We start from the raw sequence: 72,089 nt of genomic DNA on the forward strand, positions 1-72,089 counted from the left end.
AAATGGAGAGACATATACATAACCTGATTTCATTTTAATTAATACAACAATACTTTATTTAAACATGTAAATTTTATTTCGTTTAAGCTCCATTTATTCTGTAACTACTATAAAGTGAAAATTTTAATTTTTGCTGTTCTAAATCCTTGGTAATTTTAATGAATATGAAGATACATTCCAATTTTTTTACTCAAATTATTTGAATCTATTGTTAAAATATTTGTACCAAATTTGGATATAATATGACGTTAAATAAAAAAGTTAGGACAAAAGTCTACGAACTTTTTGAATGACCCTCGTATGTGTGTTGTTCTATTCCTCTTCCAGTTCAATATACTGACATTTGTTCACTTTAATTCGCGAACTGTTAAATGTAACAAAATGTGAAAGTGTGATTAGATTGTAATCAGGTGTAAGGGTGGAGCTCCGGATAATACATAGATATCCCTTCATTATGAAGATATCAATTTGTTGAATTGTAATTATAAACCCCAAAAGTATTTCTGATCAGAATATAGAATAGACGGTAAACACAATGTAATAAGAATGTAAAGGTTTTATTAATTTTTATTAAGTGGTATATATTGAATTAGGAATTATGGATTATATAACGATACCTCCTATGACATTGTCTGTCTTATGAGAACATAAAAAAAACATTCTCTAGTAGGGGACAAGGAGGTACACTTTGTATGTTTTGACGAACTCGTGTTTGTTTTTTGCCGAACTACTCTTTTTAAGAATGGCCCATGTTAATATGAATTTATGAAAGTTTACAGCATATTTTTTGCAAGGGAGAAATACAGACTTATTTCATGAGAACTAAAAATTTAAGAAAAAGACAATATCTTACCCTTTCATTTTTTTCGTCGAAATTCACGATCGCGGTGATGAGACAATCACAGTCCACAATCACTATTGGAATATCACAGATAAATTAAACACAAAGTATTTTCTTTCCATCTAAATGCATCTAGTTTGTAAAACAAGATATAAACAAGAAAACTTAATTTTCAATATATTGTATTCCTTATGTAACTCATAATCTGTTTCCTTAGTTGACATGATCAACTACTTAACCTTAATGCAAGGATACAGCTGTGCGCTAAGTTTCGTGAAAAGAAGGAGGAGATTGTATAAAAAAAAATACGGAAAAAAAGCCGATGTGTGCCTCATCCGACTACAGACAAAAAAAGTAGGAAAAAATAAGATGCTTGTTTTTGAACTTCACTTTTCCATTTCAAAGGTCAATGTCGTGAAATTTCATAGACACAATAGTAGGAAATAATTTTCTAAACGTTACGTCTTGCTTTTCGGTTGTTAATACGAAAATAAATTAAAAAAAAAGAATGCCGCGTCCATAACATATCTATACAAAAAAAAATATCTTACGTCCTATAAATTGTCATCTATTAACTCGGACTCTTTTATTATTGACAATGAATAGCGATTCGACATACAACTCCAATTGATGTTTTGTGTGTGTGTGTGTGGAGGAGGGGGGTGTCAAGGAAAAAAGTTGCTGGCCCGTAGGAAGCAAAATCAATTAGAGGGCACTGTAACGTTGAATATTGAACCGGGGGTCATTTTTAAACGTTGAATATTGAACCGGGGTCATTTTTCAACGTTGAATATTGAGACCAAAAGTCGTTGAATTTATACCCGGGGTCATTTTTCAACAGGTTGATATTTTTTTTCTTACACCTGATGACGTCAACAAGTTGAAAATTGACCCTGTTGAATCTTGACCCCACCTCAAAGTCTGAACATTTTTTTTAGCTGGGAAGTTGTTTTACGGGATTTATCAGTATCACTTTATTTATATTTTGGTTTCATTTTTTTTTTCCCTTTTCAAGAATAATAGAAATGAACATACAGTATCACCCAGTGTATACATGTACATTTTGAACAGTGCACGGTTTTAGTTATCTTCAAGCATGACACCTTTATTTTTGACAATACTTTCCAAAATCCATGGCATCCATAAATAACTACAAAACAACGAATAGGGCATAAAACAAAAATCTAAAAAATCTGCAATCTAGAAAGTAGCCCTATATATATTGATCAGATGGGTGGAACATCCCATCTAGTCAAATTCAGTATAAAAATAACAAAATTTATAGCCTAAAAATTAGAATGTAACACATCGACCAAAATGATTCCAAGGATAGCTTATATTTGTGAAAAGAGCAATATAGCGACCATAGCATGTAAGTAATGCTGACTTTAAATCAATTGTTGAAATCCCTGTAACAATTAACTTATTTGTCAGTAGACTGTCTCGTCTTCTTTGCTTTCGGACCATAACCTAGAGAATGAGATTATTCTTATTCTAAAAACATTCTTATTCTATAGAATGTGATTCTTATTTGATTACTTGTTATTTCTATTCCATTATTTGTAATTTGTATTCGATAAATTGCTATTCCAATTACAGGAAATGTGACAATATGATTCATATATCATAAAATTTACATATTTTTTTCCTCGAAAACACGCGTTTCCTATTCGATGTCATTAACAATGTCATTAATATTCCTTTGGCCATATAAAAAATCAATCGCCCGCCCTCTCAAAATGTCCCGCCTTGATGTTTTTTATTTTGATTTTTGGGTATTTTCATGCATTTTTATTTTGTCATTTATAGCAAAAACGCCATGTGAAGAATGGAGAAAAATCGGCAATATAAGCAGTTTAAATGTCAAGAAAAAGACAAAATATAGAGAAAAAAATAGCATAAACACATATCATAAGATACCATCACTGGCAGGAGCAAGTATGTAGAGAGATAATAGACGAGGAAAATGACACCTGGTCAAGTTAAATATAACGATCTCCAGCTGTGTGACTTAGCTTTGAAATAAAAAAAATCTACAACATCGTAGACAGACTTAAGAGAAGGCAAAGATTTTTCAGTAGAATAATTATTAGAATATTTATATAGATTTTGCAAAATAAGAAGTCACGCATACACAATTTATTGGTACATGTATCCCCGACTCATTTTGTTCAGGGTGTGCCGTATAATGTGTACTTGATAATTTGTTAATTAACAATAAACATTTAACTTTTAAAGCAAAAATTTTCTTTAAATATTTAAAAGACTATGAAAAGAATTAAATCTATTCATATTTGCATTAAGGTAATGAAAAAAATGTGTACGGGGCGTCCATTGTTTTGTTGATACTTAGGCCTATATATAAATTAACAATTATAAAAAATAAAATCCGCCAACCCGCCCCAATTTTTTTGCAAATTAGGATGAGAATCTAAAGATTAATTCTACCAGGCCTATTCGATAATTTTTTTTATTCGATAATTATTTGGTTTATATGCAATAAAGTAGTTGTTCGAAAACATACTAACATCCATTTCTATTCGAAAAAATACGATTCCTATTCAATAAACTTCTCATCTTATTACATAATTTTATCTCTATGATCTCCTATGCGATGTTATTTTTTTCTTTTTCAATAATTGCCATGATTGCATTCTGGGAAATATGACAAATTAAACTAGAATTGGTTGTAAACTCAATTAAATAGGAATGTAAACATTCACATTATTATCGAATATAAATCATTTTATCACATAGATTGACAAAACAAAATTTGAAAATTTTGGGAATAAGGCACAAGTTTTCTCTCTTCAAAACTTAGAGACTAGGGATCAGCAAAAATTAAAGCTGTTGCTGTTTAATATTAAATAAAAGTGTTTCGTTTTATACATTGGTGGAGTAATTATAGAGGATTTAGTTATTCAGAATGCTAATTTAATTATTTGATTATGTCTCGTATCAATTTTTGACAAAGATATCCAATATGTTTTAATATAAAGTACATGTAGATCCTAATTGAAGACTTCAAGGCACTGTTACGTCTCATCAATTACGGAACATTAAAAAGTATTAATACAGGTTGTTGCAATTTTTTTTTTTCAGAAACATCAAGTCATATTCTATATTATCTTTAATTGAGAAATCAATACTATTTCTGTTTTTACAAAAAATTATCTCCATTTTAACACTTGTTCTATGAGAAAACCAGGCGGGGGGGGGGGGGGGACCGATGTCACTCACTTTGAGGAAATTTTCTAAAAGGACTCCTGCAATATAGCATATTATCACAAGAAAAAAAACATGAAGTCAATATGCATTTCAGATTCTATAAATAGTAACTCAAGTCTACATGCTGTTATATACTTAATCATTAGATCAAGTAAGATAGCTTAGAATAAAAGGTGATATCACCTTTTCGTGCTAAATAGGTGCTATCACCTATTTGAATAAGTGGTATCAACTATTCGAAAAGGTGATATTACCGATTTGAGTTTCTTACAACAGTCATTAATGAATGATCCCTATAATATATAGATTACCACTGGAACCAAGAAAATTAGGACTACCCAGTTTTCATGCCTTTTCTACGATTTTCTTGTTGTTTGCTTGATATATAAGTGAAATAAATTAATTTGTAAGCAAAAAAAAAAAAAAAACTACAGCTGTTCGACGGGAAAAGGTGATATCACCCAATCGAATAGGCGATATCACCAATTCGAATAAGTGACATTGGCGTCGGAAGCAAATTCAAAGTGGGGGGGGGGGCTAGGTGTAAAAAAAAAATACCTTCTAAAAAAACTGACAAGCCAAAAAAAAAACCCCGAAAATATCAATTTCCCAAACACGAAAATCCTATTTCGTGGAGGGGGGGGGATGAATTCGAACTTCAGTACCAAAATTGTTTTTCTATACACTACATTTTTCCCATTTATTACCTATACTGCCATGTGTCATGTGGGGCGGGGCTAAACCTACGAAGCAATGTTCAATATATATACTAAGTATATATTTGGAAATTTTTTTTGGGGGGGGGGGGGGGGGGGGCTAAGTCTATTCTAAGAATATATTTGGGGAAAAAGCTCCCCCGGTTCCGACGCCTATGAGTGATATCACTTTTCGAATTGGTGATATCACAAATTCAAATCAAATAGGTGATATCATCTATTGGAACAGGTGATATCACTTATTCAAATAAGGGATATTACTTTTTCCAGTAAATACCAAAACGGGGCCTCATACCTCTGAATTAAGTCACAGTAGTGAAAACCCAATCATAAATATGTTTTTTTATGCTGTTGAATTTTGAACCGGTTTCATGATCAAAATTGCACGACCCGGCTCAGTTTTCAACGGATTAGGGTCTAAATTCAACACCTTTGGTCTCATTATTCAACGTTGAAAAATGACCCCCGGGTCATTTTTCAACCCGGGTCAAAATTCAACGTTACGGGCACAACCATATTTTTTTTTCAGTTAGTGTCCTATTAACAAAAAAAATTCCTTGACAAGCAAAAGAAAAAAAAATGGAGGGGGTAACAGGCGTTTCCACTGAGGGGGGTCGAGCATATAGAATTAACGTTTTATATAATATTGTGATCTGTTTTCTATAGTAAACTGTATGCTATCTATGGTATTCTATATATCGGCAAAATAATGATTAGATATGGCCTTTACGGCAATTTGGAGGGAGAACAGAAGTCTGTTAATTCAGTAATAGACAAATTGAATTCATTCTATGATTTATTGATTGATTGATTTTATATTGTTTAACGCCGAATCGGCAATATTTCAGCCATATTTCGGCAGAATTTATTCTATGAAGTATAAATGTATACAATATAGGCCGTAAAGCCATTTTAAATCAGTTGCACTATTTCCGCTTTAAAAGCTGGTACATTTTTATCAATAAATGAAAATGATACACAAACATATATGTTTGAAAATGTTCTTATATCCGGTAGGCCTAACATGTTTTTCCCCTTTCATCTACAAGTTTACGTTTGTTATAATTTTTCCGTACTCCTACCCTTGAGTTAAAAAAAAACACATGACATTGAAATTGTGCCACGCTGTAAGTAAACAGTGGCAATGATTATACCGAAAAAAAATTGAATTCACGGATTGCATGTTTTATTTTGAGTGAATTGTTGATTAAATCAATTTTTTAGGTCATGCAAACATACGAAAATAATGACATCGCACCAACGTTATATAACGTCGTGAAGAAAATAGCATATTTTTGATCGAAAATTGTAAAACTTTTAAGTTATTTGGCAAGAAATTGAGCGAGAACACATATTATTTTTTTTTTAATAGATCGATTCTAAATTAACTTCACATTCATTGTATCGAGTTATGTAAAATTCGTCTGCTTCGTTTTTACGTCATGACCACGGTTTTGAATTGCGTATTCCGGCTGAAAAGGGGAATTTTACTATATATTTAATTAAAAAAGCGTCACCTGTTCTCATCAACATTAGCGCATTTGAATTACGATTACAATTTAACCACTCAGACGAATCTCAAAAAAAAATTCAGAAGGAAAAATTTAAAACGAGAGGTGTTAGCTGACAAATTTAAAGCCTATCCGTTCTAAAGTTTGCACCCTTTATAGATGACGAAGGAAGTTAGACACTTCTAATGAACAGATATCAAAGAATACACTTCACAAAAGGGGCCGTGCAGAAGGCAGGATTGTGAATCAGTGGAGAACACCTTATATCCTCCATAATTTTCATTGTGTAATCTGTAGGAGATTCCGAGAGAAGTTTGTAGAAATCTCTAGAATTTTTCAATTATGTGGAAACGTCACCGTATGCCGATGAAGGGTTTCAAATTTTGACTTTTACTCGGCACTCAGGGCCATTTAGCAGTGAGGGATTATCCGGTGTAAAGACGAATAATGACCGCCGTGGAATAATGACCGGGGTCATTTTTCAACGACAAAAAATGACCCTATACCCGTAGAAAAAATTCATTTTTTGTAGAAAAAGTGTCCTAGGAGATCATTACTTTTATATGTTAGTCCTATTAAAAATTGACCCCCATTGAAAAATGACCCCTTTTAAAGTGAAAAGAGATTCTTTAATTGTCAAGTAAATAAAATTTCTTTTTATTTTTCCTCCTTATAGTGTTTGCTTAAAGAATGATATTCTACTTGTTTTTTAGAAATCAAACCATGCAACAATCGGGTTCCAATACTCTTTAATAGAAAAATTAATTTTTCCCTCATTTTAACGTTTAGCTTATATGAGTTTGGCAAATCCTATTTGACAATGAAAGAGGGGAAAATTTTAACCCCCCCCCCCAAAAAAAAATACGTTTATCCAAAAAAAAAAAAAAAAATTAAATAAAAAAAAATATATGGAAAGCAAAAATTTAAATAAAACTATATACCTTTCAATAATACTGAAAGAGGCTCTAGATAAAATATTGAAATGAAGTTAAGCCTTCACACAAGTTCAATCATAATATATTGGTGGTGGTATACTTGAAAGTATTGTGGCTGAGTAACAGTTAAAAATTAGTAGAATAGTACATTATTTTAAGCTTATTTTTAGTCCCTCCTTATAGAAAAATAAAGGTAGGGTAGTTTTTTCGTTGCTTTTGTTGATAATCAATTTCCTCCTAAATAAGTAAGGGGGTGGTGTGGGTATAACACCTTAAAATATGCTCTGTGAAGTTATGGGTGTAAAATACACATTGTCATGCAAAAACTATACATGTAGACATAACCTTTTGATTTATCACACAGTATTCATTACGTTTCTTATTTCTTATTTTACTCCACGATTTTACCCAGTTCTGAGTATATTTTTCAGAGAATTTATACATGAAAAACAGAACAAACATTTTCATTTTTGTAACGTCTTCTTTATACTGTATCATAAAATGAAAATTTAATTGAAGACCATTTCTTTTTATGTCCCTGTAATCGAAGATTCGGGGGTTTATAGTTTTATCGTGCCCATTTGTATGTCTGTTTCTCCGCAAAAACTTTAACCTTTACCATAACTTTTCATTTATTGTAGCTATGTCTTTCAAATTCAATATTTGTACATTCCTTGTGACAAGACCTTACTTTGGGTTCCACAAGATTTGACCTTTTGACCGTTTGTCCCATTTTACACAGAAATGTTAAATTTTCAATTTATTTACTTTCAATTGGCTTTAACTTTCAAACGGTTGATACTGGTACTGTCATACTTCACAAAATTTAATAAATGTAATCCTTGTTACATTAAACTTTTCTTAAGAAACCATCAACCTTAACCCTTTGGCCTTTGAGTTTGACCTTCTTTTCAAACACTTATCCTTAGCGGAGGATAACATAATATATAATACAGCTGATTTTTTCTGTCAGTACGATGATTCCAACCATCGAAAAACAATGTTTACCTAACACTTTAGGCTCGATAAATCTTTACTCCTTTAGATTTTGAATCATCGCATTGACCTTAAAATATAGGTATAATCGTTTGTAATGAGATCAACATATCATCAATTTATTCCAAATAAGCTCAGGTGAGCATTTTGGCCAATATGCTTCTTTATCCAATTTTTTTTGCCCCCTAAAAATTTCAGCTTTAATCAACAGGGAGTCATTTTTCAACTGGAATCATTTTTCTTCACGTGGGTTCTGCAAATTTTTAAGGTGGTGACACTTTTTCTACGGGCAAAAGGGTCATTTTTCTATGCGAATAATGACCGGGGGTCATTTTTCGCTGTCTAATAATGACCCCCGGTCATAATTCTATGGGGGTCATTATTTGTCTTTACACCGGCCAACACCTGCCGCTGACACGGGATCTCAGTGTTTAAGGTCCCTCTCGAGAAGTGTTTATAATAAATATCTAGATCCGTTTAAATTTTCAAACGATACATTCCTCAAATAGAGTTTATGCATACATGTATATTCATAATGAATTTAAAAAATACAAGATTAAAATTACACCCTGATATCTAAACAAGTTTCTGGTTGTCTTAAAACAATCACAAAAATTTAATGTTGGAAAATGTAGTTAATTATACAATTAATATTTGGTAGCTCCACCCTTTGCTTTTATCACTGCTTTTATTCTGTCAGGCATGCTATGAACAAGGTCCATGCAAAATTCTTTCGTAACTGTGTACCACATTTGTTGTATCTGTTCCCACATGTCTTTCTTCTTAGAGGGTAATTTCTTGGACAATTCTCTTTTCATTTTAGCCCAAATGTTTTCGATTGGATTGAGATCAGGACTGTTACCTGGCCAGGGGAGAGTGCGTATTCTCTTACTTTCAAGAAAATTTCTAGTACTCTTTGAATTGTGGCATGGTGCAAGATCTTGTTGAAATATGTACGATGTTTTAGGAAACACTAAACATTCACAGGTTGTTTTTAAATTGTTGATTATTTCTTCTTGATATCTGCTGGAATTTAGTGTTCCCTCATACTTTTTCAAAACCCCAACTCCGTTTGCTCCAAAAACTCCCCAGCATGAAATTTGGGTAGGATGTTTCACAGTAAACTGTAAACATTTTGAATCATACTTTTCAGATGTTCTTCTCCAAATTCGACGATTTTTCCTGTCACTGTAAGATTTGAATAAACTTTCGTCTGAAAACACAACACTTTCCCAATCTTTCTTCGTCATGTTCTTGTGATGTCTTGCCCATTGCAAACGTCTTTGTTTTTGTTCTTTGGAAAGTAATGGCTTTTTAGCAGGAACGTAGCTCTTAATTCCATACTTGTTTAACCTTTTTCTTACAGTCGTTTCACTTAAGGAAACCATGGTTGATTTAAGAATCTTTGTCTTCAGCTCTCTTATTGTGAATCTCCTGTCTTGCAATGCCAGGTTCTTTATCGCACTTTCTTGTCTACGGGTGACTTTGCTTCTTCTACCTCGTCCAGGCAAGTCGTGCAATGTGCCATGTAACTTATACTTCTTGTACAGTCGCATGAGGCCGTAGCGCGAAATGGAGACGCCATATCTTTCTGTCATCTGTTCTTCTACTTCTTTCCATGTTAACTTCGCATTTCTCAAAGTAATGATCTGAAGTCTAGCATCGAGAGAGATTCGTCTTAATGCAAAATAACAAAATATTAAGTCCAAAAATCTACGAAAAAATCTTTTCAATTGTAAAAATTACTTATTTTTTTTTACAAAAAGGAAATAGTAAATAATCTTACCTTTTGGCCTGGTCTCCATTTGCAGCTAATCCCTTTTTGTCGCCCGATCCCAATGAAACCGATGGGAAAATTATAAGTAACCAAAGTTCATTTAAAAATATTAATCTTTAAGAATTGATTTTAATTTTTTCGTCAACATACTTCTGCAGAAACTATAGGAAATGAATTTTTAAAAATAGTATTAGAGAATCATTTTAATTGTTGCATCATTTTAATTTTTTGCTTAAAATCATTTATAAAAGCGTCTTTTTTAAAAAATCAATAAATTTTTTCAAGGGCGTGTAACCTTGACAAAAGATACTAAATATGGTTCATGGTCAATACCTTGTTCTTTTGCTATTATGTTGTAAAATATTTTCAAAATTATGTGACCTTATTTTGTGCGGAAAACCATGTGAGTTTAAAAAGTTTGTTGAGCTGTACGTATATTATTGAGGATCGTATCACCTGTCTATAATGTCGGAACCACTACTTTATATTGTGAATCATTTGAAGATTTTCAGTAATTATCACATGACTATTTCAGTTTAAAATTTAGATTCTTATTGAAGTCCCGCCCTAGCAACGGGGTCATGATTTTAACAAATTATAATTCACACTACTGTACATTGGTTGCACATACGAAGATTGATCCAAACTTTCGTTGAATTTCTTCATATTTTATTTATTTTTAGGTGGAATTCGTTGAAAATTACAAATGAAAATAAAAACATTAGATGATTTTTTTAATAATAAGACAAACATTTTAAATATATTTGAAAATAACTCTATGGCAATTGCCATATTAACAGTTGTTTAAAAATGCAGGGATACATTAATGCGTTTATTATCATTTATGATTTTATTTCTTATTATGTGAAATGAGAAATAGACCGCCCTATGTATTATTTAAAACCAAAACATGTCATTATCACGATTGTTTAATCATTTATAAACTTTTTTTTTTACAAATTTTACTGGATATTTGGTTTATTAGTTGATGATTTACGTTTCAGAAGTTGTTAGAAAACGTCAAATTTCGATCTTCATATGATGTGCTTCTATAATGTTACATGATATATCTTACTTTATATTACGTCGAAGTCTCCCCGGGTTTCACACCTATCCAATGCAATTTCAAAAAGCTCGTCTTATTGTTAATTGGAAAGTGATAATTATTTTTTTACAATTTTGTTGCATTATCATTCTGTATCATGAATATGCCTATTGTTTACTTTCATCAAATCACAGTAAAATTTCATAAAGAAATTCCACCAATTTTTGGATCAAACCGCACACATGTACCTCTCAACTTTTCTGGCCCAGTACTATGTATGCGATTTTAGTGACCCGATCCTTTGTTTTTTCTTGATACCATACACTGTAGCTCAGTCGGTAGAGCGCTCGCTCTATTAGCAGGAGGCTGTGAGCTCAAATCTCAGCCTCGACTGACCTAAGTCGATAAAAAATGGAAGCAACTGTTCGTACGTAATGCCCTCTGCACTTGAATTAAAAGTTGAGGGCCCTGAAAAGAGACCTTAAAATCTGAGACTACGTGTGATGATAGACGTAGGCACGATAAAGATCATTCACTACTTAATAACCCTGAGTGCCAAGTGAGGGTCAAACGTTGAAGCCCTTCATTGATTTATGATGACATTTATATAAAAGAAAAATAAACTCAAATGAGACGTAAAAAATACAATCAATCATCAATCATTTTTTTCTTGATTATCTTCTCCTGAAAGGGGTTTGTTATTTTTATCAATGTAAAATTCACGTGATGCATTGTACCAATTTTGGTTAAAATTAGTCTTGTGATTCTTGCAAAGATGTTGAAACTGGTGAAAAGTTAACAGACGGACTGACAACGAGTTATCAGAAAAGGTTACTTTTGTTTTCAAATCAGGTGGCCTAAAAAGGATACGAACAGATTTAAACAAAATTCTGGAAAATAAATTGTTTGTTGACACTTGTCATTGTCATTTGATGTCCCGTTATAATTAAATTTCCCTGTCATCTAACACTTTGATTGAATTGATTCTTCCAGAAAGTTTATTTTTTCATTTATCAATGTGTTTAATTTCAACGAAAGTGGTAAATAATTGTCATAGTAGTGTTCAGTCTATACTCTTCTTCAGAGAAATCATCGTCTATAAATCCTTGTGTTCTCCATCTAAGGTTAATACTTTTTTCATCTCATTGTTTTTTTGTTTTTTTTTTAATTACCATAAGATTTTTGTTGGATAAGAAAAACAAATTGAGGTATATTATTTTATATACTTCCTGTCCTTGTTGATTCCCGGAAAGGGGAAGGAGATAACTCTGCAGAGACTCTAAAGAGGCATATATTTTGCGTATTGTGTTCTTGAAGTAATTATATCTCATTGGAAATGAACAAAACACTAAACCCGTAGAAATCAATTTGATCAAAGTAATAAAAGAAGGAATTTTTTTTTTTATAAAAAATGATTTTAAAAATATTTCTTTTTTTTTGGTAATGATCAGTGATTAAAGAATACAGTAGAATCTCTGCAAAATGGTCAAAAGGTATTTTCATTCTGGAGAAATTTTTTTTTGGTTAGAAACAGGCATTTACTATGTTAAACTCGTAAATGATATCAAAACAACAAAGTGTTATCATTTTAGTTATTTAATTTCTTGTACTAGATGATTGTCAGATTAACAAAAATACATATATGTTTGTTATGGGTAATAATTGACATGGCTGAAGGAGACATTATTATACATAACTATATTCTCACACACACAAAAAGTGACAATGGCAGTAAATGTGCATATCTATTTTATTTATTTTAATATGTATGTATTAGTTAATTACAAGTTCTTCACTTCTATTATGAGTCTATTTACTATATAATTTGATTCTCTTTAAAATTACATTGTCTCCCGCTTACCGCAGTTGTTAGAGCGTCTGCTCTTGAGTCGCAAAGTAAGGAGTCAATTTCTTACTTTGCGGTTTCTAATCCAACTATGAAACATGGAGACCGGTCCTTCGGATTGGACTGTAAAAACCGAGGTTCCGTATCGCTGTAGGTGCCGGCACGAAAAAGACCCCTCCCTGTTGAATGAGTTGAGTGTTGAGTATATGACAAAATTTACAGCCCCCCACCGGCAAGTGGTGCCGTCTCCATGTAGGTGAAAAATTCGCAATATGCAATCAATCAGAATTTCCTGTACCCCTTATAATTCCCTCAGATTTTACACTAAATAGTTTTAAAAATTGATATACACAATTATTTTTATACTTACATTTTTTATATACTGTGAAATCATTTTATTACAATTATCGTGTGTATGCAAAATTTTATTACTTCGTCGGAACGTGATTTCATGACTTACAACGATTAATACAGTGATATAATACATAAAGAAAATAATCGTTTGTAGGAATGTTAATTCGTGGATAAGGCTACCCTTAAATTCAACGAACAATGCTCCCTCTCCCAAAAATGATGATCCACCGTGTTTATTAGGTTTCATTTTTTGTTATTCAATTTAGGTTGCAGATATGAAATTATGGTAAAATATGTTACAGTACAGTTATAGACATGTGGGTATCAATAGGCTCGTTACCTAGTGTGATGAAACTAATATTACACATTCTGAGCTTTAAAGATTGATAAGGATTGTAAGAAAACAACAAAATGTTTAGAATGTTAGCCTGATTCATTATTCCGCCATATAATGTATTAGTTAAGAAGACTTTATATTATCACTTAGCGCTGCTGCTTTTGAATTTACGACGTCCGATGTTTCTCAGTGTACGTCCACTGAACAAGATTTATTTGGTAGGGATTAAATTTAGTTAAGTTAAAATCCATGATTTTCAAGAGCTATTTATAAACGTTATAGAGTGTTTGAAAAAGAAACTTCTCCCCCATGTTCACTCCAGTTTTAAACCCTTAATGTCGGTCAGCAAAAAATAGGACGGAATCTTGTGGAACTTATAGTATGAGGTAAAAATTGAAAAATTTCTGGAAGAGTTATATCATACCACAAGGCCGAATTTACGAAATTTCAGGATGACAAATGCTCATAACAAAATAGTCTTTCACATTACACTACGGTAGAAAATGTTGGAGGTTGCACTGCCTGGAGTAACCATGGCAAAAACTTTATCAATTTATTTTTAAAAAAATATTATTTAGATTTAAACATGTACCCAAAACAGTTTTAATTAATATACCTAAAACAGTTTTAATTTTATAGCGCTGGTCCACAAACTTTTAGATAAAATATGTTGATTGATGAAAGCAATCAGCAAAACCAATAACATTTTAAAAAAATTTTATTGATGATATATACCTAAAACAGAAAGTCAAAATTAAAGATTGTGTACATTTTTGTCTTTTTTATATTGTGTTTCCAGCATGTTGTAATTCTACAGTATTCCTATTTATGGCCATTACTCATTTCAAATCCTTGTTATTAGTTAAGATTATGTCTTGTGTTAATATATTTTTTAAAAATAAATGAATCAGTATGTACATACAGTCTATAATGTTAGATAATTTAAAAATTGAGCAACAGGGACTTAAAAGACAAAAATGAGATTAATACTTGATTTTTTATCTTAAAAAATATATGCACACTGGATTTAATACAAAAACAGTAGTTGAAATAATTATAGATTGCTTAGACACAGAATGGAGGCATTTAACGTCATCAATATGCTTAATCTGTTTTTTTGCACAAGGAATCCGAATCTTTTCTAAAAGCCTTTGTGTTTTTTTTTAACTGTGTCATTGTGATTATATGTCTTGAGTTAGAAAAAAATCGAAGTAATCACTAATTTAACCCCCTTCCCCGCAGTCACGCATTTTAACGCATATACCGTTTCCTATTTCTGACGCAAAATCACGCATTTACCGTTTCCCCGCAATCACGCACTTTTAACGCACTTTCAAAAGTGCGTTTAATCTTCAGTTTAATACCGATTTTCTTCTATTTTATACTTTTTAATATTTCTAAAAATTAAAAAAAGTTATAATAAAATATTACGTCATAATCGAATTTTTACGTCATTATTGAGTATTGATGACGCAATATTATTGAATTTGTGAATATGAAAGAAATATGACAATTACGTCTCCAATAGCAAATTCCGATATTTTTCGGAGTCTTTATAATTCTGACCAAAGTTCAGACGAAGGAGAGGCTGACAGTGACGAAATTCCGTTTGATTATGACTCAGAGTCTATTAGCAGTAGTGATGTGGAAGAAAGCGAGGGCATCGCACCAAATTGGACTTCAAGTTTAGAAGAAATTGCGCTCCCGCCTTTTCTCGGCACTAGCGGGCCCACACATAATCTGGAGAATGACGCTAAAGAAGAAGACTTTTTTCAGCTTATTTTCGATGTTGAATGCTTGAGAATATATACAGTAGAAACAAACAAATATGCATGTATGCAGCAAAGACAGAATGGTAAGAAAAAAAATAGCATTGATTATCAAAATTGATTGATAAAAATTACTTTGCAATACAATAGAAATGCTGTACTTGATTGAGTAGAACAGCAGAAATGCAGGAACAAAGCTCATAATTAGCTGTCGTAATATATGTATGTGCGTACGCATAATTTTTTTAAGAAAAAAAATGAAGATAGAAAGATATTTGGAGTTAAAATATCACATTACCATCCACAAAAATATTGTGCTTAAATGTATAAACAATTTAAAATTATTTTGTGTCATATTGTTCCGGTTCAATTTTTGTTTGATATCATTTCTACCGGAAAACGATATGGCATTTTTTGCAAGGAAATAAATATTCGTATCAGGAAAGAAAACCCAAAGAACTTCTGGGTACTTGCCCCTTAGCCCCTATCAGGGCATCGTCCTGGACCCGCTTTTGGGCCAACGACAGCCCCCCACCCCCCAAACCTGCGATACACTTAACTATCATTATGAATATGTGTTGCACGGCAATTTTTTTTTATTGAAATATAATATCGATTAGGAGTCTACTATTATTACATATAAACAGAGTGCTAAAATTAAATTCTCTCTATCTCTCTTTCTCTCTCTATCTCTCTCATTTTCAACAGTAAACTGTAATTAGCACTCCTGATTGTACGTATCAAACAAACATTCTGCGATAAATAAATAAATATTGAAGGTTAATTCCTACACAAATAGTATAAAATTGATTGATTTTAATTATCATTTTGAATAATTCACTTTAAATTATGCTTTCTTCTCTTTTTTCTTTCCATCGTTTTGTGATCAGGGTTCTACACCAGTCTAGAATCTATAACATTCCTCTGACTGGTATGCATGGTATACATTTCTTATCTGCAGAAAAAATGATGTACCTGGGTATATACTGAACAAAAAAAGAAACGCATAATCAGAATAATATAAAATTTTAAGTTTTCAGTTTAAACCTTGTATTATTTAAGCGATTTTTGAGTGTGGTGTGATAAAAATCAATGTTGCAAATTGAAAAGTCAAGTTGAGGTCATTTTCATTGCCCCCAAATTCAAGGGGCATAACAATATGTACTTTGCAAAGTCTCAATGCTAGTGGGTTTCCAATGTACGGATATCGTGGGGGAATACTGTTCGTTATCTCCATATCCTTCATGTATAAGTGTACATATAATTTGTTTCTGTAAAATTTACCTGCGACATTGAAAACAACATTTGTTGTACATGTATATTTTCCTTTGGCTCATTTTATTGTTTTGAATTAAAATGCAAATATTCATATTTTTCAAGTATAAAATGTCTGGTGCACTATTAGTATCAGTTTTCTTCAAACCATAGAAATCTCCTCTTGGTATTTTTGTTCCTACTTTCGCGAAAGCGATGGGACATTTAATCTTATTCGTTTCTCAGTCCGTGCAGTTTTTCAGTCTGTCTAGCTATCCGTTCGTCACCAAAAACTTTAACCTTGCCTATGAATTTAATTTAGTGGAGCTATAACTTTCATATTTCAAATGTGTATTCCTTGTGACAAGACCTTTTTGGGGTATCTTTAAAAATCAAGAGCGTTGACCTTGACCTTAGAGATTTCCGAATTTATAAAAAAAAATTAAACTTTACCATACTTTTTAAAATGTAAGGACTAGGGCTTTCATATTCCACATACCGTATCAACAGTAATTTTAGCAATTTAAGCATTTGATACACGTAACATGAACTTTGACCCTATTATATTCTGAACTTGACCTTGGAGTTTGACCTTCTTTTAAAAAAACTCTGACCTTGGCCATAACTTTTTGAACAGTACTTTCATACTTCCTATATGTACTCCTTGTGACAAAACATTTCATTTGATAACAAGAATTCTGACCATATGGCTTCGACCTAAGAGTTTGACCTACTATTAAAAAAGAATAGCGTTTGCCATAACTGTTGAAGGGTTAGGGCTTTCAATCCCCACATTTATAATCCCTGTTACAAGACATTTCATTGGATATCAGAAACGTTGACGCTCTGACCTTTGCCATGGTTTTTTAACCTTTTTTTTGAAACTTTAACCTTGGCCATAATTTTTGAACAGTAAAAATAAAGCTAGTTTTTTTTTACTCACATATGTGATCCTTGTGATAAGTAACTTCCTTGAATAATAAATACCAGGAACTTTGATCCTTTGAAATTAAGTTTGACTAAAATTTTAAGAAAGCACTTCTTGACCATAACTTTTGAAGGGTTATGGCAAGGGTATCGTAATTCATATATTCAATTCTTGTGAAAAGACATTTAATTGGATATCAAAAACTTTGACCCCCTGACATTGAAGTTTAACCTACCTTTTAAAAACTTAAACATTGGCCATAACTTTTGAACAATAAAGGGAAGAATTTGAATTCATACTTCACATTTGCAATCCTTGTGACATGACCTTTCTACATAAAAACGTATAGAAACGAACGAACTTTACCTTTTGACCTTGGAGTTGACCTACTTTTTCAAAAAAAAAATATCCTTGGCCATACATGAAACTTTTTAACAGGTTGTACTACATATGTAGGGCTTTCATATTTCACAATCGTATTTCTTGTGAGAAGACACTACTTTGGGTAACAATATATTTAAATTGTATTTAAAACAGTTTAATCTTTGCCACGTTGACATACGGGGACATCAGTGTTAAACAAACACATCTTGTCCCTTTTGATAGAGATAAGGCCTTCATAATTAACAAGAACATTACCTGTGACAAGATATTTCCGAGCATGCTATGAATTTAGACTCCTTGACCTTGACCTTCACGATTGACCTTATTTTTTGTAAATTCAGCTTTGGTGTTAATGTCTAAATGGCACATGTTAGGACCTGAATATAACAATATGCAACAAAAAATGACATCTCACCTACAAAAACAACGAAAGCAGGGGACCACAATTTCTTTTGAATTTGCTTGTTTACATGGAGTAATTAAACCACATGCAAACTTTTTCCTGGTTTACTATTAAAGCTGGCCTCCGAATCACAATAAACTGCTACCAGCTTACTATTGACGCCACCCTGTCTGGCATAATGTAATAATTCTCCTGGACCCAAATCTACTTTAGCATTTGTGTTCATTTGCAAATATACTTTCCATTTTAGTTAAATGTAAACGTCTAGGTTTTTTTGTATTTTAAATAGTATCCCCCATTTTGAAACATAGACATAAAATGAGTAAAAATTCATTATAACATACATTGTCAAGAAAAAGTGCTTGCACTGTTTGCTTTATTAACTCACTGATATCTTCAGAATCACTTCTGACATCCACATCCGTGTCACTAGGGCGCCCCTCTCCTTCTTCTTCATTGCCTAAACTATCTTCTGGTTTACTATTGACACCAGTCGTTTGGACAGCAGGCTTTCTCTTCTCTATTTCAGTATTTATATCTGTCTCGTTAACATCAGGGATGTTCTTCTTAGGTTCTGTTTTGACATGGATCTCAGCGATATCTTTGTCTCTCTCCTTTGGCTTAATATTTGCTACAACATCTGTAAAACCCAATGTTTCATTGCGGAGATGAATTTCGGTAAAATCATATGTTTTTCTACTGTTTAGGCTTGACATATATTTCTTTTACATCCATCCTATCTTAATATATAAAGCAAAAAGCCTTTCAGAATCATTTAATTGATATTTCTAATGTACTCTGCAACTATTCTATAAATGTTAACTGTTTTCCTTATTCACTTAAAGTTCATCTTTGTAGAGTTTTAATTTGATTTCAGTGATATCATTTTAAAGATTAGTATAATTAACTTTTAAATGTATATATATATTTTTTTTTACTAAAAATTAATTTAAAATGTATATTTTTTTCCCCTAAAAACTAATTTTAAAATGTTGACCAGAAAATTAGTATCTTGTATGTTTTACACAAACATGTATCTTTTTTTAGTACATAAAAAATCTCAGAAAAGTGAATAATACCGACCTGCACTGTTCCAGCTAGAATTTAACATACATATCACGTCGGAATGGCCTGCATAATATAGAGCATTGCAAATACTCCGTCTTGTCAATTTATATATATTTAGGAACGTGTAGTCTGGTTTTATTGAGATTAATGTGCGTTCGGCAGAAATGTTTGATGTTTTAAATTTACTTTGCATATAAATGTAGCTAGACAGACTACTACATGTAGCATCTGTTATGATACAGAAAAAGAAGGATATGAATTATGTACATGTAAACATAAAATTAACTCACTTGTGCTCCAAGACCGACATTTTTTCGAATAAAAAGAGAAGAAAATAACCACTAGTGCGATCAATAAGGAAATCCCCGGCTGCAAATTAGAAGTACTGTTTGGTGGCAACGAGGTGGGATTGAAGCTGTCTGTGGACAGAGTGTATGCAGAGGAGTCAGTCATGAGATGAAAAGTTGTGGAATTTTGTATTTCCTGACTCCTTGAATAAAACAAAATCATTCAGTAACATAACAATTTTATTCAATCCGTCGTAATATTTAATGAGACAATGAAAATGAGTACATAGATTCACTTACGTTTTATTTAAACAGTTTTCATTTGCCAAATAACAGCGTTTTTGTGGATTCATTTCCAAGCAGGCTGGATCTGAAACAATAATGACCCATATAATTTCGAATATTTTTTTTTACTTGCAGCCCTTCATCACTTAGGTTTCTATTCTATCCGAAAAAGATTATGTCTTACATTTGATAACTTCGTTGGTAAGATAAGGTTCTCTAGGACAACCTTTGAGAAAAGTGGAGCAGTTGATAGCGTCTAGGTATCCTGAAGATACAGCATAAGGGCAGGTATCTAAAGAAATACGGAAAATATTCAAAGTACTAAAGGTCGATTCACATTTTGAGTCATTCAGTCTTGAATGAGAACTCTTTTACTTAGATGATGCTTGGTATAATTTTTATAATATTTTCTTTTAAACTGCCGAAATTTTATTGCATTTGTAATTTAAACTCAAAAAATTCTAATAAACCATATCATGATCTTCAAACTTTTTAGCAATAAATAGCTTAAACAATTACTAAAAAGATTCACGAAATACTGTATTTCTTCCTTTTCTACTCGATGAATAATACAGGGGATTGTTAAGGAAAATGCTGCACTATACTATAGATTGCCGTAAAAAGAGAAGAAAATAACCACTAGTGCGATCAATAAGGAAATCCCCGGCTGCAAATTAGAAGTACTGTTTGGTGGCAACGAGGTGGGATTGAAGCTGTCTGTGGACAGAGTGTATGCAGAGGAGTCAGTCATGAGATGAAAAGTTGTGGAATTCTGTATTTCCTGACTCCTTGAATAAAACAAAATCATTCAGTAACATAACAATTTTATTCAATCCGTCGTAATATTTAATGAGACAATGAAAATGAGTACATAGATTCACTTACGTTTTATTTAAACAGTTTTCATTTGCCAAATAACAGCGTTTTTGTGGATTTATTTCCAAGCAGGCTGGATCTGAAACAATAATGACCCACATAATTTCGAATATTTTTTTTTACTTGCAGCCCTTCATCACTTAGGATTCTATTCTATCCGAAAAAGATTATGTCTTACATTTGATAACTTCGTTGGTATTGTAAGGTTCCCTTGGACAACCTTTGAGAAAACTGGAGCAGTCGATGGCGTCTAGGTATCCTGAAGATACAGCATAGGGGCAGATATCTAAAGAAATATGGAAAATATTCAAAGTACTAAAGGTCGATTCACATTTTGAGTCATTCAGTCTTGAATGAGAACTCTTTTACTAAGATGATGCTTGGTATGATTTTTATAATATCATTTTTCCTTTAAACTGCCGAAATTTCATTGTATTTGTAAGTTAAACTGAAAAAATTCTAATAAACCATATCGTGATCTTCAAACTTTTTAGCAATAAATAACTTAAACAATTACTAAAAAGATTCACGAAATACTGTATTTCTTCCTTTCCTACAGGGGATTGTTAGGGAAAATGCTGCACTATACTATAGATTGCCGTGCGTAACAGTAGTCAAATTAGCCTACTGTTGTTGATTTTACCATGTTTGGGATATATACAGTAGTTTACTGAGAACTACGATATGTACAGAGGAGATATACAGTAGAATAATGTAGATTTATAGTATGCATAAGTGGAAATGCTGTAGGTTACTGCAAAAGACAGGGGAATTTACATATAAACAAATACTTTTTAAAACAAGTAGTGTATAATACAATTATACACTCTGATATCTGATAGATTAAAAGGGAAAAAATTTAATTCGAATTTATATGTTATTTTTTTTTACAAATATCTTTGACTTACTTGCTTCAAATCTGGCAATACTCCCTTTAGAACAAAATTCCACCAGTGACGATCTGTTCTCATTAGGTACACACTGGTACAGGTTCCTACCTAGTGTATCATTGGGGCATTGTAACTTGATGCCGTTGCTCAGCCAAGTGGAAGCGTCTTTGGGACAGGTTGACACTGATCGGAATGTCACATTCCGATCCATCTGTCTTCTACAATAAGTTATTAAACCACTAGCATTAAATATTTTACCTGATGACATACAAATTTTCTTAATAACGGGTTTTCCATGAACTCGTATATTCCAATAATATTTTTTTTTCTAATTCTCGGAAACTAAACAATGAATAGACTGCATGTATGTACCGGTGTTTTTCAAAAAAAGTTTAGAGTGGCGAATGCAATATTATTTTCTAAGATGACGAGAAATTCTTTTGTTGATGCATAATAAATATAGTAGGTCTTAGATGCATAATACAATTATATAAATATTTTAACAAGACGGAGTATATATATATATATGAGTTTCTCAAAAGTAGAAATAGTGGAATAAAGTCATGAATATGGGAGTAACCCCAGTTCAAACAAAAGAAATCTATCTATTCTGAATATCTAATACCACAAAGAGTAATTACGTGGTATTCGCCTCTTAAAGCCCCCTTTCTTAAAAATATTAAATTCAATATGGATATTTGAATTGCTATTTTGCATGATTTAAAATTGCATTTCATGAAAATAATGTATGGACTACTTAATTTAATTAGAACAGTTTAGCAGTGGTTTAAATTTTGATTTAATCCTTCATTTTTTTATAGAATGTATTTCATTGTCAATACAAATATCAACGATATTCTTTTAAAACTAAATTTTGATGCAAAATTTAAAGAATAAGGAAAAGTTGTCCTTCTAAAAATCTCAGGAAATAACTACTTTATCTGTCTTCTCGTCTCTTCCCTTTCAAACAATTAACTATAGCTGCTTTTTTGGCATTGAGTGTTAAAAATTTCTCAATGTTGTCAAATAACATCACATAACAAACACAAAAGTTTAATTCTTAGGAGATGAATACACCAAAGTCCTTATACTCTGCCAAAAATAAAATAAAAGATAAACAAGAGGCCCAGGGGCCACAGCGCTCACCTGAGCACATCGGGCTTGAATTTACTAACCCCCCCCCTCTTCCGTTCATCATTTCAACAAACTAGAATCTGCACTTCCTGAGGATGATCCCATATAAATATCACTAATCATAGCTTTGAAATACTTGAAAAGCAGATTTTAAAAGGTTTCCCTACATATCCCTATGTAAAACTTGGGTCGGCCATTTTGGCCCCACCTTATCCCCAGGGCCGGAGGTCATGATTTGAACAAACTTGAATCTACAGTACCTGAGGATGATTCCACATGAGTTTCATCTTTCCTGGCCCAGTGATAATTGAGAAGGATTTTTAAAGATATTTCCTATATATTCCTATGTAAAACTTGGGTCGGCCATGTTGGCCCCACCCTTGCCCCAGGGGTCATGATTTGAACAACCTTGAATCTACACTACCTGAGGATGATTCCACATGAGTTTCATCTTTCCTGTCCTAGTGGTTCTTGAGAAGAAGATTTTAAAGATTTTTCCTATGTATTCCTATGTAAAACTTGGGTCGGCCATTTTTGCCCCACCCTTGCCTCGGGGGTCATGATTTTAAAAAACTTGAATCTAAACTACCTAACGATGATTCCACATGAGTTTCATCTTTCCTGGCCCAGTGGTTCTTGAGAAGAAGATTTTTTTAAAAATGCCATTAATTTTTAACAAATTCATGATTATCTCACCTTGGAAAAGTGCGTGGCCCTTCATTTGAACAAACTTTAATTCCCTTTACCCAAGGATACTTTGTGCCAAGTTTGGTTGAAATTGGCCCAGTGGTTCTTGAGCAGAAGATGAAAATGTGAAAAGTTTACGACGCCGAAGACGACAGACGACGGACAAATTTTGATCAGAAAAGCTCACTTGAGCCTTCGGCTGAGGTGAGCTAATAATATTAGAGTTATCCTCTATCTTAAACCAAGAAGTTTCCATATTTCAAATATTTCCTGCACATAGAGAAGACATACAGAAGAGATAAACAGACGTACTTCAGTAGGTTCAATCCTGAGCTTATGCAGATTTTGGTCTAGACCTTTATTTCTTAAATTCTGCATCATTTTTAGTTCTAATATTAACTTTGGATTATACAATGTAGAATTGTTTCTTTAAAACAGCATCAACTACCCCCAAATTGATGGCAATCAAATTTGCTATTTGTCTCAAAATCAATCAAACATATTCAGTGATAGTTTGTTGAAATTTCGCAAATATACATGTTGTATGTCCTTGTAGCCAAGGGCGGTGCCCATTTCTGATGCCCATTACCGGTATATCATTTTTGTTTTATGAAATCCATCTGCTCATTTGTGTATAAAACAGGCATTGGTTGCTGTAAATTAAACATATTTCAATTAATTTATTTTTGGGATTCTTAATGAGTTTTACAACAGCTTTAATGAAGCGTTTAATTTCACTCTAGTTTACTGATTCTTGAATCATTTTAAATGCAGTGTCTCCAGTAGCCCTTGTTTTCCAGCATTTCACAATAAAATTTTGTGACGAAAAGCGGACACGTAAACTGTTATCAACTCATTATGAATTCAACAATTAGAGAAAGTCAGACTTATGATTTGTATGTTTGTGTGTCATCGAGCTGATGACATTATTTATTGAACATCCCTAGTATAAAGCATACCAAGTTTTATCGCTATGATCAGAAAAAATCTTACTTAAAATAAATCTACACAGAAATGCATGTTTTCAGCAACACAGCATAAAACTGAAAACAAATTGATGAATACGTTTACCAATGCGTGAAAATGGATGGGCTGCAAACGTATTTAGATTGATCTTATCCCTTAAAACAGAAGTCTTTCTCGAGACTGAAGCTCTACTGGTTGGTATTTATAGCAAAGGAAGAGAAAAATACTAAAGCAGTTGGGAACTGAAACTTTACAGCAACAGAAAATTGAATAATGAATCTTGATTAAGTCTTTTTATGTTCTTAGTGTAGTCTTCTTGCATGCCACATTATATTATAATCAGACTAAACCTGTATTTGAATGATATTTTTAGAGTATTAAACAGAAATTTCTATTTTTAGTAATCAAGACAATAATGTTTATCGAAGTCAAAAACCGATATAAAGAATTGTGTATCTTAGTGTAGTCTACTTGTGTGCACGTGCCAACTTACATTGAAATCAGTCTAAAACTGTAGGAGACGTAGCATTTTGTAAGAAATTCACAGAAATTTCTATTTTTATAACCACGGCAACGGTCAAAATCAAAAACCGATAAACGGAATTGTGTATCTTAGTGTAGTCTACTTGTGTGCCAAGTTTTATTGAAATCAGTCCAAAACTGTAGGAGGAGTAGCATTTTGAAATAATTTCATAGACATTTCTATTAATAGTAATCATGGCAACACCATTCATCAAAATCAAAATCAGATACATAGAATTGAGTATCTTAGCGTAGTCTACTTGTGTTGCTAAGTTCTACTGAAATCAGACCTAAACTGTACGAGGAGTAGAATTTTGAAAGATTTTTTCAGAAATTTCTTTTTTAAGTAACCATAGCAACACCGTTTATCGGAATCAAAAACCGATAAACAGAATTATGTATCTTAGTGTAGTCAACTTGTGTGCCAAGTTAATTAGAAATCAGATCAAAACTGAAGGAGGAGTAGCATTTTGAAAGAATTTTACAGAAATTTCTATTTTTAGTAACCATAGCAACACCGTTCATCGAAATTGAAAACCGATACACAGAATTATGTATCTTACTGTAGTCTACTTATGTTATGTTAAGTTATATTGTAATCAGACCAAAACTGTAGAAGGAGTAGCATTTTTAAAAAAATGTTCACAGACAGACGGACAGACAGACAGCTAGACGGACAGACACACATTTGGTTATATATTGGGTACATCCAGTCCAAGTCCTATTGGATACTGCTTATTGGATACAAAAAAAGTGTACACACGAGAGAGCATTATTTGGGTAGTTACTGTTCAAATCTAATTGGATATTAATCATCGTGTCCGTATTTTATTGGGTTTTTTCTTATTGTTTTTTATTCATTCCCAATTTATTATATATTTAATATTTGCTGGTAAATTCAGACAAGACTGAAAACCTTTGGTTTTGGAACCCATATTTTTTGTCAATTTCTGTGATATAGCTCTTTTATTGTAACACCTAACTAATTTGTTCTTAGCAATAAGGATATACACCTGTATATTTCAAATATCAAATTTTTAAATATATGAATACCTAGGTGGAAAAAAACTGAATTGTGAAAATACAACTCAACACATCACAGACTCTGTTCAACCTTTCTTGAATAACAAAATTAAGTATTTAAGGAGAACTTTTTTGAGTCATGACCAATTAATAATAAGCAAACGCCCATTACATGTTGGAGAGAATGAAGGTATCCAACAGGCATTGGACAGGTGTCCAATACCTGTTGGGTTGTATTTTGACGAAGGGATTAAACTACCCAAGAACAATTGAACAAGTGTACATTGTCCAATTCTATTTGGGTTTCTTGAATCTCCTCATCAAAATACAACCCAACAGGTAATGGACACCTGTCCAACTCCTCTTGGATATTTGCATCCCACCCAACAGGCAATAGACACTTGTCTAATTCTTGGGTTTCTTAAATTGCATCATCAAAATACAACCCAACAGGTAATGGACACCTGTCCAACTCCTCTTGGATATCTACATTCCACCCAACAGGTAATGAACACTTGTCCAATTCTTCTTGGGTTTCTTGAATTGTTTCATCAGAATAACACCCAACAGGTAATGGACATCCGTCCAATTCCTCTTGGATATCTACATCCCACCCAACAGGCAATGGACACTTGTCTAATTCTTGGGTTTCTTGAATTTCCTCATAAAATACCACCCAACAGGTAATGGACACCTGTCCAACTCCTCTTGGATATCTACATCCCACCCAACAGGCAATGGACACTTGTCTAATTCTTGGGTTTCTTGAATTGCATCATCAAAATACAACCCAACTGGTAATGGACACCTGTCCAACTCCTCTTGGATATCTACATCGCACCCAACAGGTAATGGACACTTGTCCAATTCTATTTGGGTTTCTTGAATTGTTTCATCAGAATACCACCCAACAGCTAATGGAGATCCGTCCAACTCCTCTTGGATATCTACATCGCACCCAACAGGTAATGGACACTTGTCCAATTCTTCTTGGGTTTCTTGAATTGTTTCATCAGAATACCACCCAACAGGTAATGGAAACCTGTTCAACTCCTCTTGGATATCTACATATCACCCAATAGGTAATGGACACTTGTCCAATTCTTCTATGGTTTCTTGAATTGTTTCATCAGAATACCATCCAACAGGTAATGGACATCCGTCCAACTCCTCTTGGATATCTACATCCTACCCAACAGGCAATGGATACTTGTCTAATTCTTGGGTTTTTGAGAATCCCCTCATCAGAATAATACCCAATATGTAATGGACACCTGTCCAATTCTTCTTGGAAATATTCATCCCTTCAATAGTATATAAGCTAAAAGGTATTGGACATTCTTCTTGGGTTACTCAAATTTTTTTTCATAAGAAAGAAAACCCAATAGGTATTGGACATTGGTTCAACTCTTCTTGGATATTACATTCCAACATTAGAAAAAAACCCAACAGGTGATGTTTACCTGTCCAATTCTTCTTGGATTACTTATACCCTTCATTAAAATTGGCAAATTTGTCTTGGATATTTATACTCTTGCATTAGATTGCAAACCCAATAAGTATGACATTTACCTTCCCTAGTTGAATTCAAATTTATCATCATAAGCATACATAAATCCAAAACATATTTAATACTTTAATTCTAACATTCCACATTTTATTCAGTGTACACTTTACAAATGATAGGAAATATATAAGCATTTTGTGCCTAAACTATTTGGCTTCTAAAATATTGTATGACCATGTTTGCAAAATTTAAATTTAAATATTGGAACTTGGAGCAAGTCATTACAGGTAGAGCAAGATGCTGAAAACCATATTGATAAATAGATCACACCCTTGATAAAATATTTGCCTCCATTTGCTAAGATTGTGTTGTATTATATGGAAAATTTCTATAATCCTGTTTATTACAGATACATGTACAATGCATATTTTCTCTGTAATAATTAAAATACTTCTGAGATGTAAAAGAATGGATTAAATAGTCACCGATGTTAAAAGATATTACATGATCTCATTAATCTGGTTTGGAAATCACAAACTTAGTTTTGAAGCCGATAAAACAGTGTCGCACCAGAAAACTCAGTTACAAGTACAATGAATGAATTCATTGTATCAAAACTTTAAAATAATTGATGCACTATGTCCAAATCTTTTCGATAAATCGGGATAAAGATATTAAATCAAATCATCACAGTTATAAGTCTTAGAGCTAGAGAAAAGTCATTACATGCCCAAATTTTACATGTAAGACTTTGATCCTAATTTCAATAAATGTCAAAATGGTTTTATTTTTGTTTCTGTTCAATACTTTCTTCTTCAGGGTCTCTCATGGCCTATACTGTATGATACCTTCATTGACCCTGCCCTTTTATATCGCCATATGTTTATCCAGTAGCAGTGGTTATGCTCAGGCAATCTTTGAAATATTCCTCATTTCATGCATCTCCTTCAGTTCTGCCTCTGTTCATTTTATTCATTCTGCAATTAGATAAAGGCATTTCTTTGCCGTATAAAACATGTTTTTCTTGACTACAGCAAGATAACCCTTTATGTTGATCAAACCCAACCAAAGTAGAAGTATATTTCTTATTCAGAAATATGTATTGATAAATAAAATGGAAGAAAAACTAAATTCTATCAACTCTTTTTTTTCTTCTATCTCTAACTGCATCTTCATCCTACCCCCCATCCGCCATAATTTTATCAAAATGGAATGATCATTCAACACACAAAACATATTAATTAGACAGTATGTTAGTTTCTGATTGTTAAGAAGGAGATTTTAAAAAGATTTTACACCTATTCCTTGCAAATTTTAGACTTCTAATGTAACACTATCAGTACATTATGGGTACGTAATGTTCAAAAACATCGCTACACTTAATGATAAAGCTTTCACATTAGTATTGTTTTTAGCCCAATGGTTCTTCTAAAGAGGATTTAAAATTGACCAAAACCTTACTAACTGCTTTGAAATTATATTGACAGGGACAGAGACACACTTTACACTCCATCCCCCCTTCCTGGGGTATGCTTTGCAAAAATTTAATTAAAATTGACTAAACTGGATAGAAGTCGAAAATATGAAAAATTACGGTCAAACAGATTATGAATAACTTTCAGCACATCAGACATGAAGTAGTGATCCTTAAATAAAATACACCTACAAGATGAAGCTGTTTATTCCTTTGAAGTGATATCTAGTATTGTTTCTTTTCCTGTATGCCACCTCTATCAGAACAAAATGTTATACATTAAGATAGCCTATGACCGTATAGTACCCCAGTATTTACTTTACAATACAAGTTCTGGAACCAACCCTCAGATGCCCTTAAAACAAATCATTCAAAACTGGCAAAGGTAAAGGGCATCTGAAGAATTTAAAATAAAATGATAGTACAAACAAGCAAACAGTGTGCATGAAAATGTTGGCAAACACTAGAAAAAATACTAAGGTACTTTTCTCAAACTTAAGTATTCCTGTTCATTTTACTGATTTATACTTACAATTGTCCTATTTCTGAGGGTCATCTTCTGATGAGTGTGTTCTCTGCAATGTTCACAATTGAAGTTCCTGTTTGATCTGTTACATATTGAAAATCCTCAATGAACATGATAATTATGGTTTTAATTTCTATTGTAATTATTGATTACTTTTATCATAAAAAAATCTAAACCAATTTATTGTAACATAATACTTAGGAAAATATTTATGTAATATCAATGGAAAAAAGGAATCATTATCTCCAGTTATCCTAAAATCACAAGTAAGCATTATTCATATAAATTCACATACGTAAACCCATTAGCTTGTTGTGCTATTAAATCATAGTCATCGCTGTGCAACAAAGGAAATCAAGTACTAATCCACAGCTTGGTGGCAATAAAGTTACTATCCCCGAGTAAAAAGTGACAACCCCAAATATAGAGGCAAAAATTAAAAAGTAACATTGAAAAAAAGTTCATCGTGAAAAAAGTCAGGGTATTAACTACAGATGAGACTTTTTCAAATTAAAGTTAAATTTAATTTTCGCTGGTAAAATTTAATCATACATAAATTAATGATTTAAAAAAAAGGGAAAAAAAGATTTTAAATATTCCTTTTCTGGTCATTCACTAGTTCGTCTAATTAAAACGAAGCAAAAATCATTTTGTTTTCATCTTGAATCATTTAAATTAATGATTTAAAAAAAAGGAAAAAAAAGATTTTAAATATTCCTTTTCTGGTCATTCACTAGTTCGTCTAATTAAAACGAAGCAAAAATCATTTTGTTTTCATCTTGAATCATTTAAAGCCATATATGGCGTATGTACAATGAAAATTATTAGACTAAAATTATAAGAACTTATTATTTGTATCATTACTTTATATAAACATGAGAAAGATAGAAATTTTCCGTAAATTACAAAATCTAAGTCAATTGCGTTATAAAGATATCAAAATTTAATTTGGATTCTCGGAATTTTCTCCGACTTGGAAGAAAATACAAAAGATTTAAAAAACACATTACAGAGAAGATAAAATCGTATTATTAGATAAAACGGGGTGTTCTCCGTGCTCCGAATTGTATGAAAAGATTTAATTAAAATGTATTAACTATATTTCTTTACTTAATTTTGTATTTTTCAAAAATATATTTTTGATCAGTTACGCCATACATGGCTTTAAAAAAAACGCTACATAATTGCATGACACTTATCATTGAGCTGATTGAGTGAATGTATATAATTTAATAATGAGATATCTGTGAGGCATATATGTACAAGCAAATATTGCTATATTAAACAAAGGAAAGGGGGGAATTCAAATTAGGAAATAAAAGATCGTTTTTAAGTAAATCAGTCTTGTAGTACTGCAAAATGGATGCAGTTGTGGAGATTTATGGATAATATGAGCATGCTGTCTAGAATATTTCCATATTAGGGAATTTAATAGCAAAAAAGAGTGAAAATACCGGTGTTGCTTTTCATGTATTACATGTGTATTTTAAAATTCCTAATAGCCCAAGGGGATTCCTCAGTGCAGAAAACCACTAGCCCCATCCTCAAAAATGGAAGCCCCGGGTGTAGCGCGATGCTAATAACACACCCATCATATCATTTTCAGTATTGTTTTAAATTAATTTAAACAAATGACAAAAACAATAATTTTAAAAATAATCAAAATAAAGCAAACACTCATTCAAAATCATTCAAAGACAGAAAGAAGCACTGTTTTGACTGAAAGTTTTTCAGTAATACATTGGATCTCTTAAGTTACATATCAGATGAGATAAACTTACATACAATTATTTAGTTGTTGTCAATTATCCCATTTATCATCATGTCAGCTCACTTTGCGATTGTAATACTGTCTATACATGAACCGATAATTTACAGCTGATTTATGAACATACGATTGTTAAAATTTTCATTTCCCTTTCCAATATACATTGTCAGAACATACTTAGTTGGTTATGATATAAATTTATATAATAAACACTTTCAATTTATTAAAGATTATCTAACAATATACGATCATTTACTTAATACTTCTCCCCCTCAAGAGAGTTAAAAAGACAGAGAAAATTCAAAATACAAACTTAGGATTAATTGTTCCGATATATCTATTTTAATTTTGTGCACAACTGTTTTCAAAATTACATTAAAATCTGTTTTCCTTAAACAAGAACCCAGCAATGGATAAATATTAATCGAATAAACTTACCTTTTCTCTTGTCAATCAGAAAATCTTGTTGACATTAAGTGTTTCTTAGTCGCCATATTCTTTTCCATGAAAACAAACGTTGTTATGATCAGGATCAACGGAAGTTGATTTTCGGAACTCTCGAGAATTTAGAGTTCCGAATGTTAAACTGAAACAACAAAACACGGTGCGTCCGTGAAAACAACTTTTTTGGACACTTTTTTGGACAAATCGTCGTGTCCAAGTTTTGTTGGGTACTTACCTGCAAATACCCAATTAGGGTGTTTTAGGCATATTCAGCGGCACTTCTTATTGGGTATACCCAATAGGCAAAAAGTACCCAATAAGTACAATCTTGGCATGAAAAATACCCAATAAATGCACTCTCGTAAACACGGACAGACGGACTGACGGACGCCGGACGCATTACTATCGCATAAGCTCTTCTGGTCTCTGACCAGTAGAGCTAAAAACTAGGCCCAAAATAGACCATACAAGAAAATATATCTTTTCTGTCTTTTTAAATTATCTTCGTCACATATAGAAAAATATCTCCTTTAATGTTATTCAATACAGCATTAGATAATGTATTTCCTCAGATATATCTGCAAAAATGATTAAAAAAAAAATCTGACAATTTACGGTGTATTTATAAATTTGGCCGTGTAATCAAGTCTAATCTTAACACTTTACAGTTCTAAACGTAAATTTTATGTATTGCATCGGGGAATGACCCTTGATATTTTTTTCTTAATTCATAACCCATACGAAAATGTGTAGTTGACCGTCCAGTAGTCGTGAACTAGCCGTCAACTAGTCGTCAAGTAATAATGCGAAAACAGTTGACCAATCGGAGTTGAATGCTTTTCTGAAAAGCGATCAACTGATGTGCATAAAACGGCCAGTGGACCGTTAGCTGAAAGCTAATACTTTGAAATTTCATGCAAAACAAGAGTTGGCCACTAGGTGACAACTCCGGCTTGTAAGAAAATTTCTCCCACGCTACATTTCTGTTGGGTTCAACATTTCATTATCATAGATCGGGTTTGTTATACCATAATAACAACAACCAAGATTTGAATCAGTACATGTGTGTTTTCTGTAGAAGATGGGCATTTTGATTTGAAACATTATTGTCTTCGTGATGATGCAGCGTGTGAAATATATCTCATGTACTTTTGTAAGTATATAAAATGTAAAGATTTGTTTTACTAAGCTTGGTATTTTTAAACAAATAATAGGAATACAAAACACTGTAGCCAGTATAGGTCCCTATTTTTGTGCTCTTTTTTAAATTTTGAAAGAATTCTGAAAACCTGTCATGCATCAAGTGTTTTGTGTTTCTTGTTTTGTTCGTAAAAATATACCATTGCTTTAGACTTATTCAACGAGTTAATCGCTACCTCATTTGTATGGCAAAAATTCAATCAATGGTCAGTTGACGGTCAGTTGACCGTCAACTAAAAGTCAACTGAATACTATAACGATAAAGATATCGATAGATTAAAAGCCATGTATGTAAACATGATATACGTAAGTCGAACCAATTGTCAGAAAATTAAAACTGAAAACGAAAAAAAAAATGAAATTTTTACCCATAAATATTGCTATATATAGAATCGCTCAAGTAATCAAATAAATTAACAACTATTAAACATAAGTTTACATTTGTGATCCCTGCTTACTAACAAAACAGAAAACAAATAAGCATTGTATTTACATCTATACTGAGTAGTTAACATGAAAAAGAATAACTCCGTTATAGAGTTGGCCTACTATAAACGTTGTGCGTAAAAAATAGTTTCTAAGTTTACTAGTTCGGATTAGTTTATGTTTGATTTGATGTCTTGATTGAGAATCCATCCTGATGAGTGATAATGAGCTCTAGTAATACCGCTACTGGGAAAAAAGACGTTCCTGCTTCACAAATTTCTGAGTGGCAGTATAAGGATGTGACTTCGTAGACATGCGTTTATATCTAAAGATATGAGTTCATCCTTGCATATGTAGAGCTATATAGCATTAAAAGCTTAGATCAGTAGTAAGTCTGTAAGGGACATGCAGACTAAGTCTTTAACGTGCCTAGGAACTTGAGAGAAAATCAGAAATGTCACGATGCATGGACTTAAACTTGCTTGGTAACGCTGTTGTAGAGTTTCTATGCGTATATTTGTACTTATTTAAGTTGGAAAAAGTGATTTTGTGGGACTTTAATCTGTTGAAACGAAAGTTGTAGTATATTTTGCTGAACTGAAGTCTTTATGATTAGTCTAATTAGTTGTATTTTTAAAAGTCACTAAAAGATAGCCCTCGTTTATTGTTTTAGTAATAGAGACCTGAGAATTATGTGAATTTTGATTCCATTATATAAGATTATAATTTCCAAGGAAAGAAATCGACCTTTTAAATATATTTAGAACTAGTTTCACTTTTTATTTAAGAACAAGAAATGACAAGCAAAACTTTGGTAAAGGAGACAGCATATAGAGTAGAGCGAAAGCCAACCTGTCATGCACTTATACTGAATTTTGTAAGAGGAGTGTCGACTTCCTTAACATTTCATATTGTTTGTAATTACCTACTTAAGATACTTAAGACTAAGTGATTTCAATTACCACAGCTTTTAGAAAACTTAAAAATGAACGGGGAGATGCTAATAAGGACAAAAAAATCCATCAAAACGAGGGAAAAGAGGAGTCAAACCTCCTGTAAGCTTGAAAGCCCTCAACAAAACACCATAATGAGAGCAAAAAGAAAAGATAAGAGGTATATTTATTATTTGTGTAAAACGAATTTTGTCGCTGCTTAAACATCTCACATATGATTTGACTCATTTGGATGCTGTCGGAATTTCCCTTAATCTATCTCTGTTCCGTTCTACAATAAAACTACATATGTACTTTAGTTATATGTAGATTATCTGGGAATGATCTTTAAGAGTGTCAGTTTGTGGACGATATGATGTTTCAAAACGGAGATAATTCTTAATTTTTTTTTACGTATTTGCTAATCGAATGAAGAAAAAATCTTACTCATCAAGTAAAGTTAAGCAAAATTGTAATATTGTCGTGTGAAAATCTAAAAAAAATAATAAACCAAAGATTTAACAAACTGCTTCTCAAAGAAAAAAGAATGAAATGAATGTAAAAAAGAATGTAAATTTATTTGAGAAGCAAAATTTGACGATTTTCGTTAACAGTTTATATCACAATGCATTCTTTTATGTAAGTGTTAAATGCTAATGAAATACAATGTATTAGGAAATCAGTATTTTCGGAGGGGTGGATGGGATGAGAAATTGAAATGTTCTACATGTAAGTATGCCAAGATTCGAATAATCTTTAGGGGTTTTTTGTTCAATATCATCAATATTGCATCACATCGTTCCTACTTGATCATCCTATACATGTATCAGACTTGTGCGCCGTTGCTGAATATTTAAGAAAATGTCGGTACATACAGCAAACCATGTGTGGTAGCTGATTCTAAGGCTAAATAATGGTGGATAACCGTCTTTGTTTTTCACATGATGTATTCAATTTTCTTATTTAGCCTCTACTGTAAAGTTCATGTTATTTTTTTTTTCAAAATTTAAGTGAATATTCAGCTAAATGTATAAAATAAACAATTTATTATGATCATCATAAAAAATATCACAGTCAGACATTTAGCCTATTTTTATAATTTGAATAAAATAATACGAAGGGTGATTAAAAAGTTCGCAAACTATCTCTATATCTACGAAACCACAAATCAGATCTGAAAATAAATTGGTACACTCATAGCCATATAAGAGTTTAATAAATAGCAGAATCTGAATAACGTTTAGCTCCTTGTTTGAGACATCACAATGTGAAAATGACTTAACTATGTAGGTCACTTGTAACGGAAAATTGTTGTCTCAGTCCTACTCAATCAACAAATGACTGTGGAATGTATTTTATTTCTTAGAAACCCTTTTGCAGTAGCGTAAAATAATTTGTGCAGAGTTTATTAAGTCAAATTCTATAAATTGAATTAATGATTTGATTGATCGTTATAATGAGAGATGGTAGATCTGTGTTTAAAAATAATACATGTAGTATGCCCAGTGTAAGCAAGTTTGCGAAGAAATGTTTTTAATTAAGCAATTTGCTATCACAGACCTCAAATTTACATAATGAGAAATAGTTGAATATTTCAGTAATAATATAAATATTAAATAACTGAGATATCATTTACTTTAGATTTTCAATATAATTATATGGAAGTTTGTCAATTAGTTTGTCAACTTTTTGATCATGAAGTTAACAAGAAATTGAATTGCAACCATAAATCCCAAATAGCTGTCTGATCAGAACATAACATAAGCGATGAACATAAACACAAAATCATGTAACAGATGTGAAAGGTTCATTATTTTTATTCAGTGGTTAATATTGTAGTAGGAATTGTATATTTGATAACGATAACGCCTATGACAAGGTCTGTCTTACGAGAAAAAAAAAAAAAAAAAAAAACATTTTCAAGTAGGGGACAAGGAAGCACTTGACAATTTGTATGTTTTGACGAAGAAGGATATGGAAATAACGAACAGTATTCAATCTCAACGTCCATTAAACAAATATACAAAATAAGAGCAGAGCAAACACGGACCTCCGAAACATCAGAGGTGGGATCAGGTGCCATGGAGGAGTGAGCATCCCCTGCCGACCGGTCACACCCGCCGTGTGCTCCTTGTCATAATCAGGAAATAACGGAAAAAATCCGTGGTCAATTCAGTGTATAAATAATGGACTAACAATTGGTATGAAAAACGTCAGTCAGCATTTGATTCAATGATAAATTGTATTTGCTGACAAGGTCATTGTATCGACCATAAAATTTACGAAATGATGACTTTAAACGAGACTGTTGATATTCTTGTTTCATCAACTTGCTTGTCAATACCTCGTTTAAGAAATTGTTCATACGTAGAGCATGCGAACTGTTGTGTGTTTTTGCCTAACTACATTTTAATAATGATCCCTCTAAATATGAATTCAAGACAGTTAACAGTATATTTTCGTGCCAGGGTCAAATGGAAATACAATTTTTGAGAACGAAAAATTTAAGAAAAAGACATAATCTTACCACTTCAGTGTTTTCGTCGAAATTCACGTGCGCGGTGATGAGACAATAACAGTCCACAAGAACTATTGGAAAATCACAGAAATATTATACACTATGTATTTTCTTTCCATCTAAAAGCATCTTTGTTAAACAAGATATAAACAGGAAAACTAAATTTTCACAATATTGTGTTCCTCACACTAAGTGATATCACATGATCAACTTCTTGACCTTTATACAAGGACATAGCTGTGTATTTGTCAAAAGAAGGAGGAGCTTGTATAAAAAAATATGTACGGAAAAGCCGATGTTTGCCTCACATGACTACAGATAAAAAAGTGGTAAAAAATAATATGTAGGTTTTTCAACTTCATTGTTCCATTTAACAATAGACCAAATAATATTTACTATTAGTTCTTGGCCTTATATTTTTCCATTCTTTTTACTATGTTAATTTTTGTACAATGTATATTTTTGAATAGTCTTTCCTTTAAATTTACAAATACAGCTTATTTGAAATTTTAAATTAAGGTATATCAATTTAATCCCATTGTTTTTCGTTTATTATATACAGTATATAACCAGAGAAAATGGCTATATATCCGATTTCCATGAAAGATGTTTTTCAAATAAAAAGAGATTAAATCTTAAGTTAACCTCATTTCTTTATCTTTTATATGTTTTAACTGTTCCTTAGAATATTTCTGAATATCTTGTCCATCCATCAGTCTGTCTTTGTGACTTTCTGTAGCACTTTCGTTTCAGAGTGATGTCTTTATTAGCCTTTGAACTTTTGCAATATCATTTTACTTAGAATATCCCGATGACCTCTGACAAATTCCTATTAATTTTAAGACAAATGCCAAAGCTGAAGTTCATTAATTCATAAAATCTTAAATGCTTTTGTTCCCGCACTATATCTAGAGGAGCCTTTGAGCATTTGTGATGACATTTGACACAATTTTCTATGGCAAAAGAAGAATTCGTAGGTAATTTGGGGTCAAATGGTCAAAGATCAAACTCATGAACCCAACAGGTATCCATATTGTACACTTTCATGCAATACCTTGAGCAGCTTTTGAGATTGTAGTGAAATTCTATAACACAACTACATATGGCCTCAGGAAAATCATAATTGACTTTGAGGCCGAAAAACAAAAACGTCAATGTCCTGAAATTTTATTGACACTATAGTACGAGATCGAGTTTGGCGAGTGATTTTTAATTTTGGCAAAGAGTAATGCGCCCTTCTGGTTGCACTGACCATACGTTTAGTCCTCGAAAGACTGGAAACAGAAAGAATATGGTTGCAGGGTATTTATTTTACGGAGTTTCAGACGAAAATACAAGTGAATGACCTACTTTGAAAATTCAAGATGGCGGTCTCGATAGGTACCTTCTTTATTATTATTATTTTTTTTTATTAAAAGATGAATAAGTAACGTCAGGTGCTCGTGATTGCAGCCAAACACAAAATAATCTTTCAATTTTCTTTTATTTAGTGTTAAAATTTCCTGTAATTTTGATTTTTAATCTATCACATATTTATGTCGTCTTAAATTAGGTCTTGGGTTTGCTTTTGTCATCAATTTTGGTACACAATTTTGACGATTCGAGTGGTTGTTTTGTGCAAATTTTAATATGACGTCAGTTACGTCACAAAGGCAATGTCACATTGTTTCCCTTTCATTCTCTGCAAATGACTTCAAGTCTGTACAAATTTAAAAGTAAATTTATCACAAAGTGCTTGCTTTTGTACGTAGACCTCGTACATCTTTTATGATTAAATTTCAGTCTAAATTCTGGTGTGATTATCTGTAATGTCTTAGGACTAATTAAATACAATACAAAATGAAAGTAATATATTATATTTGAAGTATAACTAAACTGCTGAAAGTCAATCAGAATAAATCAGCGTAAAAGTTATGAAATGATGTATCATAATTAATAACTTTATTAATACATTTGTATTACGTTCTGTAATCAGCAATAAACTCTCAAAATAAATTCAAGTTTGTCTATACTACTGTCAGTCCGTGGACAAAAGAGTCACTATGTCTTCTAATAAAGCATGGGGGACCATCTAAAAATTCATTAAATTCATGTTTTAACAAGGTTAATTGACAATTAATTGACAATCACATGATTGCTGTCGTATAGATTCTTTTCACATTTGCTTTTTTATTTCTTTTGAAAGATGACAGTACATTTCCACTACCAAAGCTCATTGAGATGGTAATAATCTTGTTTTGGTATGACTGTTTCAAGGTTTATTTTTAAAGTGAATAAATGACGTTATTATTACCATGAGAATATCAAATTATGAGAATTGATATAACAACTGTCATAAACTTTTTTCATCGCTTCTATCTTAACATAATAGGAACAGGTTGATTAGTGCCCCCCCCCCCCCCGTAAATGTTTGCCTCCTCCCCGGAATTGCTTCCTATTGGTATTGGCCTGTGTTGGCTGCAGAACTTTGATTATATATTTTTTTTACCATCCTGTATATTTTATAACCCTTCATATCCGTCTTTATGGATAAATAAACTTGTTTGTTTTAATTTTTTCAGACTGCAGAAAATTCAAAGCAAGCGAGTTTATTGGTCCTTAGAGACGACTATAAATTCATTAAGGGTAAAGACATGGAAAATAATACATGAGACTGATATGACAAACACTGTAATCATGCTGGCCATATTCCTGGTTGGGCACAGCAAATGGCAGTACATTTTTCAGTCTTCACATTTGTAGTTTTGTGCTTTCATCTACAGATACATGTATTTTATACCTTCACAAAAAAGATAAGAACACATTTCATTAATACATATAATTTCATTCTTTTCAGAATCCATCCAACAATGAACAATATGAATTCAATTTAAGACAAACATTAAAAGTACTAACGGTCTTTGACTCAAGTTGAATAAATCTGATATACTTAGGCTTACAAAGTCAATATATGTGTGAGACATGCAATTTAAAAATATAATTCCCAAACCCTTTACATAATATGCAATAGGAGCAAGCTCAGATTTTGCAGCAGGCCAAGTTTACGAGTATTTTTCAACTACGCCAGTGACTTGCGATCTTACGATTATGTTTCACCTGCGCCAGAGGATCGCATCCTGTTATGCAAAATCACGTTATGCTTTGAATTATTCAACACTATTTATCGCTACCACCCAAAACTTTACGAAATTAAAAAGAAAGAAATGGCATTAGCAGAGCAAGTCTTTTACAAAGATAACAGATATTATAGGTATTATAATATTTAGTGCAATTACATTAAAAAAATAAAACATCATAACATGTACATTACCAGAACTCTCTGACAGGGCTGCAGCTATGCAGAAGTGAACTATAGAAAAGATTATCTTTGTATCAATAGTCTTCTTGTGTACCAAAAAGTCCAACTTAAGTTCACCAATGCTTTTAAAGAATTTAACTGAATTTATAGATATAAAGTTGCAAATTAAAACATCAATTGTCTAAAATCAAAAACTTATACATGTATATAAAATTAGGTATCTTAAACAGTCTGTGTACAGTCTAGCTGAAATTATACCTAAAACTGTAGGAAGAGTAGAGTTTGAAAAAACAGATTACAGACAGATGGACAATGGACATCATACTCATACTCCTCTGAAGATAGGGCTACAACAATCATAATTACACCTGTGATTCTTGAAAATGTTCCAATATCTTTTTTATAACATTTCTTGATTTTGTAATTCTAGTTTTACCTGCAAGGTCTTTTTCACTTGGTAAAAAATACACACCATCATACCCATCTCGTTCATATGCAAGTTTCAAATGGTGATAGGTCAGAGATGAGTTCTTCAGTTTTGTAGCCATATCTCCTGACACCACATTAATTTGACATAACCAATCAACAGACATTTCTTGTGCTTGCACTCCAGAAGAAGTAATCTGTGCAGGAGTGAACATAAATTCTGTGAAAAGCAAAGCAGTATTCCCTGAATGAAACACAAGTTTCTGTAAATGAAGACAATCTTCACTTGCATCATGTGCTGAGTAGGCTTCTCTCAGAAGTTTTTTCACTAATGTTTCTTGCTTATGATTAGGAAACTCAGGGTAAAGTTTTCTAAAAAATGGCAATGTATCAGGAAAACCTATAACTAGTTTGCAAAAGTGACTCCAAAGGTTGAAGTACTTTAGATGATTATAAAGAATAATGCAGTCAAATTTCTTGTTGTTGTGAGCAGCCAAAATAATATTCCTGCCAATAATCATGAGAAAATGCAGAAAATGCAGAAAATCTAATAAACCATTCATAGGATGAACAGGTGGCACAATTTTATCATGATGTGTCATAACATTTGTGGTTTCATCATAAATTATCCCTGTAACTTTTGAGGCTTCTGGTGAAATCTGCGTGGTTGGGGTTAAGAACGTGTTGAAATCTGACCGATATCTGGCTGATAACTGGGTAATACAGCTTTCTCTTCCTTTAAAATAAAGTAATATTCCGTGCAGTAAGTTACTCTCTCGTTTGATCTGGATATATTATTAAACTTAAACACTATAAATTAAAATACATCGTTTTGTTTTAAAACTACATAAATTGCAACATACATGACTATAACAATACATATTTTTTATTTAAATATTTTTTAAAAATTTGGTTTTCCATGTATTATCAGATATCATATCTTTTTTTTCAAATACACTGTATATTTATTGTTTTTATTTTTTAAATTCTTCCTTTTTAAGATTAGTTTCAATTCAACAAAAATTATCATTTTTATCATCACCTAATCCTGTTGTCTCCAGATCATAAAAAAACTGCCCTTTGAGTAGAATAAGGAGACAGGGGGGTCTTGGTTGATCTCTGAAAATACATGATTACATAATAACATGATTAAGCAGAACAATTTGTATTGTTGATAACAGTGAAATAATAAGCGTTTTGATACAAGGATCATGGAAGATTTTTAGAATATTAGTTTGATTTTAGGAATCTATAGTTTGATAAGATTCAATTTACCAAAAATTGGTGTGGGTATAGCATTATGTTCTTCCTCTGGATCTGGACCTTGAATTTTTTCTGCCTCCCTGTAGATTGTTAATAAAGGTGCATTTATGAATTATGTGTAAAGAAAAAAAAATGTTGCAAATTCAAGAGACTTTAAAGTAAAGAAGTAGAAAGGATTGTTTTTCAAGTTTTTACCACAGAGCAATGTCTATTCCCCTTAATATTTATATAATCAAGTTTTCAATTTTAATACTACCGTATAAGTAGAATTTTTAGCGAGGATTTAATTTTGGCATTATTAGCGAGGGTGCCGAGATCGCTAAAATTGAATATCGCTAAAAATTAATTGCATATTATTTGTAATAACTTCTTTAGTGTGCATTTAAAAAAATTAAGAATCGCTAATATAACATCTCGCTAAAATAAATTACCAGTTTTTAAGGTCAAATCGCTAAATATGCGTCTCGCTAAAATTTCCACTTATACGGTAGTATCCTTACCTAGAACATTGGATGAGTAGGTTTCTACTATTCTTACTTCACAGCTCTTTGTTTCGGCACTTCTTTCACCTTTTAACTGAAGTCTTCTCAACTTTTAAGAAAGTCAAATAACATTTAATCTGCATTTATTTATCAACAACTGCTTCTGAATATTTATCTTAATAGTTCATTTAAGAAAACCCCCACATCTTTCTGCCTTTTTAAAAAGATCAATGAAAGAAAAAGTGAGGAAGCTCACATACCACAGGCTCCCCCAAAACTCGAAGTGCTGAAAATGCTGGGGAAAATGTGGAATCACAATTTCCTAGTAATATGCACATCTACACATTGTGTCCTAAATATATGCAAAGTTTGACGAAATTCTATCACTGCAGCAGTTAATGAGATGTGCTGACAATATGTTCATTTTTATATTCAAGCTATGACCAAAAATATAAGCTGAAAAGTGCCGAAATTTCCACAAAAAAATAATGGGATCGGAATTTCCTGGTAATATGCACATATATAACAGACTGTGTACTAAATATCTGTAAAGTTTGACAATTTTCTGTGCTGCAGTTTACGAGGAGTTGTGCTGACAAAAAAAAACAGGACTGTCAGATGGGTCAAAAACATTATACCTCCCGCAACTTGTTGCGTGGGGTATAATAAAGGGCCCTTTTGGCTCAAATACATTATTGACTATTATTTATGAACTGTTTCTTATTAGACATCATTATATTTTCAGTAATCAACTTAATACCTTGAAATCTTTTGTCTTTGACTTTTCCTTCTTCCTTCTGACATCTTTATCTAGGTGTATTGCTCGTCTCACTTTGATTCTTCTGGACTTAATCCAAGCTTTTTATGAACCTAATGTAGAATTAAAATGACATTAAAATTATTTTCTTATGAATGGAAACTACTTATTATATGTAACTGTAATTTGAGTAAAAACAAGTAATTCACTGAAACTTAATGTACTGCAGTAAACCATTTTTTACTGGACAATTATGTAGGAATACAATATATATGTAATACTGTATGTGTACTTATTACAGCCCTAATTTATGTTGAGGCACACAACTCCATACCGAGAAATTGCTCTATATTTTAAATATTATATTAATTATGTTTATGTACATAGCATAGAATGGTAAACAATTTTAAAAAAATACCGTAGAAACATATCCATATCCCTCATTTTTCTGGCACACAGCAGCTGATAACCGATGAGCCAAACTCCCTCCATCACTGTAATGTTTGTCTTTTGGGGCTTTACATCTCAGTGTGTTGCTAAAACTTTCATTGATGTTACTACTATCAAGCTTGCACAACTTCTCAGGGTCCAGTTTGTTAAATATTGCTAACAGTGAGAGCTTTAAATTGACATCAGTGAGATCAACGCCCCAGGGTAAGTTTCTGTGCTTCCTGGTAGGATCCTTAGAAATGGAACTTCAAGTGTTGCAATGGTTGTGATCTCCAAACTGGTGCAACACAACTGACTGTAGTCCTTCTTAATATAATCCTTGTCCCCCTTTGCCTGCGATAACATGTAACTAAAACCTTTCATTGGAGCATTTATCGTTTTGACTGCTAGTTCTTTATACTTTGGTTTCAACTTGTAGAGTTGAGAAGAAATATTTTTCTTGTCTGACACTTTCTCCATTGTGGGGCAAACTTCCTGTCTTGCTCTGTTAAACACCGTTGTCTCATCATCCCTAATGAGAGTCGTTACCACAGCTTTTTTCTTCTTAGTGGATTTCAACATCTCTACAACCATGTCTGGCTCCATTGCCTTTGCAGAGGCTCTCCAGTTTTTTCTACATCTATGCCGTCTTGGCTGTCTCTTTTGCACCTTTGCCATGTCGCAAATCCTGCATCTTTTATAACGTGCGGTGTATGCTATTACTTTTCCCGTTCTCTTACCGATGAGAGAAGCAGCACCTAAATAAGTTGAAATACAAGTCATTAATGCCATTGTTTGTTAAATCCCCCCTTCCTCCATTATGAACCCCTCTTTGACCCCTCTGAGATCATGGGAAATACCAGTTTGAACTGAATACATTTGCTTCTTCCTTTCCAGCTCCTTGAGGGTCATGTTTGGATCAAATTTAAATTTTTGCATGTAAAAGAAAGCTTCAGAAAAATTTGAAATTACGGGTGATTTGGTTCTCAAGAAGATTTTCTACCTTTTTTTTTCCATATTTCTATATTTTATTTCCCCTTGAGAGGGGACTTAACTCTTCATTAGGACAAATTTGAAAGTCTGTTACACATGCAAGGATGGTTTCTGCAAAATTAAATGTTATTGGGGACCGGTGGTTAAGGAGAAGTTGAAAATGTTAAAAGCTCACAAATGGACAGACACAGACAGACATATAGATGCCAGACAAATGTGATTTTCAGCTTAGGTAAGCTAAAATACCTTGTATACTTTAGTAATAAATACACGAATTCCACACTGTGTGACAATACCACACATCTATGACCTTCTGAAAATCTAGTAGATGTATAACACCTATCAGCTAGACCAGCATACAAAAATCCAAATCAAGGAAATTAATTTGTTTTTTAAGTTCTAAATTTACTTTAATTTTATTGAAAATATAATATTGATTCATGTGCTAGAATTTTAGCCTTTATCAATCTAAATTGACCTACACATGTAAAATTTGCTCTTTTTGATTTTTATTTTTTAAAGCCATATCTTACAGGAGACTTTCTTCAATATTAAACTTTGTTTGAACTCAATTGCAAATATTTATTATTTTACCGGTAAATATATATATAAATAGAAAATTGCATTCTAAAGTCTATGTCATAGTTCATGTCAGCCCTCAGGACCCTTATCAACCCTCTTCAGGCTGATCTGGGGCCACTCAGACTGATATGATCTATGATATGAACTTAAGTATGTTTTATCTCATGTTTTAATACCCCTTTATGCCATGGATATAGCTCATGTGATATCGTATTCATATCCCACAGTTAAGTGCAGTTATGAGGTCAAAATGGTTTTGTGTTGGTGTGATGAAGCAAAGTAAATTGGAGTCCTAAATAAAAACAGTGTAAAACATTGGTTGTGAAGTATTAAAATTCGCATAAAAAGAATCTCCCATGAAGTTTATACCCCAAAGGCTCGGGGATAAAAAGCACTCAACTCGTTGGATAAAAATCATATCCAACTACAAATCATGGCAGATTCTATATAAATTCTATATATAAAATAATTCTCTTGGCCAGGGGAGCTTAATTTCAGTTTGAAATCTCACCTGAAAGACTATTGTGGCATCTCCCTGATCCACGTCTTTGGTATGTTCCATCTGCTGATGCTGTTATTTCATGATAATCTGCAAATTTACAAAACATTGTACATGCATGTATATAAAGCAGTTAATGATGATTACTTAACGTAGGTTGCGGGTTTGCTGACGTCATTAAAACGGGGTACGCAATTTATATAATTTGGACGACTTTTCTGTGCACATCTGATTATGACGTCACACTGAGAAATAGAAAAATTCGGTACATTATCTAGCTATAAATTTTGTTGAAATTGGTAGTTTTGTGTATCAGTATTCATAGAACATGCTGAAGTTATAAAAAGCAACGAAGGCTTATTTCTATTCGAATTACCAACACTGAACGTATTAGAAAGCGTTTCATTATGTGTTATCAATCGCATTTTCCCGGGTCTATTCTCAGAGAACATGCACTTGTTTCGGAAATAAATTTTATCCCTTAGTTTAATTATAACACAGGGTATCTAACTCCGAATTACATTCAGTACCCCCTACTCAGAAACGCCCTCATTAATACTTTCAGAGGAAATGCACTGATAAACTGTTTATTACTATTGTCTTCTACGAAAATTTATCTACACAACAATATAGGGCATGCATGTGTTTGTTTTCTTTTATCTCCGTAAACATCGTCAAAACTGTACATGCTCGCCGGTGGAAAGTCGAACTCAATCATGAAAGGATACTTGTATGTGCTAATCTCGGACGAAGAGCAAAATTTAAAAATGAATGGGTTTAAAAAATCAATTCCATATTTTAAAAACTGCATTGAATAAATTAAATTTGATGAAGTCTTTTTTTTTTCAATAAAAACACTATGAAGTTTTTCACATGTAATTTTTAGCCAACCGAAATTGGGATCAATAAAATTCTTTGCCCTATTCAAATCAAAAGTTCACAATAATAATTATACGTCATTATATTAAACATCGCAAATGTACCGGTACATTAGAAGTTTTACCTTTATTTTTAAAAAGATTATTTGAAAAAAATATATATAGGTTGGTCACAGATTAAAAACTGTTAAGGTACTAATACAAATGAAACATATACTAATACATTTGTGATCGGCATTGACCTCCTGTAAATGTCCACAGGCAGGTAGGATGTGATCCCCATCCCTCCTTTCCATTTTTTCCTTGCTTAACCCGGGGATCAGTAAACTTTTTCCTATTTTTGTATTTTAACTCAATCCTATATGCGCCCTTATGCGGTTTATTTAATCGAAATATTTACTAATCAGAAGCACATAAAAAATTAAATGGAAATCTTAAAAGGAAGAAGAATGTGTTTCAAATTTATATTCATGTCTGCATATTCCATGATTTCCTACGCCTTAGATAGTGATCAAGTGAATATATATCTCAGGTAATAAAGTGCAAATGAGGCAGACGGCGAGAATAAAACAAATTGCAAGCAGTGGCGTATATTCCTGTCTGCTAATGTGTAGGCTTGTGCGAAGCCACATATTTAACCTGAGCTTGCAAAGTGTGGGTAGACATGTACAAGGAACTTCTTCTCGATAGGTATTGGGGGTCGAGGGTCAAAGAGACCACTTTTGCAAACTCAGACATATGCAATTTTAATTTGACCCGTGAAAATAATGTTGTACAGATGTTACAGTTTACATTGTGATAAGAATACCACTTAACAAAACGGAGAACTTAACCTTTTACTAGATATCTGCTTAGAAAATATGGAAACTTCCTCATACTAAATAATCAAAATTCGATCAAAATGTTGACTAACAAATATAATGCAAGTTATCAATTTCGTTTCCTGCATATATTATGGGATCCTGTTGCTTTTGATTAAATTTTCCGATAAAGACTTGATATTAATAACATTTGAACTTTGGCTTAAAAAATGTCAAGCTAAGGGAATAGTTTTGTCCTTAAATACAAAGCAAAACTGTAAAGTTTTAACATAATCGGTTAGGCATAAAAGTGCGGATTGCTTAGAATGCTTTTTTTTTTTCATTTCCAACAAAATAAATTAATAGATCCGATTTATTTTGAAATCTCCGCCCCTTTATTCAACCAAATTTTTATTCTTGAGAAAATGATGTGTAGACTACAGTCTTTTTACCTATATGGAATATACGCCAGTGGCAAGCCTTCTCTTTTTATGTATCACTCGAAAACGAAATACATGTATTTAAAAACAGCGTAAAGAAAGAAAATGGTATCATTATTAATAACATGCAATACGTATTAAAAATCCAAAATAGGAAAAACCCCAGAAAAGCGGAAGGGGGGGGGGGGGGGGGGGGGGGGTTCGATACCCCAAATAGCCTGTGTAAGTAACGGCATACTTTTTTGGTTACATGTACATATTTTATTAGCTACGTTGCTTTCCATGTTCATTCAGTAGAATTAATGTTATATATATTAAAAGGCTAAGAACATAAAAAAATCTGTCTGTTGATTACGCCAAATAAAATGCATATGAATGTTTATATTCTCGTCCAATTTACTCCTCTAAAAATTCCTTGTACGTTTCTACTATCCTTATACGTACAAGCATAAAATAAAATCAAGTTATGATTTATTTTAGTTAATCGCTGCCTCTCTACGTAAACTTAGATAAAAACATTTTCAATATATACACTGAATGCATTAATGCATGTATTAATACCCGGGACGATATTTGGCGAAATTTATTCAGCCGGAGTTATCGTTGATATTAGTGCCTTGTTGAATTTTCTAAAGAAAAAAATATAAACAAAACGTAAAAATAACATATTTCGGGGTGGGGTTGGTGTTAGTCCTTGACTTGTAAAGTATCTTTATACCTACATGTACGACTTTTCAGACAAACTTATCACAATTGTGCGATTTTAACGGGGGAGGGGGGGTCTGCCTTTTCCAGAAAGGAATACAATGTCACTTTTATTTTTCAACTGAGGCGAGAATCCGTGTATAAAAGAAACAAAACAAAAAGAAAAAACGGTAAGAAATCAACAGGTAAAGAAAATATATTAAAAAAAAACTAAAGGACTGATTGTTGGTTTTCGCCTTTTGCGAGAATTTTCACTAATATTTGACGTAAAGAGAAAAATGTCTAAGAATTGTTTTATTGGTTTGTTTAATTATTATGATGCTGGTCATTTGAAAGCAGTGAATTTCCTTTTTTTAAAAATCAGTATAATTTTTTTTTGGTCTGTTTACCGGAACGATATTCACGACATCGACCGTGACGTCGCGATATTTTATGACGCCGTACTTCAAAATGCTACATTTTTCATTATGAAGGCAATTATTTACAATTAAATAACGAGAAAATGAACCCGAAGACATATTAATTTTTTCACATAGATTTATTCCAAATCAATTTTAGTTTAAAATACCAAAGTAAAAATAAATTCGTCTGCATAATTTAAAAGATATTGATATTTTTAAAATCAAAACCTTGCCTGAAAAAAGCCGAAAACGACGTTTTTCCTATACAATTCAATACAAAATGTCGAAAATGTTACTACATCAATGACATCTTTGGAATTCAATTACACAAAAACGGTGCAGACGAATTTTATAAAATTTTCAGAGAATGGAAATCAAAGGTAAAGAAATCATATAGGTAATTTTCTTGGTATCTTTTCGGACACTTTTAAAAGCCCTCCAAACCCGCGACCTGCGTTAATTACCAGTGGATATAATTACCATTAATCTATAAACTAAAATAATATACAGGTATATGTAACATGTTGGATTTTGAATAATACATATTGAATAATACATGCATTGGTTCATTGGCTAAAACGGTTAAAAAAAAATTCAATGAATTAAATGTGTGTTTGAAAAAAATGTAAAATGTTTTTTTTTTTTTTTTGGAAGATGAGAGATGCACAAATCTATCGACAAATTTTAGCTATCTCTAGATGGTGAATGAGTTTACTCACAACAGAAGGAAATCTTACCAGTGTTTGACTTTGTTGACTTTTCCATTGGTAAAGTGGCTGTTTCTGGAAATTCACCTAGAAAGAAATTTAGTTTATATTTTATGGTGATGTTACAACCAACAAGATGTGTTTGTGAAACACTATATGCCCCCGGTAGAAATGCAATTCTCGAGTGGGAAGTAGAATAAAGGGGTATACACTTGCCTTTGATATTGAATAGTTATGAGCTAGGTTAAAGTTAACAACAGACATACACGGAGGACAAAGACAAGGATATACGCCCAGCATCTTTGATTGTTTATTGTGGCCTCACCCTATCCCTGATTCTCTGTGCCAAGTTTGGATAAGAAAATGAATCAAATTGTGAAAAGTTTTCAATGACAACAACCACAGACAACAGTCAATTTTTGATCAGAAAAACTCACTTGCACCTTCAGCTGAGTTGAGCTAATACATTCTTCATTTGTTAAGCAATTACCTTGGGCTGGATCCTAAATGTTGATGGTTTGTTCAGAACTGGTGGCTGTTACAGAAATTCCACTGGATTGATCAGCACACATCAAAAGTGATGAAAATACAAAATGTTTGATATTGTAAAAATATGTACCCTAAAATTGCAAAAAAGACCAATAAAAAGATGAACAATTCTAATATAATGTTCCAATTGCAGATTTTACTGTGTCCCTAGCATATTTCTTTTTTTACCAATTCACAACAAAACATTTCCCAAAACTGTTTTTATCAAGTCCTTCTGTGCCTGAAATTTTGTGACACTATTCCTCATATCCATTATAAAGTGACATGTTGTTTAATAAAACTTTTGGGCTTTTTGATATCATCACATATCCATTGACCAACTTGAATTAGATTTCGATGAAAGTTGCAATATGTGTTTAATTTGGTAAGCAGTTATTAATGATTTGATACACATGATATAACAGTATCTCTTACATACCTTCAGTTGACAATTCAACTTCTTTTTGGAGGGCTTTATCAGTTGACTCGCAAGCCAACATTTCCAGTGTGGAGCCAACTTCATCACATCTCCCCTGTATTGTTTTGGATGCAGGCAGAGGTAGATTTAACACAGATAAAAAGTTGTTTAGCTGAGTTGGTCCAATTCCAATATGGTACATTGCTGTTAAATAAAAAAAAACTTTCTTGCGGTGTTTGTATTCATTTAAAATTTACTTTAATTACATAAGTTTCCTAATTGCTTTTTATAATTTAGAAGGAAAATAATACAGGGTACCATCACATATTTGTTGAAAGTGAAATCCACCTTAATCTTTAACCTATCGCTATATTGTTTTATGAGAGCAATGCAAAGATAGAAAATAACCAAAACAATGAGATAGTTGGATAGATCGACGTATATAATATACATGATTTATACAATTTTTTTTTTTTTGGGGGGGGGGGCTTATTGTCACATTACCTGTTGCTAGCTTGGTGTTTACATCAAAATCTTGGGTCCCGTATTCTTATCTCCTTTCAAACTATGTGTCTTGTCCATTGCCACACGTATAAACTCTGAACATGACCAGCATTTAACTATTAAATGGCCACTAACTCCCGCAGGCAAAACTCCCACTGCATCCTCGAACAAAATATTTTTTGCGCAAAGTGTACATTTCATATCTATACAGAACGTATGTAAATCTATCACAAAACGTGAGAAGTTTAATGGTTTTAATTTTCCAGCAAAAAAAGTTCATTTACATCATCAAATGCATCTTGAGATAGTTTCCCAACATCGGGAGGCTGTAAAGTGCTGTGGTAAGAATGGTCAAGGTATCAAGTGTGTATCAAACTGGTCGAGCTGTCATTTATGTCGTAAAATACTTTCAGCGATTCAATTCAAATTTATGACTTGCATATAATATTTATTACTAATATGCGTTTCTATAATGTTAATTCTGGATTTAGATTGATTGATTGATTGTATACTGTTTAACGTCTGGATTTAGAAAAATAAAAAAATAAACACTGGTACCACCTCGCAAGAATGACTACATGAAAATGCAAAGCTGCGCGAAAACATGCTTAAAGTGCGAAAACTCGAATTGGATTTTCACATTTGATATATTGTCAAAATTTAACACAATGCATGGTGTCGAATTTTACCTTTGTTTAACAGTTCTAATAGATGTAATAAGAATATAAAGTCCGCCGAGAACCTTTTTTATACGTAACAACTCTCCTTCATGCCCCTGTGCTAAAAATAGCGACATGTAATACAATCAATACTAATAAAAAAAAAAAAAAAACAGGGCGGGAAACTTTGAGAGGGGTAAGAGAGGTTTTAGAGACTTTTGGTATAAAATTACATTACAAAAGCTCAACAAATCTTGAAATATCACCCCAAAACGATAGTGTTACACACAAACAGAATGTATACATTTATGATCTTGAAAATTGACCTTTTGACCTCAAAATCAAAAGGGATCTTTTTTAAGCCACAGGGAGTTGTTATGTAAAATTTCATTGCAAAAGCTCAAAGGGTTCTCGAGATATTGTGCGGAAATGAAAGTGTTCTAACAGACAGAATTTGCGAATTTATGACCTTGACCTTTGACCTTTTAACCTCAAAATCAATAGGGGTCTTCTTTAGTCCATAGGGAGTTGCAATGCAAAATTTCATTGCATAAGCTCAAAGGGTTCTCGAGATATCGTGTGGGAACGAAAGCGTCACAGACAGACAGAAAGACGGACAGCTAGACGGACGGACGGACAGACCAATATTAATATCCCCCACTTTTCAAGCGGGGGACAAAAACACATGTTAGCATAATATTCAGAATTTCTTTAACCGCATGATCGAAAAAACGAAAATCTGTAAGATGAGAATGCTGGATACTATGCACTTAAATCAGTGTTACGAATTACTCAGCGAGTTACTAGAGGGTTTCACTTTTCATTTTGTCTGTGTGTATGTGGAGGGGGGGGGGGGTATCATTGTATGAGTTTCTATAACTCATGAATTATAAGACAAAATCAAATTGGATTATTGTAACATTTTTTTAAAGACGATTTTAAAAGTAAGATGGGAATACTGAAAAAAATTAAAATGAATTTAATTCCCCTCAAAAGTTTACCATGTGTTTCTTTTCCCTTTCACCCGACTGCAAGAGAGATGATGACAAATAGGCGCACTCCTTTAGACTGAACTTCCGCTTCTAAAACGTCAACACTAGATGCTGCTTATTTTGCCTGTAAATTAAGAATTACGAATATCTGATCTATTTATAATCGTAACATGAATTTAAAAATCATGTTGTGTTTTACAACATTTTTTAAAATATGAGACCAAGATAAAAAAATATATATATATTAAAAGAACCGTTATTATCATGATAAATAACTCTTTTTAGAATAATAAATAAAACTAGATACGATCTCGTTGCGAGCAACGAGTGGGTCTTCCGCCCGATTCATGATGAGATGAGATAAGATTTTGATTGAGATTTTCATTCTAAACTAATGATTTTCCATAATCTATAAAAGACATTGAACATTAAAGACTTAAAAAATCGGCTTTTGGCTCCTCACGGCACCTTATTTTAAGAATCAGTCCTTTTTATTCATACCATCTTAAAGCTCTTAGGATTTTGATCACTTTTTGTTGAACAACTATTCAGAGATTTTTTTTTTCGTTTTCGAGTTATTTGCATGACAAATATTTGGGGGCCAACCCTTCAACTCCTTAATGGGGACGTTTAGAGATAAATAAAAGGTTGCATATTGTTCAGAACATGATTTTGGACATCTTTTTTCAATATAACTTAAAATATTTCTCACTTTCAAGATTGAAAAGTCAAAGAATAAGCATTCTCGCCCCTCGTGGCCTTTAGTTATGTTCCATGCGACATAAAAGTCATAATATTTAGTTGTAAAAGGTTGAGTTAAACATATTTGCTTCAGCAATGTATTTCAAAATATTAACTGATAAAGAGTTATCGATTAAAGTTTTTTGGCCCCTCTTGGCCCCTAATTTGAGTTCCTAGCCTCTTTTTCTTAATTTTGTCTTAAAGCTCTTTTGATTTTGAACACTTTTCGTTCAACAATTTTTCAGAGATTCTGCTTCGTTTTCGAGTTATTTGCAAAAGAAATATTTAGGGGCCAACCCTTCAACTCCCTAACAGAGACGTATAGCGAAAAATGAAAGGTAGCATATTGTTCAGAACATTATTTTTAACAGCTTTTGTTCAATATTACTTATCAAAATATTTCTCACTTTCGAGATATAAAGCGTTAAAGATTTGGCATTCTGGCCCCTTGTGGCCCCTAATTATGTACCATACGACATAAAAATCATAAAATATAGTTGTAGATCGTCGAGATAAACATGTTTGCTTCAGTAATGTATTACAAAATATTAACTGATAAAGAGTAATCAATTAAAGACTTTTGGCCCCTCTTGGCCCCTAATTTGAGTGCCCAGCCCCTTTTTTCTTGATTTCATCTTAAAGCTCTTATGATTTTGAACACTTTTTGTTCAACAACTATTCAGAGATTCTTTTTCGTTTTCGAGTTATTTGCAAAAGAAATATTTAGGGGCCAACCCTTCAACTCCCTAACAGAGACGTATAGCGAAAAATGAAAGGTAGCATATTGTTCAGAACATTATTTTTAACAGCTTTTGTTCAATATTACTTATCAAAATATTTCTCACTTTCGAGATATAAAGCATCGAAGATTTGGCATTCTGGCCCCTTGTGGCCCCTAATTATGTACCATACGACATAAAAATCATAAAATATAGTTGTAGATCGTCGAGATAAACATGTTTGCTTCAGTAATGTATTACAAAATATTAACTGATAAAGAGTAATCAATTAAAGACTTTTGGCCCCTCTTGGCCCCTAATTTGAGTGCCCAGCCCCTTTTTTCTTGATTTCATCTTGAAAGGTCTATATGATTTTGAACACTTTTTGTTCAACAACTATTCAGAGATTCTTTTTCGTTTTCGAGTTATTTGCAAAAGAAATATTTAGGGGCCAACCCTTCAACTCCCTAACAGGGACGTTTACCGAAAAATGAAAGGTTGCATATTGTTCAGAACATTATTTTGAACATCTTTTGTTCAATATTGCTTATCAAAATATTTCTCACTTTCGAGATATAAAGCATCAAAGATTTAGAATTCTGGCCCCTTATGGCCCCTAATTATGTACCATACGACATAAAAATCATAAAATATAGTTGTAGATCGTCGAGATCAACATGTTTGCTTCAGGTAATGTATAACAAAATACTCACTAATAATGAGTTATCGATTGAAGATTTTTGGCCCCTCTTGGCCCCTAATTTGAGTCCCCAGCCCCTTGTTCTTGGTTTCAACTTATAGCTCTTATGATTTTGAACACTTTTTGTTCAACATCTATTCAGAGATTCTTTTTCGTTGTCGAGTTTTTCGCAAAAGAAATATTTAGGGGCCAATCCTTCAACTCCCTAATGGGGACGTATAGCGAAAAATGAAAGGTTGCATATTGTTCAGAATATTATTTTGAACGTCTTTTGTTCAATATTGCTTATCAAAATATTTCCCACTTTCGAGATATAAAGCATCAAAAATTTGTCATTCTGGCCCCTTATGGCCCCTAATTATGTGCCATACGACATAAAAATCATAATATGTAGTTGTAAATTGTTGAGATAAACATTTTTGCTTCAGTAATGTATAACAAAACATTGACTGTTAAAGAGTTATCGAAAAAAGACTTTTGGCCCCTTTTTGCCCTTTATATGATGAGTCAGCACTTTCTTCTTGATATCATATTAAAGATCTTGTCATTCTGCACGAATATCGTTCAGTATGTTTTAACAAAATATTTCTACTTTAAAAGATATGATACAAAATGTCTCGAAAATTCACTCATGATTCGTGTCCTAGATTTTGACCCCACCGAACTTCCATACTAGGCACTTCCGGAAAATATCCTGACCCAGGTGCACAATGGCAACATGTCCTCTATCTTTGGTAAAAATTTCAACGCTCTAGCTTAAACCGTTATTGAGTTCTGCTCTAGACAAGAAAGCCCTCTAAATTTCGATTAAAGGGCGATAACTTCCGACCGGAAGTGAATTTAAAAAAATGAGAAAAACGAATCAAGTTTAGGTGAAGACAATTTTTTCCTGAAAATTTCAAGTTAATCGATCGAGTCATCTCCGAGAAATCTTCTGCACAATAATTGTAAGAAAAAAAAAGGAAGAATAACTAGAAAGTCTGCTATTGCAAGCAATAGCATATGTCGCCCCGTACTGGACAAGACTTTCATTTTTATCATCACTAAAGCAAAAGTCCATTAGCTAAGTTTGAACAACCATCGAGTTGTATCAGTCCTTTCCATTGGAAACGGAAGACCTTAATTGGGTACATCCCACTAATTATTTTTAGAATCGGTAGGAGAAGAAAGTAGTGCAGGAAAATTACAAGTTCCTAAATTTGCAGACTTGCATAAAAGAAATTTGGCAGATGTACTGAACTGAGCCTAATACTTGTTAATTGGCAGTATCTTTCCTATCATAAAAGCTTCGCAAATGTAATTTATGAAGATGATCAGCCGAATTAGTTTGTGTTTTGTAACGCCAGTGAGAACTCTGAAATTTCCTTCTTTCACTTTCATTTTAGAGGTTCTGCCAAAAAACGAATCTGACATGCCACCATCAATTCGAGCATTTCTGCATTGCAGAGAGCTGATGTTTGTTATAAGATGATAAATCATGTGTAAACTTTCTCAGTTTAGCGGAATCATGAACATTTTCGGCGAGATGAATGTTTTGTATACAGTGGTGATCAAGGCTTTGCGAACCCGCAGGAGCGGATCCAGGGATTTATGAACGAATAAAAACTATGGAAATGACGTACCATTTTTTAAGTTTATACTTGCTCTATCTAATGAAATGAATAATATACAAGTAATAGATATACAAGAAAACGCTAAATGATAATAAATGCAGCTGACAATCGTTATTTTTTTTTATATAGATAAAATAAAATAATTATAAATTCAAGAGACAAAACAGAAGGAGAATGAATGATGGCAAAATATCACATGACGGGAACTGTATTTTATGAATGAAACTTTTAAAACGTTACTTGTAAGATGTATATGTTATATCTGTGTATTCTACCTGGCTGTGTGCTTCAAAAGGGGGGGGGGTCGTCTTGAACATAGTACCTTAGCCATAACGTATGAACGGTAAATGATAGGGCTTTCGTATTTCAAATATGTAATCCTTGTGAAAAGAACTTTTATTGGATACGACGAACTTTGACCCTTTGACCTAGACCTTGGAGAACACATGTGTACATCTTAATCTTTTTTTCTGTTTCGTTTCTATGGCAACTGTGATCGACTAATTACAATTAATTTAAAAGTAGAAATCACTTTGACACATTGCAAGGAATAAACATTGAAAGTTTCAAAACGATTGCCTGCGTAGTTATTGAGAAAATCGAAATGAAAGAATTTTAACTTTCACCTGGTTTCCATTGCAATAATCGATTATTTTAAAATTTTAAATGCGAAGCGCACAACTACAGATACTAATCATTAAAATAAGAAAAGTTTCATGACGAACGTTAAAGGGACCAGAGAGAACACTCTCGGACAAAATTTGTCGCTTTTTACAGGTTTCCATGGCAACGGTAGACATATTGGAACTGAACAACCTCACTGCACAACTACAACCAGTGATCGTCCTTTGAGGAAAGTTTCAGAAAGATTGTCCCAGCCATCTCCGAGAAACAGCCTGGATAAAAAAAACATGCGTACAATATCAATATGTCGTCCCCGACTTCGTTCGGGGCGACATAATAACTCCTGAATTTTTCCCATCAATAACTCCTGAATTTTCTCCTTCAATTCGAGCATTTCTGCATTGCAGAGAGCTGATGTTTGTTATAAGATGATAAATCATGTGTAAACTTTCTCAGTTTAGCGGAATCATGAACATTTTCGGCGAGATGAATGTTTTGTATACAGTGGTGATCAAGGCTTTGCGAACCCGCAGGAGCGGATCCAGGGATTTATGAATGAATAAAAACTATGGAAATGACGTACCATTTTTTAAGTTTATACTTGCTCTATCTAATGAAATGAATAATATACAAGTAATAGATATACAAGAAAACGCTAAATGATAATAAATGCAGCTGACAATCGTTATTTTTTTTTATATAGATAAAATAAAATAATTATAAATTCAAGAGACAAAACAGAAGGAGAATGAATGATAGCAAAATATCACATGACGGGAACTATATTTTATGAATGAAACTTTTAAAACGTTACTTGTAAGATGTATATGTTATATCTGTGTATTCTACCTGGCTGTGTGCTTCAAAAGGGGGGGAGGTCGTCTTGAACATAGTACCTTAGCCATAACGTATGAACGGTAAATGATAGGGCTTTCGTATTTCAAATATATAATCCTTGTGAAAAGAACTTTTATTGGTTACGACGAACTTTGACCCTTTGACCTAGACCTTGGAGAACACATGTGTACATCTTAATCTTTTTTTCTGTTTCGTTTCTATGGCAACTGTGATCGACTAATTACAATTAATTTAAAAGTAGAAATCACTTTGACACATTGCAAGGAATAAACATTGAAAGTTTCAAAACGATTGCCTGCGTAGTTATTGAGAAAATCGAAATTAAAGAATTTTAACTTTCACCTGGTTTCCATTGCAATAATCGATTATTTTAAAATTTTAAATGCGAAGCGCACAACTACAGATACTAATCATTAAAATTAGAAAAGTTTCATGACGAACGTTAAAGGGACCAGAGAGAACACTCTCGGACAAAATTTGTCGCTTTTTACAGGTTTCCATGGCAACGGTAGACATATTGGAACTGAACAACCTCACTGCACAACTACAACCAGTGATCGTCCTTTGAGGAAAGTTTCAGAAAGATTGTCCCAGCCATCTCCGAGAAACAGCCTGGATAAAAAAAACATGCGTACAATATCAATATGTCGTCCCCGACTTCGTTCGGGGCGACATAATAAAAAGGAACTAGAGCTGAGCTCGTTGCAAAGCAACGAGTAGGTCTTCCGTTGGAGCTGTGGACAGGAAGTGCAGACATTGGGTCAAGGTCACTGCACTTTCTTATGTCAACAACCTTTCCTCTCAGCATGAGCCTCTAGTGAATTTTAATTACAAAGTTATGCTTAAACATTTTTTACTTTGTCAGTGACCTTGATTTGCCAGATAGACATTTGATCAGAGTCATGACAAAACCTCCAATCATAAGAAATCTATGTTTCAAGTAAAAGCCTCCAATGATTTTCATTTACTACTTCATGGCGTAGTAAAGAAAATATTTCTTCTGTCAGTGACCTTGATCTTAACAGAATAACCTTGGCTCTGTGTCAAGACAAACACCTTTTAGTGATTAGAAGTTCATAACCCTGACAGGAATTTTCAACTTTTCTGTCATTGACCGATGAAGATGTTTGAAATTTGCATTATCTCGTTCCATTTTGTCACAGGTCAGAAAAACAACATTGAGGTATTTTAAAACATTACAGGATATTTAATATTCAAACAACATGAAGTTTCTATTTATGAAAGATAGACGAGGTTGAAAGTCCCTTCCATAATACGTTTTTTAGGTAATAGCTAGCTTTATTCTCAATAAAATTAAACTCAAATGTCCACACATAAAATACCTTTCCTCATTTATTTAAAAGTTTGGGTAAAAGGTGGGTGATGAGCATGGGGATGTCTTGATGTATCCCTTATACATTCGAAGTTATTATTCTGTTAGACATGAAGACCCGAGGAGTTGTAATTTGCTGATCATGATCTAAAACACGCTGACAAACCGAAACCACATGGTTTTATACACGTTATTCAATCAATTTATTCATAATTATTTCCCTTCAAGGAGGAATGCATGGATAAATGATTAAAGAAAATTCCGGATGTACAATAGCATCCGTGCATGGACTTCATTTTAGTACTACTGTCTACATAATGATACTGTGCTTGAAGTTGAATAAAATCATCAAATAAATTAATTTAAATAGAAAAGGGAGATTACGTGTAATAGAATAAAAATTAGACAATACTTGATGTATACAGGGACTCGCTGGTAAAAACATGAATGTACTTGAATAAAAGGCCTCTCACTCGCTTTCTCTCGTACGCGTATTTTTAAACCAAGGAAAGTAATTTGCGCTAGATATAAGTTCATCATTTTAAAGAAAATACTGAGTTATATACGGTAATCGATACAAATGGTTTGACTTTGGTGCCGGTTATGATTTTAACAGTTTAAGGTAGGTTGTAAAAGCGTGTAATTACATGTCAAGTCTGTAATATTCAGATAAGATTGTTACCCCGGTATATAAGTTCTTAGATTTTCGATTCTGGACATACGATGCGGGTTTATTACTACTTGAATGTACATTGTATAACCTGCTAATGATATTTAATCGCGGAACAAAATTACAATGTTAGCATACTATACTAATCATTTATACGGGTTTTGAATAATTATAAAACAAATTAAGTTCATTGCTATAAAACCTGTAATATAAATAGACAGTGTGCAGCACAGAAGTCACTTATGAAGTTTACACATGCCGGTGTTACTTATCGATGTTAAATCCATATCATTGAGTATAATTCTATCCTTACGATCGGAAGATTCCTTTTAAAAGTTTAAAATTGGTATAGCCATGGTTAATATCTGTTATGAAAATAGAAATGTGTTTCGGAAAACTTGTGTTGAAAATGGATTTATTTGTGTGTGAAAAGAGCAAAGCTTGTGCATTTTAATAAATATTGGTTGAGGTAAAGTAACTGAAGATCGCCAGTCCTTGCGCTATGAATCGTCCAATTACACATGGAGCTAACGAATATTTAAAAATTGAAGACTGATTAGTGTACATGTAAAATAAATGCCCCGGCGTTTTATACTAAAGTCAAACCTAAAACATTTTAAGATATTTTTTAAAGATTTAATTTACTTAGAGAAAGTAATATTTGTTGACTGTTGTAGAATGGTTTGAATATACCAATTATTTTGCCTATGACTGCGGGGTCAATGGTTCACCGCGGTGTGTCGCTTTAGAATTTCTCGGCCGCGTGTAATCGAAAGATAGATTACTTAATGAATCTGGGTTCCAGGTGACTATGAGAATCGTAAAGTAAATAATTGTGTATTATTTGACTCTTAAAAAGTTTTTTTTATGAAATCCTGACGTATATTGTTTCCGTTCAAATTGTTTGTGCTTATATTCAAACGAATAAAAGATACTCGTACCTTTTTTTCTACAACTCTTTCTGTTGGAGTTGAAAAGATCTTTATAAATAAAAAAGAAAATGATACCATCAAACACTCTGAACGGGAAACAAAGAACACGTTTAAAACCTAATTTAAAAAAGAGATATGATACAGCGTTGTAAAATATTTATTAATTACGGCAAGTTAATTTCAATTATTCTTCAGTATCAAAATGAGAACGGAGCCTTGTTTACGGTGAATACGGATCTAGCTTTCTTTCCTACCATACGTAAGACTCGAACAAAATAATATTTTCATGGGGCAGAGATAATATAAAAAGGAACAATTTTATCAAGAATAAATTTAACTATTCTCTGGTTGTTTATTTTTTGTGTATGACTGTAGGTCGCTGGATCACACGCCGCCGCTATCGAGGGAGGCGCGTTATGTAATTGTAAACAAACAAGGTGAATGTAAAATCCGTGCACTTAATGGCTGTGAATAGTATATGTGCTTTTTAGTTATGTTTTATTTTCTCACTATATTGTTTGTTTTTATGTGATAAGAAGAAAAGATTATATTTTCTTCCCTTTTTAGTAGACTTGGTTTATACGATTTTTAATAAAAATGAAATAAAAGGGAAAGTTGTCAGTGAATAAACATGATAATTTGGAAGAAAAAAAAGCACAAACACTTCAAGAACTTTATTCTGAAGAATATTAGCTTCCAATGTAGCCATGTTTTTTATTTATAGTAAGCTTGCCTTGGTTACACGCATGAGGAGCTCTCGTTTACGTGCTGAGTGAAAATAATTACCTGTGCATATATAGGTCATGCACCAGCTCATTTTAAACAAGACTCGAACACAATTACAATTTTATGAGATCAGTAAGATGTTAAAGCACAACTTTATAATCGATAGTCATTTCGAAATATTTACCGTTTTTGAGTTATAAAGCAAAATATTTCACGGTCCCTTGATCCCTAATTATAGGGGCCAGCCCCTTTTGAATATTATTATATGAAAGCCCTTGCAATTAAGCACAACTTTTGTTCATTATGTCTTAACAAAATATTTTTAGTTTTCAAGATAAAAAGGAAAATATGTGTAAATTTTAGCTCTTTTAGGTGTTTTAATTTTTGACCCCTATATAGCGCCATTGTGAATACAGAAATCGAAAAACAAAAACCGACGTGCACAACTTCAATCCTTCTGTTACCTAAAATCAGTAAAAATTCTGCTTTAGCTTTTGTGGTCCCTGAGCCTTTATCCGGAAACGAAAGCCTATAAATTTTCGTTTAAAGGGAAATAACTCAAAACCGGAAGTGACTTTTTGAAATTTTAGTCAGCATTCTGGTAGACTTTATAAACGTCTATAACCTCTGAAAATTTGAGCAAAATCCATTGAGAAATGAGTGAGATATGAGGACTCAAAGTTGCGATCTAGGAAAAAGAAGAAAAAAAAAGAATAATAATCTTTACCATCAGAATCAGTAGAAGGTCTTCCGTTGGAAACGGAAGACCTTAAAAAGACACAATAGAATAATAGAAGGGTCTTCCGTTGGAGACGGAAAACCCTAATAATCTTTGAATAAATATATTTCTTATTCAAGTAAATATGCCTTCAATGACACAACACATTTTTGCCCTTTTATTTGAACGTGTTTTTTTTTGTAACTTTGTTGACTGTCTCTTATATAATTCTCTTTGTAGACACTTTTAACTACCTTTAAAAGTACAATAACTCTGTATGCGGAATAAATTGCGACGATTCTGGTCGTCCAGAAACAACACTTACAGGTGAGTATAGCAGGGAACATCCAGTTAATCTGTGGAGGCTGATACAAGACGACTGTGGCGGGGACAGGCTGTGTGACCTAAAAAAAGAAATCACACCAGTGAAACCTGTCTAATCAGACATGCTCTTGAAGACAAATTCTGTGTCAGATAGGGGTGGGGTAATGGTAATGGGTAATGGTAATTGGCTGTAATGAATTACAACTTTTGATGTAATTGAAAGTAATGTGTAATTGGCCAATTGCAAATTTTCAATTACAAGTAATTGTAATTTAATTAATTACTTTCAAAAAAAGGCATGTAATTCACAATTACTTTTCAATAACATTCAATTTCACTGATTTTAAATACATGAAAAATTGTCCCCTCCGCCTCCATCTCATAAACATTATTATGAAACTTAAGGTTAACTGATCTTTTGGACCAAATATTTCAATAGGAAATTTTCTTGAAAATAATTTTAACATAGTCATATCTTTTTTAGGTAAATTGATGATTTAATATACTTAATGCCCCTTTTCATTTTTTTTTTTACTTTTGAATAAAATTGATCATGTAAATATTTGTAATGTGTGCAAATCAAATTCCTATTTTGATTTTTTAAATTAATTTTTATCCGTATGAAATAAAAAGTCCAATGGCTTCTAGTCATTTTCTGTGCCTTATCTTCAGCTTGCGTTAGAAGTTATTTACAATTTCTAATTAATGTCCTGGGGTCATCTACTTATCCCTAAATATACATTTTTCTTACATTTTGACTTCACCTGTTGGTATTTTTATACACATTCTTTGATTTTAAATTGAAGTTTGGCACAGAATAAGTCAAATATCAACATTTTGATTTTTGAATTATGATGCTAAAATAAGGAAATATTTATTCAAAAAGCATCAATTGTTTGTTTAAAAAAAATTATTGGAAAGCTTAAAAGATGATTCCAAGTTTTTAACACATAAATTAAAAAATGATTACAAATTTTTAACACATGTATTAAGGTAAACAATGAGTAGATATTCCACTAGTCAATATCTAAATGTATGCATTTCTCTCAAAAATACAACTGGCAGTAAAAAAATCTTCAGAGGGGCAGGAAAATCTTCAAATCTAATAGATATTAGGTTAGTGGACACAATATTTGAACATTGTATGAAGATTTTATTAATATTATTGAATTTAGATTTATTGTAATAAAATGTTGTAAAACAATCTGTTTTTGATACAAAAGAATATACACGAATATTTACTTTTATACGTGTATTTTTGAATGTGTCTTAAAATTTACTTAATACTTAATTAATTACATTTGCAAAGTAATTTTAATTTCATAAATTACTTTTCAAATCCATGTAATGGTAATTGTAATTCATTTGAAGGTTTTGGGAAAAAATGTAATTTAATTCATTACGTTCTTATGTAATTGACCCCATCCCTTAGTGTAAGAGAAGATATTGAGTCGAATTGCACAATGTAAAATAACACGCAAATTGTTTAACTTGGAAAGAAATTTTCTTTCGAATTTTACAGAGAGACAGATTAAACAGGTGTCGGATTTGACAATTTTCACTGTATAGAATTATGTTGATGCCATTCTCTATTTTACATGATTTTTGACCTAATTTAAAAAGAAATATAAATATACGTGATACTTTGTTTTAGAACACGAGGCTTACTTGTACTTGCTATTAGGGAACAAAGTTATACATGCATGGTTTACTCAATATTGAATAACTTTATGTCAAATTAATCAAATATAGTTTTATTCAAATAAGAAGTACAGTTACACGATTTAAAAAAAAAGAATAAGAAAGATATCTCCAAAATACATGTTTATAATCATGATCAGATAGAATGTTGGATTGCCTTTGAATGGTTGTTCAGAAATATCACGTATAAATATTTAAAAACACATGGAATTATTAAACATGTATTGACTGAGTCCGAGGGCAACATGTGTTTTTTTTTTCAGAACCAAGAACAAACCGCTGTTTGCCTAAGGACTTAAGGCCGAAGACAGACAGTTTGGTTTCAGGGTCGACAAAACGCATTTCGCACAACAACACAATAAATGTTTTGTTTTACCGTTATTTTTAATTTTTTTTTCGGACATACATATTGCCGTACGTGTTGTAACAAAAAGTCGGCTGAACTAACAAAGGTAAAAGGGATTAAGCTCCCCAATGTTCAAATGTGAATTAACTTCAATTAAGTTATCAAACACCTCATCGAACGGATCTCTCAGAGGCTAAACGTCAAGGATTTTGATTTTTTTTCGCCCGATCGGTAACGTTAGAAATGTTAGATTTCTTCTCGTATAGATTTGAATAGAAGCAAAATTTAAAAGGTTTAACAAATATCATTTAAATGGAATAAAAAAAAAACAACCTTGAAACGGATCGTCAATAATTGGGAAAAAATTACGTTATTCATAAACATACAATAAGTTTCTTCACTAGCATATTTAGTCTGTTTCATATTCAGTCAGACAAATAGATTCTCCGATTAAACCTTATTTCAATCTATTAAAACACAAACAATATGACATATTTACCTGTACATCTTTGAGGAAATTTCAATTTATATACATATAAATGCTTAACAGACAGTTACATTGTATTTTTTTAAATGAACAATGTGTTAGTTTAATCTAATATTTCTTACCACAACATTGTGAGGTCCTCCTGCAGGGGCTGTTTTAAACAACAATTAAATCTCAATCATCATCATTATCTTCTTCATCCTTTTAATATCACAGTTAAGGTCACGATCTAGTCAAAGAAGGTGCCTATATATTTTTCAAATTTGAGAAACATATTCTTTTAATGACACTTTACAAATAAAGCTTGTTGAAATAAGATGTTTTCCGACATAATCCTTTTATTAACTAGATGTAAAAAAATTAACACTTGTTTTTATAATGAAAAACGCAGAAATGTTTTTCCATCTCAGTGAAAAGAGATGTAGAAATAGTGTCTACAGTTTCTCATAAAAGCGTTTTTTTTTTCTTTTTCTTTTTTTTTTTTTTTAATTTTTACCTACCTTTTCTTCAAACTAATATTAAATTGAATATAGATATTCGAGTTACTTTTCACATGTTTTTCGAATTGAGTGCATTGAAAAAGTTTTATTTTCTAAATTATTTCTACTAAACTTAAATTAAGCTTAAATCAATTATGACGTCATATTGGATCTAGCATCAAAAGGCATTCTAAAGTAAGTTACTAGATCTTGGCCTTAATCTTATATTTCGTGCAAAAATTCAAAATGAATGAAAATGCACTAGGTAGAAATAGCTATTAAATCTGCTGTATTAGTCTAAAACTGATTTTTATTAGCATCGTCGAGATGTAAATTTAATACTTGAAAATCTGAAAGATTATACGCGTATGAAGGAGGTCAGTGATGTAAAAAACAATGATAGACATGTATATATTATTAATGATTCTAAAATCAAATTTAAAAAAGGAAGGTATTTTTTTTTAATTTAAATCATTTTTCTGATAGCATCTTTGAGACCATTTTATAAATTATAAAATAAGAATTAAAAACAATTAAAATAAAAAAAAGAAGTAGTACTCACGCTGAACCTGAGGCATTTGAATGTGTGTAGTCTCCTACCAATAACTACCAAATTACTAACATATAACACACAATCGTCAGCTATTTCAGCAAAGAGCATTTGAAACTCAAGGATTTTATTAAAGGAAGTATGTACTTATCAGGGATTGTGAATAAAGGTGTGCTGTACTTATTCTATTCTAACTTATTAAATCAGTTAGAAAGAAAATAAAAGTGTAGCTATATTCATCTTAATCGAGGAGTATCTTGGCCGGAAATCTTCAGTGCTTGACCATCACATGTGCTTTTAATATAAGGAATCAATGGACACAAGACCTCTTTTCCTATCTTTCTCTTTCTTTCTTTTTCTTTGTCTCTCTTATACATGTATATAAATTTTGTATGTATGTATTCCCTTTAAAATAATTTCACCGACTGACAATTTATGAAATGTGTATAAATACATTTCATAAATTGTCAATCTGAGTGCTTCTATAAAATGTAAATGTGTATAAGCACTCCGACATGAATACTGTGGTCTCATCAATTTTCGTTGGCATCAATTTTCTTGGATTTTATGACAAATTTTATGACAATTTATGAAATGTGTATAAATACATTTCATAAATTGTCAATCGGAGTGCTTCTATAAAATGTAAATGTGTATAAGCACTCCGACATGAATACTGTGGTCTCATCAATTTTCGTTGGCATCAATTTTCTTGGATTTTGTAAAACAGACGTTTTCGAGGATACGTAATTTTGTGGACAAAAACATTGCCTTTACAAATGAATGTTATATTTCGTACTTCAATGAACATTTTAATTCGTGGATCTGCTTGACAACGAAATCCACGAAAATTGGTGCTCAACGAATATTGATGAAACCACAGTTTGTAACTAAACAAGTAGATATGAAGTGATTTTAATGACCTCGTTCATACTCGTTCGAATCTCAGGGCTAGCCTTATCCTGAATTTGAATTTTCAAGTGTTTTTTTAACGATGAAATATCAATGAAAATGATAACGTTAGTTGCTGAATTTCTAATGCATGTAATTGGAATGTTTATCACTAAGATGATGAAGCTTTAAAAAGTTTTGAAAAAGAAGCTTGTTTAAACTACAAAAGCACATCGTGATTTTGCACATATTCTTTAAAGTTATTAGGGATGGCAATCGATTGCAGAATTGCTAATCGGTTAATCGCAAAATGTTCCGACCGATTAACCGGTTAGTCGAATCAAGATATACATACTGACATTTTCTTTTCATATACACAAGAAGGCTAAAAAGACGTAAGAAGTTGCATTCTGTATGTTATTTTGATCGGGGAATTTTATGTACATAATAGTATATTTTATTTAATTTCAAAAGACAAAAAACTGAGAAAACCTTAAATCTTGCTTGAGAAATTAGACAGGGGTAATTTTCCAACGCAGATGTTAACGAAGTTAAGTCTGCATTTTCATCAAAACTAGAAATGACCTTTCAATTTACTGATTTATAATTTACAACATTCTTTCTAATTTAATAGATAACGGCAAAATATAGACTCACCATAATTAAAACTGCTTAACGGTGATGTTTTTAATATCATTTTAAAATCACACGTTAGACTAATTGGGTAACAGCATGATGTTTTAAAAGCAGTAATTAACACTTTACAAATTGACCAATTACCCTGCGATCTCAATCTGGAGAGCTATAATTACCACTAAATATTCTTAATTATAAGATGCGTTATAAAAACTTCACAAACACCTATGCAGTGGTTTCCTTTCTAAAAAAAAGGAAGAATATTAATGAAACTTAGTTAAAATTTAAATATTTTTTTTATTTTTTCCGACTAACCGATTGCGGAATTTCTAACTGATTGGCATCGTTCCGACCGATTAATCGAATAACCGATTACAAATTACCATCCCTAAAAGTTATACACCTTACTGTTTTCCCTGTTAGTTCGAAACGTGTGGTCACATATTAAAGTGAAACTAAACTTTTTAATGTCTGGCGAATTTTTCATTCCTTCTGATCTTTAGATGATTACAATTTTTGCTCCCATGATCCTCTGAGAGGCATCCGGCATATTTAACTTTTTGAACGTACTTGGTGCCTTGCACGTTTTTGTTCACCGATCATGAGTGGTGACATGAGTGGTGATAGGGATCATGAAAATCTTTCATACCATGTTTACAGTAATGAGGGTTAAAATCAATTACTAAGGATTAGGCATTTCATAAAAAATTAAAAATAAATTCTTTAAGAAAATGCATTCCGACGTTCAATACCAAGTGTGAGTTTAATTTATGCTTACTGGCATTTGCTAATAAGTATTGCTAGGCCAATTGTGATTTGTATTTTTATAACCCATACATCGTTCTTCGTGAAAGGTAGAGTTTATGGAAGAGCCAACGTAACACTTTCTGGTGAATGTAAGCGTTATTTTTTATTTAAGCTTGTGACGGTGCAGTTCCTCAGCGTTCAACGATTTTGCGCATACTTTTTGTATAATGCATTAAAATTTATTTAATTAACTTTGAATAAATGTTACCTGAAAATACAATGAATCAGAATTATTTCTACATTTTTATGAAATTACCGATATTTATGCAATTTTGTAAATTGTTGAAATCGCCAAGCAATAGAATTAAACAAAACGTTTGATTTGATAGTTTCATTACACACAATGATAAACCACTACAAAAATATTGTCTATTAAATAATCCGTACATAATCTAAAGAAACAAAAAAAGTTCATAATAACACATATTCCTCGGACTTTAGGCTATATTAACTGTAGGGTCAATGCGTGTGCATTATTAATTTCCAGGGATTTCCTGTCACCTCGCTGCTGTTATGTTACCCTTGAAACCATGTACCATATGTTTAAAATATATTTACACTGGGAACAGAATTTGCAAAAAAACTTATTATAAAATAAGGTGAAAAACATTAAAAGACTTGATTTTCTTACATGCAAACATTTCGAAAGATTTTTTCACTCAAATGAAGAATTAACACTTGCCGATGGAAGGCTGCAATTTTATATCAATGGTTGGAACTCAGAACCATTGAGCAGTGAGGGTTTTATTTCTTGTGCATACCTACTAAGATACAGGAGCTCTGTTTTTACAGTATCGTCTGAAGGACTGATCTATAGGGAGTTCAATCCAACGACATAGTTATCAACGCATAATGATATAACATTTCCGGACATATTTCTTTCTTGATAACCTCTCTGTTTTTTTTTCTATAAGGCTTAATGACCAACATATCACAATTAATTGTCAGGACTTAACTTTTGCAGACAAATAGACAGAAAGATGGACAAACAGGCAGGTAAACAGCTCGCATTTATAGACAAAAAAATATACGACCTCTTATCATCAATTACAAGGGCTTAAAAATAAAATATGATTGTATTGTAGTATATTGTATTGAATATAGTTAAGGTACAAAGTAGAATTATTGTTAATTTTTGTGATAAAAGATGATCGAATTCTTAATAAAGTTGGCTAATCTTTTAATTAAGATTTCACAAGGATTGCAGCTATTTTCGTATAACTGAATATTTCCAGTGATATATGTAAAGACTTAACTGGTATCTATTGAGCGTATATCCTTGTAAAAGACCGATTTATTAGAACCATTACAATACCAACAGATGTATACGTATCTGCATTTAAATGATTTATATATATATATAACTGTGTCTCTTAATTAGGTAAAATATAGAATCTGTATGAATGAAATCATAAGAAAAACATAGCATAAAAGTAAACTTCGTTTCAATATTTTCAAATGATACATCAATTCATTAAAGATATATTTTGTAATCTGAAAATCTTACTTGATCTGCCTCTTATGAAAGGTAAAATCTAAATTAAACAACTCGCCACCTTACTTTAGAATTTATTCATCTTTTAGCAAAAAAAAAAAAAAAAAAAAATGTCAATATTTCTATTGTGTACCTTAACTCTATTACAATACAAAACGATGCTATCATGTGCACATTATTTTTTAGGTCCTGTAATTAATGATAAGAAGTCGTGTATTGTTTAAAAATGCATCCTGTATGCCTGTCTGTTTTTCTTTATCTCTCTCTGTCTGTCAATTTGTCTGCAAAACCTAGGCCTTTGCAATTAATATGATATGTGGGATATGTCGCCTAACAGAGAAAAGGGCGAGAGAATAAGAAAAAAATAAGAAAGAAGGCAGAGTATGAAATATACAGCTACATCAAATGTTTACAGATTGACGTCACATCAACAAGTGTATCACAATCAGTGACTTCTTTATTTATTGCTATGTACAGTAAAATTGAAATAACAATAAAGTTTTTTTTTTCAAAAAATGATGTATTTTAATACACTCCATAGTAAAAAAAAATCAAATCATTATTGTTACATTTTAAAACTGTTGATTTTGTGCATGATTGATAAAATTTCCTGAAAAGAAAAAAAAAACATTAACACTGTTTAAAACCTGAACTGGGCACCATGATGATCGATTCTAACAGTTGCATTTAACATTAAGTAGAAAAAAAATTATTTAGTTTAGCTCATCTCTGCTTTTAAAATGGAAGTGTTCATAAGAAAACAATATTAATATCGAAATGTGCTTGGTATTTTTTAAAAAGTTATATTTAACAATTTTAGTTCGGTAATTTGTAACTTCAGAAATATGTGTCTTTTTTATTGCATTCAATTGTTGCACAAGTTTTATATAAATTCATTGTTTGAGAAAAAGAAATATAAATATTCGCCACAGTTCGAAAAAGATATCACCATTATATTTTAAACTTAGATTACAATTTCTATTTCCCTTATTTATTAAAAGAAAAAAAAAAAACAAGAGGCCCAGGGGCCACATCGCTCACCTGAGCACATCAGCTAGGAAAAAACACATATCAGATCAGAACTGAAATTTAATTTAAGTTGGGGGGGGGGGGGGGGGTTGAATTTTAACCCCCAAGGGGATCATAATTTGAACGAACTAAAATCTACATTACCTGAGGACGATTCCGTACAAATATTACTAATCCTGGCTTTGAAGTACTTGAAAAGAAGATTTAAAAAGGTTTCCCTATATATTTCTATGTAAAACTTTGGTCGGCCATTTTGACCACACCCTTACCCCGGGGTCATGACTTGAACAAACTTGAATCTGCACTACCTGAGGATGATTCCACATGAGTTTCATCTTTCCTGGCCCAGTGATTCTTGAGAAGATTTTTAAAAATTTTTCTTATATATCCCTATGTAAAACTTTGATCGGCCATTTTGACCCCGCCCTACCCCCGGGGATCATGACTTGAACAAACTTAAATCTACACTACCTGAGGATAATTTCACATGAGATTCATCTTTCCTGTTTCAATTGTTCTTGAGAAGAAGATTTTGAAAGATTTTTCCTATATATTCCTATGTAAAACTTTGATCGGCCATTTTGGCCCCGCCCTACCCCCGGGGGTCATGACTTGAACAAACCTGAATCTACACTTCCTGAGGATGATACCACATGAGTTTCATTTTTCCTGGCTCGGTGGTTCTTGAGAAGAAGATCTTTAAAGGTTTTTCTTATATATTCCTACTTAAAACTTTGGTCGGCCATTTTGGCCCCGCCCTACCCCCGGGGGTCAGGACTTGAACAAACTTGAATCTACACTACCTGAGGATGATTCCACATGAGTTTCATCTTTCCTGGCCCAGTGGTTCTTGAGAAGAAGATTTTTAAAGATTTTTCTTATATATTCCTATTTAAAACTTTGATCGGCCATTTTGGCCCCACCCTACCCCCGGGGGTCATGACTTGAACAAACTTGAATCTACACTACCTGAGGATAATTTCACATGAGTTTCATCTTTCCTGTGTCAATGGTTCTTGAGAAGAAGATTTTAAAAGATTTTCCTATATATTCCTATGTAAAACTTTGATCGGCCATTTTGGCCCCGCCCTA

The 72,089-nt window shown here is 32.2% G+C and overlaps 2 protein-coding genes and 1 pseudogene across 2 annotated transcripts; all 3 read right to left on the reverse strand.

Annotated features, from left to right (window-relative positions):
- Positions 1-17,942: 17,942 nt before the first annotated feature.
- On the reverse strand, positions 17,943-19,486 carry LOC134272029 (uncharacterized). Its single transcript, XM_062754265.1, has 2 exons — positions 19,408-19,486; positions 17,943-18,964 (listed from the first exon to the last, which is right to left on the reverse strand). Exons 1-2 carry the CDS (start codon positions 19,433-19,435, stop codon positions 18,606-18,608), a joined length of 387 nt encoding a protein of 128 aa, XP_062610249.1. The 5' UTR covers positions 19,436-19,486; the 3' UTR covers positions 17,943-18,605.
- Positions 19,487-20,568: 1,082 nt separating this feature from the next.
- On the reverse strand, positions 20,569-37,106 carry LOC134272031 (uncharacterized). The gene is made up of 5 exons (XM_062754266.1): positions 36,867-37,106; positions 21,749-21,948; positions 21,019-21,126; positions 20,850-20,919; positions 20,569-20,752 (listed from the first exon to the last, which is right to left on the reverse strand). Exons 2-5 carry the CDS (start codon positions 21,939-21,941, stop codon positions 20,569-20,571), a joined length of 555 nt encoding a protein of 184 aa, XP_062610250.1. The 5' UTR covers positions 21,942-21,948; positions 36,867-37,106.
- Positions 37,107-39,750: 2,644 nt separating this feature from the next.
- On the reverse strand, positions 39,751-52,347 carry LOC134272032 (uncharacterized; annotated as a pseudogene).
- Between the last annotated feature and the right edge of the window lie 19,742 nt (positions 52,348-72,089).

The sequence above is a fragment of the Saccostrea cucullata genome, unplaced genomic scaffold (assembly GCF_032062105.1).
Source record: "Saccostrea cucullata isolate Sc308-1 unplaced genomic scaffold, CSIRO_AGI_Scuc_v1 ctg1835, whole genome shotgun sequence".
In the NCBI taxonomy this organism is placed as follows: Eukaryota; Metazoa; Mollusca; class Bivalvia; order Ostreida; family Ostreidae; genus Saccostrea; species Saccostrea cuccullata.

Bases quoted from the DNA above. Each gene is read 5' to 3' on its own strand.
- LOC134272029 (XM_062754265.1), bottom strand. From the start codon at position 19,435: ATGTTAAATTCTAGCTGGAACAGTGCAG. The intron at 18,965-19,407 runs GTCGGTATTATT...TGGGTTTTACAG, and splicing joins TTCTAGCTGGAACAGTGCAG to ATGTTGTAGCAAATATTAAG.
- LOC134272031 (XM_062754266.1), bottom strand. From the start codon at position 21,941: ATGGATCGGAATGTGACATTCCGATCAGTGTCAACCTGTCCCAAAGAC. The intron at 21,127-21,748 runs GTAAGTCAAAGA...ATATTTCTTTAG, and splicing joins TATTGCCAGATTTGAAGCAA to ATATCTGCCCCTATGCTGTA. The intron at 20,753-20,849 runs GTAAGTGAATCT...GTTTTATTCAAG, and splicing joins GAAAACTGTTTAAATAAAAC to GAGTCAGGAAATACAGAATT.